At 41.7% G+C, this 72,089-nt stretch overlaps 1 protein-coding gene across 5 annotated transcripts; it reads right to left on the bottom strand.

The window, feature by feature from the left end:
- Positions 1-11,384: 11,384 nt before the first annotated feature.
- BNC1 (basonuclin zinc finger protein 1) lies at positions 11,385-35,577 on the bottom strand. 5 transcript variants are annotated; one of them, XM_069983646.1, is made up of 7 exons: positions 35,442-35,577; positions 28,222-28,288; positions 26,294-26,396; positions 25,976-26,211; positions 20,791-22,691; positions 16,334-16,677; positions 11,385-14,067 (listed from the first exon to the last, which is right to left on the bottom strand). In XM_069983646.1, the coding sequence occupies exons 2-7, from the start codon at positions 28,228-28,230 to the stop codon at positions 13,991-13,993; spliced, it is 2,670 nt and encodes an 889-aa protein (XP_069839747.1). In that variant the 5' UTR covers positions 28,231-28,288; positions 35,442-35,577; the 3' UTR covers positions 11,385-13,990. The 5 variants fall into 5 exon arrangements, with proteins under 5 accessions (XP_069839747.1, XP_069839711.1, XP_069839730.1 ...); XM_069983610.1 differs by lacking the exon at positions 11,385-14,067 and having other exon boundaries at positions 15,781-16,677; XM_069983629.1 differs by lacking the exons at positions 11,385-14,067; positions 35,442-35,577 and adding an exon at positions 34,424-34,479 and having other exon boundaries at positions 15,781-16,677.
- Between the last annotated feature and the right edge of the window lie 36,512 nt (positions 35,578-72,089).

Consider the following 72,089-nt stretch of genomic DNA (forward strand, 5'->3'; position numbering starts at 1 on the left):
GGCTGGCTGGAGCATATACTTCACCTGGTCCCCGCTCCGGCTTGCTGAACACCGGGAACCGCCGGAGCCGGGATCAGGTGAAGTATCAGCTCCGGTGGCCGGGGGGTTAATGGGGAGGGCTGCAGACAAACTCGCAGCAGGGATGTACATCCCTGCTGCGTGTTTGTCTGCCATTAAAAGTATAGGGCCGGGATCTGCAGCGAGTCTCGCTGCAAAAACGCAGCATGGAGACTCGCTGCAGACCCGCCAAGTGGGTTTGTAACCTAAATTGGAAAACCCCTTTAGGGTATAAACCCACACACCGTATATGCAGCATATTTACTGCTGCGATACGCAGCAAACTCGCAGCAAACTCGCAGCAAAATCGCAGCAGATTAGATCTAAATAACTGAACACAGCATCAAATCTGTACCAACAAATCTGCTGCGTATTTGTTGCATATCTGCTGCATATACGGTGTGTGGGTTTATACCCTTAGGGTTCTTTTACATGTAGTGAGTTTGCAGCGGATTTCACGTTGCAAGTTTCGCCAGTACCACAGTACCACTATAGTCTATGGCTCTCCATTTTCGTAGTGGATTTTCAGCCATGTTTAACTATTTAGCTGCTGGGCTGGTAAAAATTATAAACAGCCAATGCTTAAACCCCCCCCCCCCTTTCCCCGTGTTGCCCCCAAAACCCTCCTGCTTCTCTGGGTCCCCGCTCACTCCCAACCCACTCAGCCAATTTGAGGCTGTGGCGGGACAGCACACTGATTAGCAGGGCTTTAAGCAATGCTGGGGTACGTAGGTGGGTAAGCATTGGCTGTTTATTATTGTTACTACATTCTCGCAGCGGAATTAAAATCTGCAGCAAGAATGAAGGGCCATAGACTATAATTGTACTGAGTATTGCAGTGGATTTTACTGCAAAACTCACTACATTTACATTTTCTTTTTGTGTTTTTACACAAGATGGCGCCCGGGAGAAAAGGACGGGGTCCACAGTGTTTTGGTATGCATACTTTATTTAACTTTGTTATGTGTGTTAATTAAGCAGAAAAAGAAAAACGGAAGCTGAGCTGAGGTTACAGGTCGCTACTAGAGATGAGCATGACTTGAGCATGCTCGAGAGTGATCGCTTTATATTTGACTACCGGTGACTGAAAAATTTGTATGCAGCCCTAGTGTTTCCTGAAAAACATGGATACAGCTTGAGGCTGGGTTCACACACAGTATATTTCAGTCAGTAGTGTGGTCCTCATATTGCAACCAAAACCAGGAGTGGATTGAAAACACAGAAAGGATCTGTTCACACAATGTTGAAGTTGAGTGGATGGCCGCCATTTAATGGCAAATATTTGCTGTTATTTTAAAACAACGGCTGGTGTATAGAAATAATGGCAGTTATTTACTGTTATATGGCGGCCATCCACTCAATTTCATCATTGTGTGAACGGAGCCTTTCTGTTTTTTCAATCCACTCCTGGTTGAGGTTGCAAAATACTGACTAAAATATACTGTGTGTGAACATAGCCTATGAGTGTAAGATATGATAAGCTATCACATTTTGTAATGATTTGTTGGGTCCATGGTGTTTTTTCAAAATGCAGCATGCTGTAGGTATTGTGTATATTGTGGGTGTTTATTCCCTATTTATAAGCCTATGGGGGGAAAATGCATGCTTAGTATGTTAGTGGCACATGCATGCTGCATTAAAAAAAGATTTTAAAGGGTTTTCCTGACAAAAAAGACTGATGAGCTGTCCACAGGATACTTCATCAGTCTCTGATCGCTGGGGTGCTTAAACATCAGCTGTTCAGCCCCATCCACACTACGCAGTAAATGGGGCTGGAAACAGTTTCTCCCTGTGTAGAGGCAGCGACTGGATGCAGCCCTAGGGAGTCCTGGAAAACATGGATACAATCTATGGCCCACCCTACTGTTCAGAGTCTGATGGAACTATCCTGTGGATGGCTCATCAGTCATAGTAATTAAACACCCACAATATACCATGGAAACACTATGGGCCACATGTATCATCCGGCGGACGGATGATTTTTGGCGGAAAGTGCCGATTTGCGTATTATTTTATACGCAAATGGCCGATTTGCGAATAAAATAATCGCAAATCGGCACTTTCCGCCGAGTACGCCAGGGGGAGGAAAGGGGGCGGAAAGTAGGCGGGAAGTGGGCGGAACGGAGGGCGCGGACTCAGAGTCCGCGCGATTTATCATCCGTTCCGCCCAAATGTACGCCGAAAACCTACTCCAGTCCTCAGCTGGCGTAGGTTTTCGGCGGTGCGCACCGGCGCGCACAGGATTTATGTACAGGCAGTCCGCCTCTACATAAATCCCCGTACCGCCGGAGCTGCAGGGGCATTTTTAAGTCCGGCGTAAAAAACGCCGGACTTAATAAATGCCTCCCTTTGGATCCAGCAAATCTATTACAAAATGTGTATAAAACTACAAATAAAGCTCCACAATAACAACTCAAAAATTTGCAGAAGAAAAACAGCAAAACCATAAAAAAACAACCAAAGTTAAAAACCATTGAGAGGAGTCCGGTACATAGATAATGTATAGGGGATATGTTAGATCTGTTAAGGACTATAGTTCTCAGAATGACATATACATTTTATAAAAATACACCATCACACACAGGCACATAAATACAAAGAAATTGTTTCAGTTCATAAATGAGTACACCAATATAGATAATAACCCCCGATCAGGGTGAACCTATTTTATTTGTATTGATTTTTATGTTCTGATCCACTCAGTTCTCTGCATGGAGAGCAGCGGGAGCGGAGGCGCACAAGCCCTCTCATAGACAGGCTATGGTAGACTGAGGCAGGCAGGATTCCACATAAGGATATGGTGTCAGTGTGTATCCACTAGGAGGCGCCACACCCTGAAGCAGAAGATTGGCAGGGAGCTGTGTTATATAATAGCTGCCATGTTAGGTGACATTTTATTTTTTATTTGTCATAAATAAGTAAATTATTTGAGTTTTTAATTCACATATTTGGTAAAATGATTGCATCTTTTAAGTTTCTATAGAAATTCACACATGCTGGATCCATTACTAGACTCCTCCACATCACAGCACAATAAAAATATATTTGTGAAACTGTTCAAAAGCAAATTTCACCTCATTGTCCAAAACAACTCATCACAGCTCTCATTTCTGAAAAATCAAATACAACAAGAAAGCTGCGCAGTGATTGGTTAATAATGGCAACAAGCAGCAGAGTTCTCACCAATCTGCCCCAATTTATTTATTGTAGGTGAGAAATGCAAACTCTCCTTGTTGCCACCAGCAACCAATCACAGCACAGCTTGTACTGAACTCTTATTATATTCTGTCTGTTCCCTCCTGCTCAGAAAGCAGTACTGAAGATAAAGTGGAGGAGAGGCATGATAGCGTCTGGATGTCAGCATGAGCAGTTGTGGACATGAGTTGTATCATTTATACACTGATCTTGTCACTGTACATAATTACCCTACTGAGGTGGCCCTGGGCTAGGAAGGGTGTCGGGAGGGTCCGCATCAGGGGGCTGGGGCGGGTTTGGGCTTGGAAGGGTGCCAAATGGGTCCGCATTAGGGGGCTGGGAAGGGTCCACATTAGTGTGCGGGCCTGGGCTTCAAAGGGCGCTGTGGGGGTCCACATTATAGTAAAGGATAGGTAAATTAAAGGTTGGGGTGGGTAATTGGGTTAGGGTGGAGGGGCTCCCTTATGGTGCCTTCACCTTGAAGTGGTGAGGGAGCTTGCGTACCTTGGTGATCCAATGAGCTAAGTTGGTGGGAGTAATACTCCTGGTGGGGTCATATGTACCAGACAGGTCAATGGGAAGAGGCCAGACTAAGCAAGGCACCCAGAAGAAAAGGCTGGTATCTTAGAAATTAAAAGAAAAATTAAAAGCCATTCACTTAAATAACACCTATTACAATGTTGTATAACTTTGTAATGTGTGTTATTTAGTGAAATAATGCTTTACACCGCACTACCCCTTTAATTATCAACATTGTTCTTGCTCCTTACTCTCCTACAACCTCTGCCCCATAGCAGCTGTCACAGCTATAGTTATGCTCATAAATAATTTAGCCTCAAAGTTATGGGTCCACAGGCCAGGCTTCTTGATACAACGCTGTGCTGTCCTGATAAGGTGCTTAAAACCATCTTCGGGTTTCTTCCATATAGATTTATATTTAGATTGGAAGTGTCCACATTTATTTCAGTCAGAAAAGGATAAGCCATATTTAAATACCCTGAAAAAGTAGCATTTTTCCAACATCGATATCATATGGCCAGCTTTATTCCTAATCTCACATTAAACCTAAAATATAGTAATACACAGTTTAATCACTAAATATTTTTGAGACTTATTAATACTTTGATTTCTTATTCCATTTTTTAGTTATCCGTTGGGAAAATGTTTACTTGACACTTTTAAAATCAATATACTGTATGTTTGTTGTGATTGTCAGATTACCCACTAGAGGTCACTCTTGGGCAACAACTGAAATATGACCGTCACACACAGATATACCTAGGGCTACTATTATTCCCCCGATATATCCTGTTTCTGAACGTACATACAGAATAAAGCATTTACTTTTCTGCCAAAATCATTCAATCAATTAATGACCCTTAGATTTGAAGGTGCTTGACATATTGGAGAATGCCAATGGTAGGTAAAGTCCGACAGCATTCAGGATACAGTTCAAAGCTTTATTGGCACATCAGGTACATGTAGTGATGTTTCGACCAAACAGTCTTTATCAAGCATACATGTCATGTCATACATGCATGCTGTCATTCAACGACTGTATAACTGGAAAAAAAATAATGCTTCTCCTCAAATCCTTAATGTATTTGCTTTAAAAGAAGTGCAGTTCTGGTCTTAAATGTTATTTGCAAGCCACTGTAGATGATCCATTCCAGAAGTTATTCTTCATTGTATCTACATTTTGGGAAATCATAGATAACAGACTACAGCTAAACTGAATTGTCCAGTGGGAGTGATAAGTATTCTAAGGGTCCTATTCCACGGGCCGATGGGGGCCCGATCACTAATGTAAACAAGTGCCGATCTGCTAGATTTAGCAAGGGCTAGCGTGGGTTGCAGGGACATAGTTACTGATGTCCTTGCAGTTCTTGTTTAAACACCATACTTTACCTAAACATGTTGCAGGTCTTCTCCTGCGCTCCTTCTTTCTCCCAGTCCTGCGCGCAGCTTCGGTGTGGCCTGTCTGAGCTGATGGACCGCTCAGCCAGTCACTGGCCGCGGCAGTCCTGGCCAGTGATTGGCTGAGCTGTCAGCTAAGACAGACCGCACCGAAGCTGCCGCTGCGTGCAGGACCGGGAGGAAGAAGGAGCGCAGGAGAAGACCTGCAACATGCTTTGGTAAAGTATGGTGCTTGGGAAATCGACGTTCGCCCGCCGAGCATCGCGGTCGGTGCCCGATGACTTTAGGTTTGATTGTTGTCTCTATTCCACGGAGCGATAATCCGCTGAATCGGGCCGATTCGGCCAATTATTGCTCCATGGAATAGGCCCCTAAGAGCTATCACCTCTCATTACGTTGATACTCCTCCCCTTCACTTTGTACCAGTGATGGCGAACCCTCGGCACTGCAGCTGTTGCAAAACTACAATTCCCATCATGCTTAGAAAACCAAAGATGTGGCTTAGGCTAGCCAGGTATAATAGAAATTGTAGTTCTGCAACAGCTGGAGTGCTAGAGGTTCGCCCTCACTGCTTTATACTGTTCCTAAAATGGTATATACAAAAGCCTAGAAGAGGGCTAATAGATAGATAGAATTTTCTAGAATTGAGAAGGGATCCCAAGTCTATATTTTATACAGGTTTTCCTTGTGGGCCGTTTCCCCCAAAAATTATATATTTGTGTTAAATGATTAGTAATGATGGACATATTGTATGATACCTGATGGTTGAAGAAATGACTCACAGATTGTCTAAACCTAAATGGTGTTGCATTTGGAAAATCTAAGTGATATCTGGCCTCACCTCTGTGGAGACACAGGCTAAAGCAGGTATGAAGCAATGATAAGATTTCTCAGGGAACACCACCTATTATTGGAGGATCCTGCTGAAATTTAAGAAAAACAAATCATTGCTCTACAAACACCTATAGAGGAATTTCTAAAGCAGCTCTTCTTTTGTACATACATTTGATATGTTAGCAAAAAATATTAAATGTGCAACTGGCAGATCAGAATACACATGGGGGGGGGCGGTTACTATTGTTTGCTGAATATCTAACATGCATTGCAAAAGTTGTGCTTCTTTACTATTTAACTTTTTTTGTCGCACACTGGTTAGTAAATCCCTACCCATATGTAAAATACAAAGCAATTTACACCCCTCTAGCTCTGCCCCGTTTTTTGGGGGAAAAAACCCCCCTGAACAGCACAGAGGCTCCCTGCTCCCTCATCCAGTGTAGATGTTCCCTTTGGTGATGGTGTGTTACAGTATCAGCAGGTGTGTCTAGTCAATATAGATCTGCCCTACCATTTGTGAATGGTACAGTGACAAGTCCAGACTACTTGAAAATCATCATCATTGGGGTTATCTGTTTAGTGGTCAAAGTGATCCAGATTGCTTGGAGCTTACCTCTTGTATCCCTTTAAAAAAAAAAACAACAACTCACCAATGGTACATCGGTGCTCCAGTCTTCCTGATAGTATTCTTGGCCTGAGACAGAGGCGGAGGCCCATTTTCAGCACTTCCTGATTGGCAATGAATTACCAATAAGGCACAACGGCACAGAGATGGTTAACCATTACATATAGACACCTTTTAAAGTACATTTAAATAGTTAATAATTTTTCCTATCCGGAGTACCCCTTTATTCCAGTCATTGTGCCTTTGCATGAACAACAAAGGCCTGATTTCATCTTCATGGACAACAGTGCTCCATCTAATCGAGGTCGCATCATTAGAGAGTGGCTCCTGGAAACTGGGGGACCTTAAATGGAGAGACCTGCATTTCCTCCAGACCTGAATACCATAGAAAATCTATAGGATCCGCTGTGTAAAGGCTCCTGTGTACCCCAGAACATCAATGACCTGAGGGCCACCCTTTAAGAATAGTGGGATGTCACGCCTCAGCAGGCAATAAGTTAACTTGTGGACAGCATGAGACGTCGTTGTCTGCCTAAGGGCAGATGAAAAGTTATTGAGACACTGACATACTTTGTTGGGGTATACCCGCCACACTGTTGTTGGCTTTTGTTTCAAGACATTGTTTGAGATGAGGAAATAACTATTGCATGCTTCTACTTAAATACCCTACTTTCATGGTACAGTATATTATCACTGTAGCGTGAACTTTTTACATTTTCCTTAAATTTCACCCGAAAGCCAAATATCCCTAATTTTTTGTGAGTAGTGTATATCAAAGGAGTGTCCTTTGCGTTAACAAGTTGGCCCAACAATTTTTTTAGGTATGGACTGTGGCAAAAATAAATATATTATACTCCCCTTCCCCGATGCCAAACCCTCCTCCATCCACCCCAATTGTGTCTGGTTTTGGATCAGCAGAAGTGGATCACCATGAGAAGTGCCTTCTCAGCCAATCATTGGCCAAGATGAGTCACATATGGTCATAAGCATGTCAAAAGAAACACAGGAAGAGCTTTTCAGCTGGGAGCAGCTCTCTGCAGCATCAGTACAGACACAAAAGGAGATCAGAGCAGATAACTAGAACTTCTTTTTTTAAGCCAGCCTAGGCCCATAACTTGAAATCTTGTGAGGCCAAATAACTCTTTTAACCATAAGTAAAGCATACAGACTCTCCAATATCTGGGGCATACATTTGACAGACCATTTTAGTTATCCTCCAAATATAAGTCCCAAGTGTGGTGCAAACCATAGAAACCCATTTCAAACATGACATGATCTGCACAGCACTCAGACCATAGAGCTACCTACAAGACATACAACTAGGTGCTGCATTTTAATGGGAACATCAGAACACATGATAAACAGCATGGCGTCAGCTAGTAATCTCACCAATGGGCGGATTAGATCATCCTGAAGTTCGTGAGCCAAAACAGAATTGGTGTGTTCTTTTGGGGTTTAAGTTGTGAAACTTTTACTTAAAAGAAAGCCTTGAATTCATACCATGTTGTACAAGCTGGATGACAAGCCCCGTCACGGTGAACATTCCTCTGGCTGACCCCTTTTCATTTAGTCTCAGTGCTATAGTAACTGGGCCAGCTGTTCCCTACAGACAGGAGTTGTGACAACATGGATGTTTATTAGTTGAAGAAACCTCTTTGGGTTTGCACCTGCCTTCTGGTATAGCACAAGGAGTTTTGGCAACAGCACCCGGAAAATCATGTTAAGACTTCATGGGGAAAATGGTCCCAGGTGGTAACAGAATCACTCATTCAGGCTCACACATGACTGATGCGAGGTTGGTGACACTCCACCAAGGAGGCTTAGGGGCTGTTCACACAGTATTTTTCCAGTAGTGAGAAAATACGCACTTAAATTGTGACGTGAAATTTAGAGGGACTTCTGTCATGTACTTGGTCATTGAAGCCAATTTGCCCCATTCATACATGCTTGGAATTAGGGATGTGTCACATTGTATGTTCTCCCTGTGTTTGGATGGGTTTCCTCCAGTTTCCTTCCACTCTCCAAAACATACAGATAGGTGGACTTAGAATGTGAGTAGAGATGAGCGAACCTAGAGCATGCTCGAGTCCATCCGAACCAGATCGTTCGGCATTTGATTAGCGGGGGCTGCTGAACTTGGATAAAGCTCTAAGGTTGTCTGGAAAACATGGATACAGCCAATGACTATATCCATGTTTTCCACATAGCCTTAGGGCTTTATCCAACTTCAGCAGCCACCGCTAATCGAATGTCGAACGATCGGGTGCGGATGGACTCGAGCATGCTCCAGGTTCGCTCAACTCTAAATGTGAGCCCTAATGGGGTCAGACACTGATTTGAGGGGTAAAGTTCTGCAGAATAATTTAGTGCTATATAAAAAGATCAACATTCTTATGTGACATACATGCTCCAAACATACATAACACGATTCATAGTGTGAACAATGGCATCCATTTCAAATAGCAAACAATAGTACACAAATTTTTTAGTATGATGAAAATCACTGAATAGCAAAGATTTCTAACAATTCCATCAATGTTTACAAAATCCAGGGGTAGTTTCTAATGGAGATGTTTAACTAAAAAATGGAAAGACTTAATAGGGACCTTCCTGGGATCTGTAAGGAACCGTGCACACAGAGCCAAAGAGGAAGAAATTCCAAGCAGGGTTCATGCCGCAGATTACGCTTGAAATTCTACTTGTCCCATTGCTCCAATAGGATTTCTCATGCGCCTCCACTCTCCAGAGGGAGAGGCTCAGAAAGCACAGACTTCCCTCTGAGTTTCCGCCTCTTTGTGCTGTCTGCACGGGCTCTTAAAGGGAATCTGTCAGCTGTAATTCAGGTTCCAAACTGCTGACACTCTTAGATAGCTAGTATGTCAAGGATACACATGGTACCTTTTATAGATCTGTCGCAGGAAAATGCTTTTATTCTCTAGCACAAAGAGTCTTTCCCAAACTCCTGAATAGCTGCAAGCTGTAATGTCTCCTCTCCCCACCCTCCCTCCTTGATTGACACCTGAAGTCCAAACCAGGATCGGGTATGGTAGGGGGCAGGAAGAAGGTGTTACAGCTTGCTGCACTGTGGGAGCTCAGGAAAGCAATTTTATTCTTTTTACTATAGAATAAAAACATTTTCTATGTTATAGAAGCACAGACCGATATATAAAAGATATCATTTATCGCCTCACTCCAAACAGCTATCTAAACAATGTTAGCAATTTTAAATGTAAATTACAGCTGACAAATTCACTGTAAATGTATATTAAAAACGAAATTCTAAAAGACATAAAAATACAGAAGACTCTAGTTAGATTGTTTAAAGTGAATCTGTCATCTAAAATTTACTGCTTACACAGTTAGATAGCTGTTAGGGAAAGGAGACACATGGTACCTTTCTTTTATCCAGCTGTCTTTCCATAACATAGAAAAATGGTGTAAAGTGTCCACGAAAGCTCCTGAATTGTCTCCAAGCTCCCCTTACTTGATTGACCACCATCAAGAAGCTGAATGCACAGCACAGGAAAAAGATGTAGAAACAGGGCTCAGTGCCGGAAGTTGACTGCAAGTCAAACAGGGATGGGAGGGGGAGCAAAAAGTCATTCTAGCCCTTAGGACATCAAGCTTGGGAAAGCCTCTTGGACACTTTGCACCCCAGAATAAAGTCATTTGTTTATGTTACGGAACACAGACAAATATATGAAAGTTACCATGTCTCCTTCACCTAACAGATATCTAATAGTGTGAGTGGAATACAAAAACGTATTGCCACAACCATTGACAAAACGTATTGCCACAACCAATCATATTGATGTTTCAAAATAAATAGAAGTAATCAGTGTAACGTGAGCAAGATTTATTAATACAAAAAAATGTACATTGGATATACAAACGTAGCTATTGGGAAACTTTTGGTTTTAAATAACTAGCAAAATACAATATGTTTTGAAAGAAGTAGAAATTGCCTTTTGTAGAACGGTAAAGAAACTGGAGCACTTTCATTTGTGTAACCGTTACATACAGAATACTGTTCATTTCAAGGCTATCTCCTGTCAACGTTACAAACAACTAACATAATCAGAGACAAAGCCAGTGGTAGCAAGGCATTATGCATCTAAGATCTCAGTCACAGGGCTGAGGGCTACTAGTTGCCGAAGTAACATGTTCCAGATTTACCACTTCTGATAACAAATAAGATCCTTCTAATTGTCTTTTAGGGTAGCTTCACACGTACCGTATCGCTGCGTTTTTAACGGTGCGTTTTTATCGCTGCGTTTTTGGTGCGATTTTTACATGCGAGTTTTGATTTTCACATGAAAATCATGTGAAAATCAAAACGTGCATGTAAAAAACGCACCGTTAAAAACGCACCGATACGGTACGTGTGAAGCTACCCTTAACGGACAACTGCAATTTACCCTAAGTGTGTTCATGAAGGCTGTGCAGTGACGCATAGAATCCCTTTACTTCTGTATTGAAGAGCTGATGTAACTGTGTCTCCCGCAGCAGGTGTCTCTGTATGCTCTGAATGCTTTCAAAAAGAATCCCTGGGAAGAATGGGGGGATAAAAAATCCCCTGGTCCATGTGTCTCTTAGAGTGCCTTCACATATAACGGATCGCAGCGGATTTCTTGCTGCGAGTTTTGCAGCGAGATCTATTGCAATCCAAGCTCCTGTCAGTTCCTATGTGAATACATAATTGCAGCAGATCTTTCAGACTGCTGTGAGTATGTAAATTACCCATCCCCTTAACCCACATGCTGCCGGCACATACATTACGTGTCCTCAATCTGGCTTCCTGCTCTCCAGTGGCTGAACCCCAAAAGGGGGGACCCCATGCAGCAAGCTGGATTGAGGACGGGTAATGTATGTGCCGGCAGAGTGTGGATTAAGGGGGCGGGTGATTTATATACTCGCAACAGTCTGAAAGATCTGCTGCAATATGTATTCACATAGAAACTAACAGGACCTTGGATTGCAATGGATCGCACTGCAAACTCGCAGCGAGAAATGCGTGTTAAGGCACCCTTATACTGTGTCCATTTAGCTAGCCACCTACTAGTGTTTCTATGTGTATATGTACCATTTGATGGACCATAAAAAAACGTACCTCACACATGGTAATTTGTCCAAAATCTCTAATAGAAGAGGATTCCTAATGGAATGTTAAAAAGGCTAAAGAGAGATATTTAGAGACTTTCAGGTATCAAATATGTATTTATGAAGCTATAGGAGAATGATACTCATTGCGTTCATTGGTTTGGGCACATAAAATATCATCACATGGTATATCTGGAACAGCAAGGTTCCTCTGTACATGAGAAGTGATGAAAAAAAGATGGTAATCTGAAATAGTATGCATCTATAGATCTCAGAACTGCAGACATGTTGGGGCTCATCTTTGAAAACTGGGAAGCAAAGGGATTTCCAGCAGTGATTAAAGCTTTCATTTTCTACCCATTGCTAGAGAAAAAAGAAACAAAATGCATAATCTAATGCTAGAGGTCACAATTTTTTTATTTATTTTTAAAACTAAGCCCCACTGTCTATAGTGTATGCAGCTCAGGGCCAGTCCAATATACTTCTGGTCTTACTTCAGGTTTTATTGCTTCTTGGAGAGATTTACTAGCTACATTTTTGCCAACAATACAAAATGAAGTTGGGGTGCTGAAGTACCTGTACATGAAGAGACATTGGCCCCATTACTTTTTACCCCATTATAATTTTCCTATCAAACCAGTTTTATTTTGAACCGAAAACAGTGACTCACAGCACTTTGGGGTCTGAGACAAAAGTTGGGGAAATGACACAGTTACTAGCTGAATACTTTCAGGTCATTGAAACTAATGGGGCTTATGCGTCTCAGTGCATGGATACCTTGGCATCTTCACAATTTTCTGATGTATCTAAGCCATGTAGGGCACAAATGTGATGGGACTATTCCCTTAGGCTATGTTCACTATGCGATTTTGGATGGCTGTCATTCTGACTGCAACAGATGGCTGTCTTTTGATAACTACGGCCACAAGTTATGATTATGATTATTATTTGCGGCCGTAATTATCAAAAGACGTCTTTTACCGTCAAAATGACAGCAGTCCAAAAGGCGGCCACAAAACTAACACTGTGTGAACATGGCCTTAAACTGAAGGACCTTGATATTGCAACAAACACAAGGCAGAGTATCTACAGCAACTAATCTGTCGCAAATTCTTGCAGCACTTAAAGGGTTTTCCAAGGTTACAAAAAGTGTCATATGATTTTTCAGGAACAGTGCCGCTCTTGTCCATAACCTGTATCTGGTATTAGCTTAGTTGCATCCATGTGAATAGGCTAAATGACAGTAGTGGATACCTTTCATAAATAGGAGTGGATTACTCTGAGGCTATGTTCACACACCATAAAATAAAGGTAAAATACGGCTGCAATTTTGTTTATATTACGGGAAAAAGGCCATCAGTGTACACACTGTACAGAATAACCTACAGCCATTTTTTCATCTGTTCACACGTTGTTTTATTTTCATTCAAAACGATTGTATTTAGTCTTTATTTTACTGTGTATGAAGCCAGTCTGAAAGTAGTTTCTATTGCATGCAAAAATGCAAAAGCAAACCGAAGTTCACAAAGCTTCTGATAAGCAATGACCACCCAGTGAGTAAAAGAATGACCATCAGCTATAGCATTTAATAAACCATAATCTTGGAGGTATTGCCCATACATTGACCAGTTCCTGGGCAGGGTACAATACTCTTTTTTTTCCAGTTTAGATGCATTTTACCAGGATTTCCACTGCAGCTACTTAGAAAGAGTTTGCATACCAACTGGGCTCATTCCCAATAAGTTAAATATCAACAAAACTGAAATACTGCTACAGACAGCAACAAATGAAATCTATTAGGTTTACATATCTCATATATATTTACAGTACATGACAACAATTTCACATCTCCAGTCCTACTGGAATATTTAGAATGAATGAAAGGAAATCTTTTGACTATTTACAGAACGTAATTGATAAATCATGCTTCTGGAAAACATCTGCCTTTTCCAATTTAAAGGAAAAAAAAACAAAACATTTATATAACAATAATAATAAGACATAATATCATTTATAACAAAAGTGAACAGACAGCATTTTAATACAAAATGCCTGGAACAAGTGCATAGCATACAAAATAACAAAAAAAAAACATTATACAGTGACAAGGCTGAAGTAACACGGTATCAAAACTGTACAAGTCAGAGAGTGACGTTACTACTTACACAGCTCATTATTGTCTACAAAAAAAGGTGAACGCTTTTATTTTGTTCAGCTGGCATCGTAACAGTAGTGGTTTGACCATTTTGTGTGTTTTTGTGTTCAGTAAAGGGAGTTGTTTGCACATCCTCTACTTTGAAATGCATCATTGTTGCGTTCTTTCAAGATCATGCTTTTTCCTAGGATGAAAAAGATGCATTAAAAAGAGAGCAGTGAGTGACACGTTCCTTACTGTTTTATAAGTAGGAAGCCATCTCTATACCATATGACAGCTCTTTACAATTAGTTAGAATTTGCACACCACAAAAGCTGTTGATTCAGTCACACACATGCATTCTGTATAGAATGTATAGAAAAGATGATTAAACACAAGAAATAAACTTTAGTCTGGTGTGATTTTACTTTTTATCACATTGTTTTTTAGAGCCAAATATTTGTGCTGATTAAATTCTCAACATATCTGCTGGGTAAAGTTTTTCGAGAACTCCAAATATGCTGCATAGATGAAGCTTTAAAGGGGTACTCCAGAGGGTAAAAAAAAGTTTTTAAATCAACTGGTGTCAAAGTTGTTTCTATTAAAACATCTCAAACCTTCCAGTACTTATCAGCTGAACTATGTCCTGCAGGAAGTAGTGTTTCTTTCCAGTCTGATATGGTGCTCTCTATTGCCACCTCTGTCCTTGACAGGAACTGTCCAGAACACCTGTAGGAACTTAAAGGGGTTGGCCACTTTATTGTAAAATTGTTGCGTATACACTATTAGTAAGTGTATTGCACTTATTGACAGCGGCTCCCTGTGTACCTCATAGAGCTAAAATCAGACTCCCCTCCTCCAGGTTGTGCTGCCCTGCTCTGTGGTGATTCTGTCCATATGATGGCCGACATGGAGGAGCATGTGACCATGCCCCGCCCCCAGTGTCCACCACTGAGCCTGTATATGCCTATGGTGGACACTGGGGGCAGGGCAGGGCATGGTCACATGCCACTTTATGTCGGCCATCTTATGGACAGATTCACCACAGAGCAGGACAGCACAGCCTGGAGGAGGGGAGTCTGATATTAGCTCTATGAGGTACACAGGGAGCTGCTCTCGATATATACATTGAGTACAGTTACTAATACTGTACACTGAACAATTTTACTATAAAGTGGCCAACCCCTTTAAAGGCTTGAGATTTCTATAATGGAAGTAATATGCTAATTTGTATAACTTTCTGACACCAGCTGATTTGAAAACATTTTTTTCCTCTGGAGTCCCCCTTTAAAAGATGGAAGCACCACTATGGGGCGATTATTGCATGCTGCTTATTGAATTTAAAGCGACTCTGTACCCACAATCTGACCCCCCCAAACCACTTGTACCTTCGGATAGCTGCTTTTAATCCAATATCTGTCCTGGGGTTCGTTTGGCAGGGAATGCAGTTATTGTCATAAAAACAACTCTTAATCCTGCAGCGCTGTGTCTAACGGCCGGTGCTTACATTTGTATATGCATTAGGCTGGCACACCCTCTCCGTCCTTCCTCCCCACCCTCCTCATCATTAGGAATGATCCAGGAACATTTACTGCTGTTTGAGCTTTGCACAGGTGTCTTAACGATCCAGCCCATGTTCATTATACACACAGGTGGGCAATAGGAAGCAATCTGCCTGGAGCATTCCTAATAATGAGGAGGGTGCGGAGGAAGGACGAAGAGGTGTGCCAGCCTAATGCATATACAAATGTAAGCCCCGGCCATTAGACACAGCGCTGCCGGATTAAAAGTTGTTTTTAGGACAATAACTGCATCCCTTGCCGAATGGACCCCAGGACAGATCTTGGATTAAAAGCAGCTATCTGAAGGTACAAGTGGTTTGGGGGGGGGGGGGGGCAGATTGTGGGTACAGAGTTGCTTTAATGTGTAAACAGTAAGAACTCTTTGTTGCAGTGGCATCTGCAGGTATCTATATTTCTGCATGAGTTTTCCTCTATTACAATATAAGAGCTCCAACTGCTATAAAGATATATTACAAGACAAATACCAAGTGCTTTCAAAAGTATATTCAAATTAAAGGGACTCTTATCCCACAACAGAAATGCATTTTTTTTCTTTAATCCTGAATCGTTTGTACTAAACAGTACTTGGTGACTCAGATAAGCTTCTGTGCAAGTTAGGATTTTGGCTATGTCTGTTTCGACTGCGCACAGAAGAGAACATAATGTTGCAACCAGTCACCTTACATTTATGAAGCTGCCTCAGATGTACAGTTTTATAATGGGCCCTGAATGTCCCCTTGTTACTGTACGTTTTTTGGCAGATGTGGCAGGTTATTGGCATACCAGATGGTATATTTGAGAAACTTTGGTCAGCTTTACCGACCAAATTCAAATTGTGGTAAAGCTCTTCCTGTGGTATGAAGCTCAAGCCTTCAAAGTTTTCATCACTATCTTCCACTGGTAGGTTACCTTCTTCACTACCGCCATCCGAGTCCCAGGAGGAATGTGAACTGCTTGCTGACTTGACGCTTGAGGTTGTGCTTAAATCCAACACAACACTGTCATTCATAGGATCTGCACCAAAGCTGTCCAAACAAGGCTCTCTGATCTTACTCATGGGATAAACCAGACTCCCTGTCCGGTTCATTCCTTTGAAGATCACAGATGTCTGTCCTGAATTTTTTAGTGGGGATTCCTGGTAGTGATCCTTGACCATGTCTTTCAAAAGATAAGGGATATTGTAAGGGTTGTTATGAAGCTCCAAAGCATCTCTGGTAAGAAGCTTATGATGAAGATTCAGATTAGAACTGTGCCTAAAAAAACAGAAGGAGAAGTGAGGTGTATTCCAAAATATGGAAAGGAGGCAACTAACAGCATGTTTTATTAAAGTAAAATGTATCATTGCCCAATAAAGTATATTGGGTAGTTTTTCCATTCCTGGCAGAAGGAAAGTAACAGGAAACAAGGATATCATCAACAGATTGCTAAAAATGTATCAGAACTATTTAAACTAAGACTAGACAATCTAACAGTTCACCAAATTTTGCACTGTGTATCACACTGTTGCATTCTTAAGGTGGCCATACACCCTCAATAATTGTTGGCCAACAGTTACCTCTCCCATCTTCCCCATACACAGGAACATTTGGCTACTGCATTGCTATTGTGCAATCTCATAAGGTACAAAATAAGGGGATACAAAGGCACAGTTGTATCTAGACCTTGTTATCTGAGGTGGCCCCATGGCCCTCATCTAAATGAGTAGGCACCACTTATACAAATAGCATTAACAAGGAGGGAGAATGCCCGGTTAGAGATCTTGCATCCATCCTACGTTGAGTGGTAGTCACCTATTGTACCATATGGCAATGTTTTGACAGAACTAAATGATTTTGTGATTTTCCTAGGAAATAAATATGGACTATGGAATGCTTTTTCCCCTTTACCAGTCAAGATCATCTGTGGAGGATTTTGCCTTCTTTTGTAAGAATATACATAATTTTTAACGTCAAACAGGTAAACTATTTTAGATTCTTGCCTTTTTAAAGTTACACTTTTTTAATAGCAGTACTGAATATTATGTTAAAAGACTTGGTAAGACATAACAGTACACATACAATTCAGCATACAAAAGCGCCTTTCCAGTCCACTGACTTGTTATTCTTCATCAGCTCCCATAACATATACTAAATTACTGCCCCAACTCACTTTGATTGTGCCGGCATCTATTACAAGCATCAAAGTACAGTCCCCTCCAAGCAATGGAGGGAAGCATTAATTTGAGAGTCACATTGTCATTAGTCACCACAAATGCCACCAAAAAGGTTGAACAAGGGCTGAATATATAATCAACAGAGATGATGGCAAAGCTCAAGTTGTGCTCATCCCTAATATTCAAATCTAAAGCAAAATACTGTGTGCAAAAAAACTAGTTGACACTCGCCTGGCTGTAGCAAATAGGGTAAACATCTAGGAATAATGTCCCAAAATGATTTATGGCTTTACCTGGGAAAGTTGTATACAATGCAAAACAATTTAGTCCTTAATTTCTCCCTGTGCACATGATAATGACTAGAGACGAGCCAAACAACTCTGTTTTGCTTCGTATGAAGCATTTGAATCCCACAGACTGGCAGCTCTGTGAAGATTGTGGATACAGCCTGACGACCACCTGGAAAACATGTATCTAGCCATGTTTTCCAGGCGGTCCTCAGGCTGTTTCCACTTTCTTCACGGAAAGGCCAGCCTGCGGGATTCAAATGCTTTGTAAAAAGCAAAACAGAGTTGCTTCGCTCTGATAATGACATGACATCACTTAAAGGGAACCAATCAGCCCCTTTGGGCTGATATGGTTCCCTTGAGCATTGTATAAAGCACCTGGAGCGGCCCCGGCACGTACCGGCCGCAGCAGGTGCTTTATAACGGAGAAAATGACTTTTATTCCCCAGCTCGTGATTAGATACGAGCGGGGAAGTAGTCATGGTGGGCGGCTCCCCGATGTAGTTATTGTCCTAAAAAACAACTTTTAAACTTGCAGCCCTATGTCAAATTGGCGTGGCCTAGAGTACCCATGCCCTAGGATTGCGATGCCTCTCCATCCCTTTTCTCCGCCCTCCTCATTATTAGGAATGCCCCTAGAACAATTTCTGTTATTTATCACCTGTGTGAACACTGCACATGTGCTGGATCGTTAAAGCACATGTGCAGTGTTCAGACAGGTGATTAATAGAAAAAATCCTGTTCGAAGGCATCCCTAATGATAAGGAGAGTGGGTAGGAGGGATGGAGGGGCATCGCAATCTTAGGGCACAGACACTCAATGCCACACCAATTTGACACAGGGTTGCAAGTTTAAAAGATGTCCTTTAGGACAGATCTTGGATTAAAAGCAGCTATCCGAAGGTACAAGTGGTTTGTGGGGGTCAGATTGTGGGTTCAGAGTCTCTTTAAAGTGAATCTGTTTCCCCTTGACCATCTCTTGAGGTGACAACATGGTTTGATATAAAAGCAATCACAATTTTCTATTGTTGTTTGTGTCTGTATTTTTATTTTCATAAAACACATTTTTCCAGCCCTGAATAGTGTGAAGTGGGGGCCTAGAGTTCCCTGGGCCATAGCACCACTATGCCCAAATAAAGAAACAGGTTAAAAAAAAAAAAAAAGTATGTTCTGACTGCTTTTATCTGTTCAGCAGAACTGCTGGCTCAGTAGGCAGTCAGGGGTGACAGATTCACCTTAAGCCTTTCTAAATGTTGGTTCAGTTTTGGTTCAGTTTTGTTCCATGTTTTTATCTTGTTCCTTCTCTATTTCTTGATTCCTGTCAGTTTTTGCTCTGGTATTGGTATTTGGAAGTCAGAGTCTTGTTTGCTGTGCTCACACAGTTAAAAGAAATTTGTCCACCTGTGAAAACTGCTTCAAAAACAACCTCTGATTTTAGCATCTTATATAAAAGCAGCTTTCAATGTGACTTTTTCTGACATTTTTTTCACGCTCCCATTAATGTCAATGTGAAAAGTGAAAGGAGGAGCGGTGCTTTATTTGTAGGACAGATACAAAAAGTATCATAGGGCGTCTTCCAGATGTGTTTCAATGCATATAGCCCTTTGAGAGCCTTGGCAAAGTGGGTGCTCTAAGCTGTTTTGGATCTATGAACTCTATGCATAGTGCTGGCACTGTATCCTTAAGGTGACATAATGAAAGAGTTCCAACCCATTAGGTAAGGGCAATGGAAGTAAACAATGTATCTTCCAAGTGTTTAATTTTAAAAGAATGGTCACTTGAGAAGGAACAACACATTTTGAAGGCCAAGTGTCGCCTTCATCAGTTTGTGAACTTGATCCAGAAGACACTTGGCCTTTGAAATGTGTTGTACCTTTTCAAGTGACCATTCTTTTACCCCTAAGTGAATCTGTCAGCTTTAATTCACATTCCAAACTGCTGACACTGTTAGATAGCTGTTAGATTAAGGAGACGTTACCTTTCATACATCTGTCTGTGCTTTCATAGTAATACTTTTATTGTAATGTCAGCAGTTTGAAACATATTCCTTGTTTACCTCAATTGCCCTCACTTTATAGGATGAGAATCTTATATATCACCTTGAAGATCCAGAGCCAGCACTATACCCAGATTTCCTGATCCTGAATGGCACAGAAGTCAATTTGAGTTTAAAAACCGTAGTGCCCTTAAAAGTAATGTCACTTCTTTTTGGGTGATGTTTTTTGAACATGCCTTTCCCCATTAAAGTAAACAGGAGATGAAGAAGTCTTATTTTTGGGGCGTTCTTTTGTGTGAACATACCCTTAGCTTTCAGTGTCAGTTTTGTTTAGGGTAGAGAAAGATTAAGGAGACTAAGTAATAACTAAGGACTTGTTCTGCCTTCTAGCAACCAGCCAGCAATACTCTCAAGCCAACATACTTTTAACAGTAAAAGAAAAAAATAAATAAAAATTATAGAGAAACGTGAATAGTTATCACCATATAATAGTTACTTGACCTAACTCGTGGATATAAGTATTCATATTTCTGAAGGGAAAAGTAGTCTGAAAGTCACAGCGACATGCGTCACCACGAATACAGTCAGAAAGGCTGTTTGTGGTTGTCTGTAAAATTTCATGTGACTGTATATTTGTTGATGTGTTGCTAAGTGATGTGAAATCATTACTATGTGCCCGAGGTGCTGTTTAAATGCTACATTGTATTGCATTGCACACACATTTGGAAAAGGCTCTGGGTGAGTTGGAACAAGTCACGAAGATTCATTGATCTGAAGACTGACCAGATTTTGTGAGTGACAGCCTTGCTTTGACTTAATCATATCCAAAGAAACACAAGTGTATCTTTGCCATAAATACTTGCAATATTAAAAGGGGTAATAGCAGTAAACACATCAAATTAATGTTTAATATTTACTAAATAGATCTTTACCTGTCTCTGCTCCTCCGAGAAGGGAAAGCAGCATTGCAGCCATCAATTGTACACAAATGCATTTCCTTTGGGTGCACGTTTTTGTAATGCATTTTAACACTGTATGGGTTTTTGAAAGCTTTCTTACAAATCTCACAGTGGAAACGATTTTCATCCTTGGGAACATCGAAGTGCTGACCTACACGTTCTAGGTCTGTAGAGTCATTTAAGCCAGGGCCCTTGTTAGATATTGCACCAAAAATGCCCCCGTTGAAAGGGGAATGTCGAAATTCAATACGGTCCTCGGAATCAGCATGTTTTGGCTGTTCCTTATTATACAGGGAGGGGTCAGCCAGCTGCCTCACAACATTAAAGTGGTTTGAGCGTTCATATTTATTTTCACTGGAATCCACTTTCAATGCCTGCTCTTGAGTGAAGGGATGAAATTCATTCTCAGAGTCGGAAGACGTATTGTCATAACTTTTATCCATGGAGTGAGAATTCTGTTCTTCTCCATTTTGGGACTGAAAAGAGATTGAAGAATGAACATGATCTCCCTCAAGTCCACCTGGACTTTCAACAGATGTTTCAACATTTCTATCAGAGTTATCAAATACACTGGAATCGTCTTTATTTGGTGATAGATCCTCTTCAGAACCTATGTTTTCTGTGCTTTCTGTTTGGTTATCCACAGATTCTTTCTGGATTTTGATGGGCATGCTGGATTTTCGAGATTTCTTTTTTGGCATAGAATCCAAATGGAGATCTGCGGATGCCACCGCCACCTTATCACTAATAGATGAAGAGATGGCTGGAAGGGAAGCGAGCATGCCAGGAGTATTGGCAATTTCAGCTGGAGTAACAGGACTTCGGTAGAAAGGTAAAACTGGCTGAACAGTTTTCAAGTTAGGAATGAGAACACATGACTGTCCAACGTTGGGCAGGCCAGGTGGCATCTTTGAGTCAGTGCTATGAGTTACATAGTTATTCGGAGATCTGTTATCCAAGCAAGGACTTTTGAGTCCATGCCTTTTGTGATCCTCAGAAACAGAGATAATGAGTCCATTCCGAAGATCTTTATCTCTATTATTCCTATTCATTGGCATATGAAGTCGTGGATTAGGATTGGAACTGTGGCGATTTCGGCTACGTAGCGAACTAAATACCATATTGCAGCCCTCAATGGTACATCTGTGCTTTATCTTCAGATGCACGGCGTTGTAATGTATCTTTAATGTTCCTTTGTCATAAAAGGTCTTTTCACAGGCAGTACAGAAGACGCGGCCCTTTCTAGGTCCAGTGCCATTTCGTTCAGCAGACTTCAGTTTATTTTCAGGAGAGACTGAAGTCATCTCATAGTTTGTCAAGGTGTTGTGTGAACTGGAATCGCTTAATGGACTATCATCTTCTGTTTTGGTGACGACATCCTGAGCACTTATGCTGGACTCATTTTCTAAATTAAATGATGCAGAACTAGAAGTCAAGAAGCTGCTTTCAGAGAATGATATATGGGCATCTTGTTTGCTTTCATTGCCTCTATCCTGGCTTCTTTCAGTAAGTGGCCTTTCAGGTGGTGAGCCTATAAGAGGGGGAGGCACAGGGCTGAAGAATTGAAATGGTAATGTGAAGGCCATGTTATTGATCATGTTCTCAAATGGATGTATGGAAGATGGAGACACTTTCTCCAGTGGGTTAGGTACTATAATAGGACTACTCCTTGGGTTGCTGCCTTCAATAAATGTCCTGATGTCAGAATTAGCACGAGTTGTGGGAACAAGTACAGAGTACCCCTCTTTCTCATGGATTGCCATAAGCTCTACAATAGATTTTGTCTCTCCAAATCGAAGAAACTGCTGCAATGTAGCCAATTCTTCTTCAACAGTCATTATTGACCAGTGATCCAAGACCTTTCCAGATGCATCCTAAAGTCAGGTTCAATTGAGGGTAAAAAAAAAGGGGAAAACATCTCTGTTAACACAACTGAAAAGTGCTTAAATACCACTGCATACATACAATACTACACAGGCTAAATTCTTATGGACAGCTGAGGATATTTTGACCCCAAACCTATTAAGTAGAGACACTTTAGTGGTAGTCACACTGTTCCTTCTTCTACATACTATTTGACGGAATACAAAATCCAACCTTTTAAGTTGTAGTGTTCTTTAAAGGGAATCTGTCAGCTGTAGTTACTGTTTCAAACTGCTGAGACTGTTAGATAGCTGTTAGGTCAAGGAAACACATGGTACCTTTCATGTCTGTCTGTGCTTCCGTAACATAGAAAAATATTTTTTTTCTCCTTTGCAAAAAAGTGTAAAAAAGCTTTCTCAAGCTATCCTATATACCCCCATTATTCAATGGAGGCTACACCAATGTCATTTTGCCACCATTCCAGTGATTGACAATGGTGTTCCAAAAAGCAGAATACCAAAAAAGCAGAATACTGTAAAAAAATATTTGGAATTTTTTTTCTATAACACAGTATGTATGACGAATGCCTCTAAGTATACATCAACGAATTCCCTTGACATATACCTCAGATGGACCCTGCAAGACACAGTGTGAAAACAGCCTAAAAGGCAAATTTGTCTGGTTTAGAGAAAAGAATGAAAGAACACAGTTGGCATCCCTTGGAGCATGGACTACAGAAACCTGTTCTATATGGAAAACTACACATCCTGAATATATAAATAAATGAGGCTTAAAGCGCTGCTTCTACTCAGTTTTACCAAATAGATCAGCCTGAAAGTGCACTCCAATGCAATGTCTATTAATCCATGAAATCAACTAGACTCTTAAACATCAGAACAAACACGCATCTTACTTATTTAAAATGCAAACTGTACATACTGCTCTTTTAGACCTAGAAAGTAGATAACACATAAAGAGGATTCTCATCTAAATTTAAATGGATCAATTAAATATAAGGATAAAAGGCTACGCAATTTTAGTTTCAGATTAGCAGCTCATTTTAGTCAAGCCCCCCCCCCCCAGTGTAAGTTTAATAATCTTCCAGGCAACTAAAGATCGTGGAATAAATGAAGGCGTATTGATCTATAGCCAGCGTCCACAAAGCACAGCTGTAATTACACTTGAGTGTTGGAGTTATATCAAACTCTGGCCTTGTCTAACTTTTCCCAATAACTACAATAAATATTTTATCATAGGACATGTATTTGATAGCCTACTGAGATTTTTCACAGTCCATGAAAGACTTTCCAGGTTGATGAAGAATGTATCATCATATTTTTTTCATGCTGTAGAGGCTTTGAGATAATTGATTCCATATTTTTAATCCCAACACTAAAACACAAGATTATCCAGATCATTAAATATTGATCTATGTCATGATATAAGACCATAATGGAGCTTTGCATAAAAAAAAAAAAAAATAATTGTAGCAAGCAGCAGGAAGAGCAAGGATCTTGCGGGCCGTTTAATTATCGTAACTTAACTGTGGTCCATTGTGCTCTTACCAGGTGCAAATAGGAGTTACAAGATGATCCTAATTGACTGCAAGCTAAATGACGTACAGAGGATTTACAGTTTTTACTGGAGTTTGTAAAGAGAAGCAAATTACTAAAGTGAACAACTAGCGAATGTGCCATGCATGTAGCCGTGTACTGGGCATAAAACAACAACACTACAATGTTGGTTGTGAAAAGTACTGCAGTAACAACAATTTAAAGGGACTCTGTACCCACAATCTGACTCCCCAAACCACTTGTACCTTCAGATAGCTGCTTTTAATCCAAGATCTGTCCTGGGGTCCGTTCGGCAGGTGATGCAGTTATTGTCCTAAAAAACAACTTTTAAACTTCCAGCCCTGAGTCAAACTGGCGTGGCCTAGAATATTTGTGCCCTAACCTTGCACCACCCCTCTGTCCCTCCTCCCCACCCTCTTCATCATTAGGAATGCCACTGGAACATTTTCTCCTGTCTGAACATTGCACAGGTGCCTTAACAATCCAGCCCATGTGCCTTGCTGACACAGGTGAGGAATAGGAGACAATCTGCCTGGAGCATTCCTATTGATGAGGAGGGCGGGAAGGAGGGATAGAGAGGTTGTGCCAGCCTAATGCACACACACTGTAGGCCACGACCGTTTGGCACAGGGTTGCAAGTTTAAAAGTTGTTTTTAGGACAATAACTGCATCACCTGCTGAACGGACCCAGGACAGATCTTGGATTTAAAGCAGCTATCCGAAGGTACAAGCAGTTTGGGGGGCGAGTCAGATTGTGGGTACAGAGTTGCTGTAAGAATTCTCTGGACTTCTCACTGCACCATTTAAAAGGTTGGCATTTGTCTATAGTCTCCCCTGGCATAACACAATAAATGAGCCATACTTGCCAGTCCCCCCCCCACACACACCCAACAAATACGCAAACACACTGTGATATTCTATGTTCTGGCTGTGTTCTGTGACAGTGTATGATTTTCCAGTCCTGGGTCTGTTCTTATTCTGCTGACGTCCCACTCCCTGCTCAGCTCTGTGATTGGCCAGTAGAACAGGAACACAACAAGGACCAGTAGATCACATTAGCGGGAACAGAGAGGGGAGCAAAGGGGGTTAAGTATGGCTTGTTTTCCCCAAACATAACTTTTTAAAGTCATGCATTATTGATTTCCTTATAATCTTAAATCATTACTATCATTTAAAAAAATGTCAAAAGTTTTTATTGGTTGGGCTCAAACACCTATTTGAACATGTAGTTCTTGGTTTAATGCTTCCTCTCCCCATTCCTCCTTGCTGTAATAGAAGGGCTCCATAGACTTTTAGAGAGTCTGACTTCTGCAGCAAGGAAAAAGACAGGGAGAGAAACATCTAGCTGTGCTATTCCCTCTGCTTGTTTTCACAATCAGAAAGGGTCTAACACCCACGTATGAAAACTTTTGATAGGTCTCTATGACACATCATAAGCTTTTCTTAAATGATAGTAACACTTAAATTTATAAACACTTACATACTAAACCAACCATGGCGGTTATTGGCCTGATTTGTAGCTCTACAGTATTCCCTGCATGTTTGCTTTTTATAGAAAATTGTTTAGCAAGAATTCTATACAAACACCAAAAATTTAGATAAAGAAGAGGGATATAGATCAAGAGGATGCATAGATATGTAGAGACAGATAGAGATAAAGACAGGTATACAGATCAAGAGATAGACATATAAAAGTTTGCCTATAGCTACTGCAGAAATACCTGAAGCACATAGCCCCGGATATAGTCCTGGAGTGTCCAGTCAAGTGAATGAAGGATCTGAATGACCTCTTCTTGCTTTAAGACACTGAAAAGTCGATCAAGCAGAATTTTCATTCGAATAGGAATGGCTTGAGTTCCGTAAAGCATAAGGCTGCTAATATCAAAGACTACGCTGGACTGCACAATTTCAACTTGACCGGTGGGGTAAAAGTGCGGGATCCTTAGCTTACTCAGTGCTATACGAAAAGAAAATATGTATTATAAATCACATTTAATGTATAGAATCAGGATAAGGATCAGTAGTCATATAACATTTACCATGGGCCACCCATCCATGTCGGCACTGTTCACATTGGCGGGGATTTATTTTAGCAGGTCTGAATCCCAAACAGATGCAGTTTACCAATGTACATCTTATTGCCTACAAAATAAACACACTGAATGTTAGATATTAATATTGCAACTCAGAAAATAGAACATTGAAAGACTGATTATTATGTTGAAAATCAGAATTCATATTCTTTATTCTTCTTCGAGCCGTTTAACTTGCCCCCTCTGTAGGTAACAGAGTACTACAGGTACTACAATGAAACCCAGGCACAGTACTATGGAGATCAGTTACAGATATAATGGACATCAGTGACAGATTATAGTGTATTTCCATACTTTTATAGCTTCCAAGTGCAAAGTAATGATCACTTTTCATTGTTGTAGTACATCTTACCCATCTGGATGCCTTATGCAGGTCATAAATAATCTCCAATACAGCGGGTTTCAAAGTCAGACACAAACTTACAGACATAATCTAGAGTTCTATAAGTTATAGGGGGTAGAGAACATGTGTTCTCAGGGATGCTTCTATACCATAAAAAGATGAAAAAGGTGATAATCTATTTCCCAAACATGGAATTCTTCATAATCATTTCTAGATAGCTGATTTATGAACTCTGAGGGCAGCTGCATTCACACAACTATGTGGATGAATGAATCTGGAATACATGGATCTACAAAATGACAACAGATTGACTTTCTCACTGGTTGCATTGATGGCTATGTCTAGGAACACAAAATTCCTACATGTCCTATACTGGAGGACGCTACACCCAGCTGTATGGTAACAATGAGTTGAGGCTGGGGATGTATAATAATCCTCTGGGGAAACCATTCCTGTACAGAGTGGAAAACAGATTATGGCAGTGTAAGAAAACCAGTCTCAAGTTACCCTTATTTGCATTTCATCAGCAGCACTTTCTACAGGGCTTTAGGACATCTGCTGAAACCTTGTATGGAACTGATTTATAGATTTACAGGATCAATAAATGACATTCTGTAAAAAAGAGTAAGTCTAATATTTGGGCTTTCTGCTTAATATTAATAATATTAATATTGTGATAAGGCTAGTTCTACACAATACCATGCAAGTTTCAAGATTAGCCTAACCATTTCTATTTATTCCTATGGGGTAAAACATGCACATGTAATGCCACCCCCATAGCGAAGTTGCACATTTTACCCCCCAAGGGACATACAATCTTGAAGCAGTGGTCAGCCTTAGAAAACCCATTTATAAATAACTTGGATATTCAGAATTTGAGGCTAGGTCCCTCATCCATCAACCAGAATGAAGAGCAGCAATAAGAGCTTCTATTACTCCGGAGGGCCCAGCCATGGATCTCTGTATATGGACTTTCTATTGACTTAAATGGGAACTATATAAATACTAATTCCCTTTTGGTATTTCTGTATGGAATACTTGCTGCCAGGTTCCCCCAGGGACTATACGTTAGTTGGTGGTCCCAGCTGTGGGATCTGCTCATCTATAACCCGTATGAGTTACTGTGTAGCCCTAGTCTAACGTGATAATGGGATAGTCAGAATTTCCAAACTTCCACCTGATCAGTTCATGATGTTTGTTTTATGTTACTATTGGAAAGCGACTCAAATGTGGAGTTTGGATGTAGACATTAGATACAGCAGCTTGGCATTCGTTTATTTTTCATGTGGATACGTTTGATGACATCTGGTAGCCTTTTTAGTCACAGACTCCTAGTCAAAAGTGATCATTTTATAAAACAGCCAAATTGCACAGCAGACAAGTCATTGATATAAATGGTGCCTTCATATTTTCACATACATTCCTGAAAAGTAGCATAACCAGTATGTGCAAAATGAATATTAGAAATTATCAGGATGAAGCTACTGAAGGTTAAGTGTTAAAATAGGGGAAAAAGGGAAAAAAAACGTACCTCATTCATTTTGCGCTTTGGTTCAGTCCCCACAAACAGCTGAATCTCATTCCCTGGAATGCACTCACTAACACACAAAACAGAAGGTCAAGTTACTTTCTGAAAACACTTCTTGGCAATGCTTCCTAAACCAGCTACCACCCTCATTACAGATCTTCCCTCTGCTACAACTAATGACTTCTGTTCTGTATCAATAAGCCTTAACCTATGCAAACTGTGCAAAAGAAAAACATTTTTTTTTTATATACATATTTTTTTATTTTGGCAATAGTTTTCAGAGCCAATAAAAAACAAGGTCATCATCCTCCAGCAGTGTTGAATAGATTTTTACTTGTCTCCACCTTAAGGTGGCCACACACAGTCAACAGCTTTATCCTACAACTCCCCCACAAAGAGCCGTGCCTGAAGAGAGAGGGTAAAACGTCACTGCCAGACATCTCAGACCGTGCTCATCACCCAAGGGTACAAACAATCTGCCTTCCCCCTTTATACAGTTTTATCATCCTACATTTGTGGAACTTATATGCAAAATGTAAAGCCTTGATGTAGGCAACTATGTGACATAAAGTTGCACACAGAGGCCATTGATGCACTATGTAAGAATGTATTTACTGTGGTACGTTTTTTTTTTCTTGCAGAATATAAAAGTAGTTGAAAAAGGGACCACCTGGTCCATCTACTCTGCATTTTCTTTCTTATTATGTTAGGATAGATATAATGTTTATCCCAGGCAGGTGTACATTCAGTTTGTTCCAAGCATCTACTACTATTTCAGTAATACTTTCTGACATAGTTTCTGATTTGATTATGCTTTTCATTGCAGAGTTACAAAAGATGAGATGGGGGCATATACCTCCTAATCTTATATATGCCAAAAAGATATATTTTTGGCATATGAACTAGCTTTGCTAGCATTAGCTTTGTAAGTGTTCAGTATATATCAAGACCATTCCTGCCTAAATTGTCTGCATTTATCAGTGTTTGGCCCGGCCAATACGTACACTGTCACCTTTCCACACAAAGTTATTAGTTGATATATAAACATCAAGCAGAGCACACACAGACTTTTTTTTTATAGCATGACATATCAGGCCTATAGGAGTACATTAACTCACATGTAAGTGATATTTTGCTTTGCGATGGTTTCATAAAATTACAAAAAAGGTAAAAAGGTGTACAAGTGGTATGTCTGCAATTGCTGCAATGCAAGCTGCGGAGTAACCAGCTCTTAAAAGTTGCCGAAATTGCTGCTGGTGTATCATGGTCTGTGTGGCATACAGAGGAGGTATTCCACATTGCTGCCGCCTGTTACACTACTGGCACTACTAGGGGGCAGATGCATCACTTATATAACAGGGACAGGTTGTGGTGCTGTCTAAAAACATTAGTCAAGTAGTGTCTGTGTTATGGGACGTTTTTGTCTATAAAATGATGTTACTAAAAAATCAATTAATAAAAAACTTTGGGTCAGGTCCAACCTGTCATTTATAGGCTATGTTCACAAATCTTTTGAGCTCAGTTTAAAATTACGTCCATTATGTTGAGTCTAAAATAACGGACGTCATTTAGCTGTCTAGCCTTCCCGTAGTGCATTAACAGCTGTTCGTACATTATTCTACTTTGGGATTACTAATTGGACTTTGGATGTGGCTTAATTGAAAAGTCCATTGAATTTAATAGTAAAAACGGAGAAAGAACGGTGAAAAAAGAAAAACTGTAAGTGAACTAATAAAAAATGTCTTCTGTTTGCAAAAAATGTCCAAAAATAATGATCATGTTCATTGTTTTGACGTCCGCGGTAAAAACGTCCGTTATTCAATACATTGTGTGCATTGGACGTCTGTCTTTTTATTGAATTCAATGCATTGCCATTGCAGTCAGTTAAATTGCGGCAATAACGGATGTCTTTTTAAATAGAAAAAATGGACACCTTTTCTCTTCTTTTGACCTTGTATGAACATAGCCATATAGCCCAATGACAGGAAAAGTTTGTAAAGAGGGTGTTAATAATGTACACTATAACTTCTCTTATAGCAGTTTGATAAAAATGTGTAAAAGGTAAAATATGCTGCACTTTCATACAGTAATGTGTTGTCAAGTACAAATACACTAACTGCAAGACAAAAAGATCTGTCATTGATGACTAATGGGCAGACAATCGGGTTGATCTGAGAACACAGCAAATATGTCTTACAAATCCCAAGTAACAACATTTGGCTGTAGTCAGGTAACCCCCCAAACACTGGAGCAGACAAAATAATGACACAATAGACTTTATAAGGCAGACCATAAGACACAACTCATACAGGAAAGGGTGAGCTCATCATTAGGTCCTGAATCATTTCCACTCTAACTCCAGAAGGGTCATGCAGTAATCTTGAGTAACTACACAGACTTTCATACCACATGCACCTCATTGCACAATCCATTTTCTTATCCTAATCCAATTGCCCTAATACATTCCCTAAGTACAATACAAGTTCTATACAACTGTACAATAATCTGCTACCTTTTAGCTCACATTTACTATCCTTCATGTATTTTATGATTTTACGAGAAATCTAACAAGTAAAAATCACTGAAAAGTGTCACCTATGTATATAACATGTAGACAGCTGCTTAGTATACTCTAAGGTTACGTTCACTCATAGAAGATTTGTTGTATTTCTGTACACTAAATAGCCATCCAGTACATCTGAATGGAGTTTTTTGCCGGGATTTTTAAAAACTCCAGTCAGAAGTAGAGAACGATTCCACTCATTTCTGCAACACATGTAGGCACACTCTTAAATGGTTGCAACCTTGTATATCACACGGTGTTCTTGACCTCTGTTTAATGTATCTGCTTAGAAAAAAAAACTCCTGATGTATACTTTTAACAGAAGCGTTGATGGGATATGTTACTGATTATGGGCCAAACAGGGCGATATTGCACCGTGTACTAGGGCAAATGATCTGCAGACTAAGGGTGCCTTTACACAGAGATTTGTCAGATTTTTGAAGCGAAAGCCAGGAACAGACTATAAACAGGGAACAGATTAGAAAGGAAAGACTGAGATTTCTCCTCATTTCCAATCCATTCCTGGCTTTGACTTCAAAAATCTGTCAGATAAATCTCTCTGTGTAAAAGCACCCTAATAAGCAAACGCTCATTCATCAGCTGATCGGAAATTCTGACAGGCTGAAAAATCATTGGCCGTCGGCTCCACATTCCCTCTTTTAGTAGGGGGTGTGCAGCTGAAAACTGAATGCCAAAAGGGGTGCATGAACGATCCAGCATTTGTTCATGTGGCCCCACGACACAACTGATCACCAAGATCAGTGCTCATTTACAGATGGCCTTAGGTCATCTAATAGGACCCTAAAACGGCATATGTTTAATGAATAAATTGTGATTTCTTTTTATAAAGCATCTATAAAGAAAAGTAGCCATTATAGACTATGGTTGATGGATGCCACTGTCAGACATCCATTCAATGACTCCGTCACTCATAGGCAACCATTTAACTGATGTGTCATGAAAAGTTATAGAAACGCTCATGACATTTGTTAACTTAATCCCTTTAATAGATGACATACAGAGTCATGCATGGGTTAATATATTATCTGTGTTCAAAAAAAAAAAATTTCTATGAAGATAATATAGTATACTAACCTATTCCACACTTCATTATTTGTGGTATACTGACATATACTAGCCAAACAAATGCCAAAATGAGGCCAAAAAGACATCTCCGATTAAGGGACCCCTATGAAGACATTCATGATGTACATACGAAACATATGGGAAAAGGCAGACAGAACTCAACTTAAGCTGTGTTCTTTCTACCACCTAAACTACACATACATGGGCAATCCACCTTGGCATGAGCTAGTTCCAGTATAAATATAATAGGACAGTCAGTCACCTGTCCAGGTGGTGATGTATCTTATAAGAATGTCAGGGTATCTGCCCGGTAGCCCACCATACATCTAAGATCTAGGCAGGGCACTTACTTACCTGATCCATATAACTTTACAAGGTCATTTGAATCTTTTTCTTTTTTTTCTCCTCTCAAAACCTAATAATGCTATAAACCACATGATCTGTGGAGAAGGAGAATGCCAACAATCATGTTACTGACATCTAACTACAGGGGCAGAATGGGCATGTGACTCACAGTGATATAATAGTTTGCTATCCATTATGGATTAACAGTTGCTTTCCTCAGGCTCACATGTAGTACAAGTTTTTATTGTATTGTGGTTCATTCACACCAATAGGTATATTCATGGCAACACACAACTTCATTTACTTTGCCGCCTAGGTGTTAACTGTACTATATCACTGTTACATAACCCACTTTCATTCAAGAAACTTTCATCCTCCTCTAGTTCTGCTGACAGGTTATCGCAGTAATATGTCAAGTCAAGCACAATCATCAAATATCAGCCATGATCACTTTTGCTATTGATGCAACTTTATGTCTCCAGGCAGTGTCACATATTATAATATGAAATCCAACACCACATACAAATCTAGCAATTGGGAGATTGCTAGAAAACTATGTAATAGATTCAGAAAATCCATTGTTTCCACCACTGTAGATATGGAGCCTTTAACTGCATTCAGAAATGATGCCACAATGACAAACTCTGCTCTGTTACACTGTATTACTAGATCTATAAAACAGCAACTGTATCTGGTTGATTGAAGTTTATTAAAGTGTCCAGGGAAGATCTGTTGTCGCATAAACATAGCACTGAATCTATCACACATGATAAAAGTCACCCCCACCTCTAAAGTGCAACGAGATGACACTAAGAAAACACCTGAAGAAAAAAAAAACAAGCTTCCCATCTTTGCCTAGATCAGTGACTTGAAGGGTTAACTGGCCTTTGGCTACAACTGAATGCAGACCTCAAGAATTTTTAAAAGATGTAACTCTGTCACATGAGGAGAGGACTCAAATACCAGCAGAGATGCTTGGTCACACATAGAACAATTGACAGAACCTGTCAATTAGCAATGCTGCGCTTCTTGCTGATGCTTGTACAGTTAGCGGCTCATCCATCACATGACTACTGCTTGTTGGACCACTGTTGTCACCCTGTATTCGTACGCTAGACAATTAGGTCCATGCATCATTAAATCCTGTAAGGATGTCAATATCTGCAGAGATCTAATGCTCCTATTTACCCGGCGCACAAAGTAGAGCAAAGATCCTGAAGTGATGCCTAAGGCGTCAAACTTTATCTGCATGATGGTTTCATAATCTGCATCAATCTGCAAACTGCAGATACGCACAGTGGAATCTGGGAAATAGTTACGCAATATAGGTTTTAATTCCCGCAGAGACACCATAAAACATTACCTGTTGAAGCTTTTCTATGCAACTTAGCACCTGCTCAGACAGACTTAGCTGTCATGTTTCTCGTAAGGAAGACTTTCCCAAGACATCTAACCCCCTTAAATAAGTAGTGATCACCTCTGTACAACAGTTACAGAACTAATTGATCAGTACAATAAAGAACTTACGATCAGATACCAGACATACTGTACTAGCAGGACTAATGAATAGATTTAGGATGATGAACTGACATGCGCGACTATGCCATAGATCATACATGGGCATTATGCAGAGAATTACATACATGCCAAGACCCTGTGTGAAGAAGCATGTTAACGTCAACATCCGGAAAGGTACTTAAAAGCAGTGATAAATTATGCATGTTTAGGAATTATGAAAAAATTATGTCGTTCTATGGGGAAAAAAAACTGAACAGTAATTTTAGACATTGGTTTGCAGACAGACATGCACAGGAAAAAAAAAAACACCATTATCCACTCTAGCCTGTAATAAACCCAGAAGTTGAGACAGTGGCAGCTCAATGGTAAGAAAAGAGGAGCAGTAGAGAAGAACATGTTTCTACACTGCCTTTGAGAAAGTTTGGCTTCCAGCTATGCACTGATTAATATCAGATCTCCTCCTTTACTTGCCTCTTGACAATCGTGTCACATCTGGCTGACAAATCCTTACAAGCTTATCCAAACCTAGGCAGCCCAGATCATGCTCCAGGACTTGCTAGAAGGAAGCGGTAACACCAGCCCTGTACTGATGTGCCATCATGAAACTAATGAAGCTGACTTCACTTGTAGACTGCAGAAACACGAAGCAGCACAACATGCCTGGAGGTCCTTGCAACATAGATGTTAGCTCACCCAAAAGATACAAATAACAATAAGCTTTCCAGTTCAAGAAGCCAAAACAGCTACATGATTCCGGGCTGCGCAGAAGAGCAATGTAAAAGGAGATAATCACGGATTAACATAAGAGCAGAAAGACACCTCCGTGCAGGCGAAACAGGACAGTTTGTCTCTAGATTGCACTTTCCATCTCCAGCATTACGTCAAACTAAGAAAATGGGCTGGGCACACCTATCTTAATGGATACTGCATAGTTAAAGCCATCTATCAGTGTATTGATTGTTCTGTACCAAGTTCAGTGGAAAGATTGGTTTCCTATCCACAACTACAGGAAAATCTAAAACATAAAAAAAAAATAAAAAAAAAAGAGGAAAAAAAAAAAAAAGAAAAGAAAGAATCTCGGCAAGCTTTCCCATAAAATAGCTGCTTTTTAAAAATTTATAAAGTGCACTTGTGAGGAGCATATATTTAGACCATTAAGTGTTACGACAACGGAGTGCATGGAGAATATTCTGTGAAATTAGGACTGAACAGAACGGAGAGCCCACACTTGTACCATCCTCATCATCATCACCACCACCACAGTGCTTTCAATGCAAAGGGACTGCTGGACTAAGTGTGCTCTGAGGGAGGACAATAGCCCTCTTCAATAAAAGGATAAGATTGTATGCATAATTTACAGACACTGATCACCAGCCACTAATAACACTAAGAAGGACTATAGGAAAATTGGTTTTACTGTCTGCTCTAAAGAGCATTTCTGCATCATAATAAGGACATTAATGCACTTGCTTAAAGCACTTTATACAGGACTCCTTCAAAGTTACATTGTCACTTATCAGCGAATGTAGGGTTAAAAGAATTCAAACAACTACACAATGCAAAGAGAATGATGCCATATGCAGGCATCTAAGTCGAATAAATGGTTTTACAATAGCGATAGAAACTAATAAATAGTATTTACTATCCACTGAAACATTGTAATACTGTTATTTAAAAATAATAGAAAGGAATAGATGAAAAGTTTCCTTACTTTGTCCATTGCTAGAGAGATATCATGTCACAGGCAGTTCCTCATTCCCTCAATGAGTACTCCAGCTATGTACTTTAAGTGCACTCCTGTCTGTACAAGTACTAAAACATCACACGCCTTCTTAGCCTTGTCTGAATATGAGCACCTCAAGGTCTGATGAATACTAAGACTGTGCACAGGGGAGTGGAATGAGATCCTCCCACTTGGTGATCTGTGGGCCCTCCAAGTTTGTGTCTGCCTCGCTCACCTCTGCAGCATGCTCTCACCTCAGTGCCCTGGTGTGCTCTGTTCCAGCATGCTCTCAGAGTCACAGGGCAGTCCCCTCACAGCTGGCTTGAAGAGGGCATGACACTCATCTTTCACAGAGATTTGATCAAAAGGAATCACAGAGGCTTGAGGCACTCCTGATGCAGTCTAAGGAGATTCTACCTCAGTTCTGGCAGCCTAAGTAATGCATTAAATCAATGCAGCTGACCTAAGGCCACTTACCATTTTTTTTCTGAAAACAGAACTATCTGTGTATAAACCACCAAGCGTATTTCAGATTGGAATTACTTGCTCGAACCACTGACCTAACCCCACCTAAACAAACATCCCCCCAAACTGAATTTGTTCACCAGTTTTCTGAAATCTTACAATAAGATGTGGAGGAGAAGAGGACTTTTAGGAATGTTACGCGTTTCACATACATTCTTCAATGCTGCAAAGAATTTAAATACAAATATTCCTAAATGTTATTGATAAGAACAACCATTTTTTTTTACAAAAGCGATTATGCTGAAACAACGTCCTAACGTACGTAAAGTCCGTCTGACAATCCAGCACCTGTCTGATCCGGAACTATCATAGATCTAAGATCCTTAAATGAAAATAGAAGAGTTATTAAAAAAAAATCCAAATGCTTTTCAGCAAAAGGAAACATTTGTATTCTTTGTCCTGTGGGTTTGGGGTCATGACCCATATGACATTTTAATATTCAGTTATCTTACCTGTCAGCAGAACAGCCATGAAATGTATAGTATGCACAGCTGGCTAGGTTTAGTTGTAGAAAAGTAAAAAACAAACAAACATTTGAGTCAAACCTTGGCTAAACCAGGTATGTCATAGGTTAAGATCTCCGTTACTTTGAAGAAAAGAAAATGAAAGTGTCCCTGACAAATAGTTATGTAAAATCTGATTAAAATACTTGTGTTTGTCATCTCAAAGTTGATGGTCTTATCAGAGACAATGTTTAAAACAGAAAGAAAAAGGTCTGCTAGCAAGGACTGGAAGTTGAATGGGTTACTTGTGAGACATGATTGGTACATTGCCTTAGGACTGTGGGGTAACTGTTAGAGATGAGCCTCGAGCACCCCGAGTGTGTGGCATTTGATTACCAACGGCTGAAGTAGTTGGATGCAGCAATAGGGAGTCCTGGAGTGTAATGCTAAGTTTACACGAAGCGATAATTGGCACGATCGTACGATTAATGATTTCAAAGTAACTTTTTTTTTATAACGATCAGCGTTTAGATGGAACGATATACCGTACAGAAAATTCGCTTTGCGATCGCTTATGCCTATCTCACACATAGGTAAAATCAGTGAACGACTGTTTACACGGAACGATCGGCGAATTTTTTGCGAACAACGAACAATGATTTAAGAACATGTTAAAAGATCAAAATGAACGATTTATCGATTGTTCGCCACATTTCGTTATCGCGAAAATTCGCCCGATAACCGTTCCGTGTAAACTTAGCATAATGGTGCGTTTACACAGAAAGATTATCTGACAGATTATCTGCCAAAGATTTGAAGCCAAAACCAGGAACAGACTATAAACAGACATCAGGTCATAAAGGAAAGCCTGAGATTTCTCCTCTTTTCAAATCCACTCCTGGCTTTGGCTTCAGATCTTTGGCAGATAATCTGTCAGATAGTCTTTCTGTGTAAATGCACTATTATGCTAAGTTTACACGGAACGATTATCGGGCGAATTTTCGCGATAACGATCGAATTCGAACGATAACCGTACGTGTAAACACGGCGAACGATCGATAAAGCGTTCATTTTAATCTTTTAACATGTTCTTAAATAGTCGTTCGTCGTTCGCAAAAAAATCACCAATCGTTCCGTGTAAACAGTCGTTCACTGATTTTACCTATGTGGGAGATAGGCTTAAGCGATTGCAAAACTAATTTTCTGTAAGATATATCGTTCATCTAAACGCTGATCGTTATAAAAAAAAACGTAGCATTAGACTGCCTGGAAAACATGGACACAGCCTAAGGGCTGCATCCAACTTCTTTAGCCACCGGTAATCAAATGCAGCATGCTCGGGTTTAGACACATCCAAGCGTGCTTGAGGTTTGCTCATGTCCAGTAACTGTAAATGATCGAGTGATGCATCACAAAGGTTCCTGCACTGCATAGAACATGTCAGGGAGACCTGGTGTTTTCATGCTCTTCATAAGGAGAAGCTGAATTAAAGGGAATCTGGTCAGCTCTATATCATTCCTGCTCAAGGGTCAATGAGGTGTTGCTGAGCCAAAGCATCCAACAAAACACAGTAATCACTGAACTCAAGGAGAACAGCGAAAAAAATTCCAATGAAGTACTCAATCAAGAGTCTCCACTGATGCCCCCAAAAATTTAAATATGCAAAACAAGAGTCCGTGGAGCCTCATTTACGAGTTTCAAAACATGGGATAGCCAGATATCTCTAGCCTGTTGCCAACGGGGTGCCTCCATGATAGGGAGAGCACCACACCACCCTGATAAGTAACCCCTTAAGTCCTCCCTTTTGTCAATGTCTAATTCAAGGTGCGAGTATTGCGATCTTGACAAGGGCTTGCAAAGGCAGGCCTCCACCCACAGACAGCCGTTTCAGGGTATTTGCCCCTCGTCAGTGTGGGGTAGGATTCTCCTTCCTCTGCCTTGTCATAACAGGGTTTAGTTCTAAAGCTGTGTCCTATTTATTAGTCACGAAGGGCAGGGAGAAGTGGGGGAGGGAGGAATCTTGCATGCTGCAGCTCAGTACAGATGTCTTTTAAAAAGCAGTTATACAATAGTTTTAGAGCGAATGTATCACCAGGGACATTAACAGACCAGCACCGGCACGGGGATGCCAGTGATGCCCACTGGCCCCCAGTGTGATGGGTTTCCCTTAGAATCAATAAAGCCACATCACAGAGGGGAGACTAACAAACTGGGGCCGGCAGGCCTGCCCAAATTGCTTCATGCCTGGACGGTGCTTGGGAATAGACCGGCAGTTCAAAAAAGGACCTCACCACCAGCATCCCCGCGCCGGTGCCGGTCTGGTAATGTAAAAAGCCCATAGCGATGTACCTGGTGGTACAGTCGCTTTAAGAATGAAAACTGCCAGAAATGTTATAAATTTTTTTAAAGAAATATTTAAGTTCACTTCAGTTTACTTTTGCCCCATTATACAGACTGATGAAACACCTACCCCCTTGACCCTCCATTCTCTCTTGGCACCTGTATAGCACTTTTCATGGGCTGGCCACTTTTTGAAGAACACGTGAACATTACACCACTCAGCCTCTCAGCAGTGTGACTTGTATGGTCACAGGCTCCTTCATATGCAACCATATTATGGACCTGGGATGGGGAACCTGGAGGCCTCCAGCTGTTACAAAACTATAATTGCCTGCTCTGGATGGTAGCACCATCTGAGGGGCACAGAAGGATGAGGAATCAAGAGGGCGAAGCTTACCCCCGAGACTCCCACCTCGCCAGTATTAGGATGGAGTTAGTGAGCGAACAGGGAATTTATTAGGGGAAAGTGGGTCTGAGACGTTCCCTTTCTTCTCTCTCTTGCCGGGAATCGGTGGGCCACATTTGGAAAACATAAGATGATTACTTGCACCTCTCTCCTTTTTTACCCCAATATATGAGTTTCCTATTATCAGTACCACAACTTTCATGAAAAGAGCTAAGCAGCAGCCACCCCTGGTCCTTTTACACAGGCAGATAACTGACAATATAAGAAATCAATAGGCCTTTACTTTGATTTTCACTATCCAAGTATCAGAATGGTTTGAATGAATAAACAGACATACATTGTCTGCAGCAAATTCCCTGTTTACCCGGGAAGAGGATTTTAACATCTACATTAAAGATGTGATCATTTGACACTGTTTGCACATTTGCCAGTTAAATACATGGATGTTTACATGGGCCGATGGTCGGGAATGAATATTTGTGGGAACGTTTATTTGCCCAATCGTCAGCCTGTGAATCCCTTTCCACTCCAGTGGCAATGCTACGGTGGTCCCCGGCGGTCTTATTTACTTTCTCCGGAGCATGGATGTGCCATCCCATATGGTCACTGCAGTTAATCACTATCTTTGGCAGTGATGCTTGCATGTACGGTACACTACCACATGGCTGCAAGAGCCATACTGGTGTATGTGATCATCATTGCTGGAGGTAAAAGGCAGCTGGGATCCATGAGGCTGGAGGGGTAGTTTGTTTAATAGGTGAGTGACTTTTGTTTTTTTATTCTTCACAATTCACTACAGTTGTTTTCATTTAAAACCCTGGACAATACCTTAAAGCCCAGTCCTATAGGGTATACAATTTCTGAGTGGTCACTTTTATTCTGAAAGAAGCAGACTTTGTAAATTATATATACTAATGTCTCCTCACATAGCTTTGAAAAGGTTCCACATGAAAATATAAAGCACCTGTGAGAACAATTCAGATTTCACAGTGCACTGTCCAACATTCCCAAGAAATGTGCTCTGGAAACCCAACCTACCTCAATTTTTAGATTGTGAGTCAGAAAGGCGAAACACTGAAAGCAAAATCAATTTTCTGTGCTTTGGTTCATACACAAGTACGGATACAGTCTCACTCTGAACAGGTAGCCAACATCAATTCAATACAAATTAATTTTTAATATGAAAAAAGATATACATGATCTTCCCCTCACCATCAAAATAGAACCCACTTGGTCTTATAAATAACATCAAGTACATTACATAAAGTATTGAAATCTCCATTGACAAATAATAGCTTTGAACTACACCTACAACTATGATTGGTCCTATCTATTGAACATACACATACTCCCAAAAATAGGTATAATTAGCATTGAAAACTGCTACAATATTACTTATACATCCTAGCAGTACAAAGTGTATCTATATCTAGCTGGCAAGCAGCAAAAATTGTAATATTTGTTGCCAGCCCTGTAAAAGTGCCTAGTGCAAGTGTCACCATTCACAGTCTCCATACAGGGCGCCTCCACCTCAACCCAATGCACGTTTCTTCCTCCTTTTCCAGGGGGTATTGATAGCTTTGGTTTGAGTTGATTTTAAATGTGGCACTGTCATAGGAAGCAGCTTACTTTCACCAAGTTGAATTTAAACAGGTTTTATTTGACTTCTATATTGATGGCAATTTGGTAGAATAGGCAATCAATTTCAAAGTCAAAATTGTAGCAGCCACATCTTTCAACTGATTGAAGCAAGTTCTGTGGCTATTCACTTCCTTCCGGGAACCACTTTATACAGCTGATAGTGGCTGTACCAGGTACTGCAGCTTGTCCTACAGATGGAGCTAGCTGCAATACTGGGTACAGCCACTACAGAATGTGAGGTGCCATGCCTGGTAGAAACGCTAATCAGCAGATCAATTGCCTTGTCTAGCATTAGACCCCGACTAATTACATATGAGAAAGACAAGCAAACAACCTCCAGCTACCAACATGGGTCTCAGGGCGCAGGTCCGACACAGGTAACCAAGAAGGTAAGTATCAAAACATAAAATGGTTTATTGAAAAGACCCAACGCGTTTCAAAACCGTACCAGTTCCTTTTTCAAGAGTCACGAGACTCTTACACTTTCACGAGAGTTGTGCCTCCCTTGTTAGCACAACTCGACTAGGTGAGGGTTGCCATACACTATTGCCTCACCTTTTCTTTAGTTGATTCTCACCACGGAGCGCTGTCCATTTTTCTTTTAATAATTAGATATGGATAACCTGTTAACATACACATACTAGAAACATTAGCCACAAATTTTCATTAGTTTTTGTGATTAAAAATAAAAAAAAACATGCACACAAAAACTACTCTACTTTGACCTTGGCTTCCCACATCCCTGTGTCCCTCCATAGTTCTTAGAATTACCATAGTCATGAACTAAGGACAGGCAACAGAAGGTGGTAAACATAGTCTCTTTTAGAAAGGGTAAACAGAGACAAAAATCTTTACTTTGAGCGAGCTGATAATAGACCGGGAGAGTAGCAGAAAGCCCCACTTAATACCCGTCAGAATAAGGTCATGACAGGGTTGCATGTCGTGTACACTGGTAGTGCTCCTTTAACATCACAGACAGTCATCCTAGTATTGTCAGCCATTCAAGGGATTTATGGGGCACTTTAGTGTTGCTGAAGGCTATGAAAATTGAAGGGTACAAGTGAGAGTCAGATTACAACCTAAGGACACATATACTTGTACCTTTCAAAAGGTGCACAGAAAGCTTTTAGACATTCCTTTATTTTAAAAAGGACATAATTTGGTTAGAAAAGTCATATTGAGGAAGTCACAAAAATTATTTTATTCCTTCCCGAGGAGGCATACTACCAATCACTTCAGCAACCATTATGCATTTGCTTCACTTATTCTATAGCAATAAGAAAGGCGTTTTTCCATTTTATTGAAATAAATCATAATAAATGATATATTTTAATTTCTCACTCTTTGTAATACCTGTGCTTGCTGTCTCTAAGGGTACAAACACACACACCGTATACGCAGCAGATCTGCAGCAGATTTGATGGTGCAGATTTGATGCTGTGTTCAGTTATTTAGATCTAATCTGTTGCATATTTGCTGCGTATCGCAGCAGTAAATACGCTGCGTATACGGTGTGTGTGTTTGTACCCTCAAAGAAAACCTGAAAACTGTCCCTGGTCATAGCTGGTTTACACAAGTGAACAAGCCATGCAGGACAATTTAGGACATATTTTCTACCTCTGACTGTAAATAATTGATGTTTCCTTTGCCTGACTGTAAGCGGGGATCTTAGGAGTGATGGACGATTAAAATATAATGAGGCAGATTTACTTCTGCATATATATACCAGATACCTTGCACAATTTGCTCTAAAAGCCTAGTGTACCTGCCGGGCACGACTTTTATGTGTTAGGCTGGGTTCACACTTCGTTTTTGCTGTCTGTTTAATGTATCAGTTTTATGAGAAAAAAACAGGTCAAAGCGATGCGGTTTTTTTTCTTGACCACGTTTTTGCGTGCGTTAAAAGTAACCATATAACGGACTGCAAAAAACGCAGTGTGAACCCAGCCTTTGACACTTTTGCATCATTTTCAAACTGGCTTAAAAGGGACCTTTCCTGTGTCTGACTGTTCGCTGCATAAAAATAATGGTTGGACAGCCAAACAATCATAGTGATCAGCTGGCAAACAGGCATTTTTTTTTTTACACTAGGGGCAATTCAAACAATAGTTGCCCTGTGTGAAAGGCCCTTAGGAATTAGACATTTAAATTTATTGAAAACTTTTTCTAGTACAATCATTATGTGAAATCTGCTTTTATGGACATCAAGCGAAATTAGAGCAGTATATGGAAAAATCCAGATCAAAGAATACAATAACATCAGAATATCAGAAACAAGAATATGAATCTTGTAAATGCAATGATATAGGTCAAAGAATGTCACTCAAACTATCCGTATGTTGGGTAGGTCAGATTAATAAGGTAGCATACAAGAATCTAAAATGTAAAAGCGCAGAAAAGCAAGTAAGAAAAGAGGGGGGGGGGGATAGAAGAGGGTAGCAAGATATTAGGAATTTTAAATAAAAAGAAAACGAAAGAAGCAGTCCGGTCGGACTGACCCAGGAGGGATGGGAAAGCAGTGCAAGATCAGGAGGTACGATGTAGCTCTCAGTTACTAACCAGAAGATTAGGATTCATCTAATCAAGGTCAAAAATTCAAAGAGTCCATAAACAGATGCCAGGGAAACAAAATTTTACAGAATTTTTCATGTCATGTGCCTCCACAATATTTTCCTCCATCATGCTTATCACCTGAATTTCCTTGATCCATTCCAACATGCTCTCACCTTCCTCACTCCACGTCATGTCTCAGGACGTCGTGGTCACCCAATCAATGGCTGCAGCGGGTCAGCACACTGATTGGCTGAGCGGGACCAGCAGACACCGGAACCCCCAAAGCAAGCCGGAGGATGTGGTGTATGCTCCGGCCACCGGGGGGTTAATGTACATACATACATTGTACATACGTACAATCCCACTGCGAGTATGTATTCTCATAGGGATGCACTGACACTGGATCCGCAGCGGATTATGCTGCCAGTCCGCAGCTTGAAATCCGCTGCGGATTCGGTGTGTGTGTGTGTGTGTGTGTGTGAAGGCACCCTTAAAGAAAGTAAGGCCAGTTGTGAGGTATTGGGGAGTGTCTTACCAAAATATGCTTTGCAAATGGCCAGAATTTTATCCAAAAATTCCCATATACCAGGGTACGTCCACCAGATGTGGAACATGTCTTCTCTTTTAGACAGGCAAAGCCAGCATCTGTGGGGAGTTTTGGGAAACATGCCGTGCATGAACGTTATAGTGATCACTTGGGAGGCGCATGGTTTGCCACGCCTTGTAAGGGCATTGCAACCGAGCGCAGTTCAGCAAGATATCAGGCCATATTGGGCCATGTAGAAGTGACATTCCTAATGATGAAGAGGGTGGGGAGGAGGGACTGAGAGGTGTCCCAATCCTAGGACATGGCTACTCTAGGCCACGCCAATTTGACACAGGGCTGCAAGTTTAAAAGTTGTTTTTTAGGACAATAACTGCATCATCTGCTGAACGAGCCCCCGGAAAGATCTTGGATTGAAAGCAACTGACGGAGCAAGCAGTTTGGGGAGGCAGATTGTGGGTACAGAGTCACTTCAAGCATGGCAGGTGGCCAGCAGCATCTCTGTGCACCATAGAGAAAGGCCTGTGTCCCTTCATCTTAGTTTAGTCTTAGATTAGTGCATATGATGTGACCAGTTGTGTGTCTTGTGTAAATGCTCCAGTCTCTCAGTCTACAGTCTAATAAAAATGCTGCAGTCAAGTCATAGTCCATAGTCCTCTGAAAAGGTTTCCTTTATTTTAGGTGGAATAATATATATATTTTTATTCTCTTGACCAAAATATATATTTTGGTTTCTAAGTTATTAGACACAAGATTCAAAAGGCATCCAAGTGTGTAGCTTCTAGTCCTGCATTATTGTTCTGTATTGTCTAGATGCCTGTGACACCCAAGGTGTTAATTATTGTGCTTCCAGCTATATAAAAAAAAACCTCACTACTATTTACACTAGTATCACTATATGTATTTAACAAGGTCTTGCATGAACAACACTCTGGATAGGTGATTAGTTTTTCATGAGTGGGGGTATATGTCCACCAAGATAAATGGAGTGACAGCCATACAACACTATGGGGCTGACAAAGTTGCCACATACTCTGGGATTTCTCTCCTGTCCTTCATTACACAGGCAATTCATTGATTTGTCTATGAGTACTGCAATGCTCGAATTAAGTAGTGCTGCAGATAACTAGAGAACTTTTGCCAGTTCCAAAGAAACCTCATCAAGAAGACATTATCCAAAGCAAAGAACCCATTTAAAGGGGTATTCCAGGATCATAAAATCTTTTTACAATGCTTGGAAAAGAGTACAAATAAAAAATACATGATACTTTTCTCAGTGCTCCTCACCTCTTGTCACCTTTTCCAAGAAGAGATGCAGGAGCAAGACCTTCCCTCTCAGCCAATAACCGGCTGTGTATAATGCTTCTGTAGGTTCATACAAGGTGTTTTTCTGTGAATTAATAATGTAGTAGCCCAATATGGACTGTAAATGTAGAAAGGATTTGCAATAAGCCGGCTCATTAGGCTCCCTCATTAGTTGCTATTACCCTACACTCCAAGCACTTAAACCCATCCATACAGACACTGGTTGGTTCACCCACCTTCACTTGCACAATCCTATTTTTAAAAAAAGATGGTGGGAACATTGTATAAATGAAGCTCTTCAACCCCTCTGCACCTTTCCCCATAGATTGTAAGCTCTTGTGAGCAGGGCCCTAACTCCTCACGTATGACTTCATGGTTAAATGTCTGATTTGTCTATATATGTACACTCAGAATTGTACAGTGCTGCAGATTATGTTGGTGCTATATAAATAAAATGTGATTATTATTAATTTACACACATTTAGGGAGCTTTACAGAACTGAGTGGTCTTCTGTTGTTAGGTGACTACTCTTTAGGGTTTTTTCCAATCCACTAGGGAATATTTGGGGAAATGTAATGTATTTTAAACAGGCATTTGGCTACAGTTTTCTACAGTGCAACTCTCAGATTCCCCACTATCTCCCCTGTTCCCCATGTGTGAACCTGACCTGTAGTAATTTCACTGCTGACACATACATTGTAGGGTTAACTTTATGTCACCCACAGAGTTACGTCTGGTAAAGATGATCACTGATTTTAAGCCAGCACAGTCTCCAACAACAAAACAGCTCTGGTACGGATGTTCCCCAGAGGTGTGGCTTTTAATCCATAAATTGCAACACAAGTTTTAACAGGCAAGTCTGGTCTGTCACCAGGAGTTTAGTAATTAACAAAAACGTCTCCTTTTTTTTTTCCTAATGGTTTATGAGAGATGCATGTGAGCAAAAGCACTACTCTGCTTTACTAAGATATCCATCTACTTGGTGATCCCTTTTCTGTTGCATCCAATTAAAAGAAGCCTATAGGCCAAGAGTACACATAAACATAACATTCCTCAAGTCATGTTTCAACTTCAGTGATGTTTTCAGAAGTGCAGATAGCAGTGTGGAATAGGTAGAAAACAGGAAGATGCACTAATCATGCCAGAGCGGCTTCAGAGGAACAGAAAATAAACTACTAGAGAGGCGGTATTCTGAGTTGTCACAAAGGAAAGCTCAGTTCAGTTCTATAGCTCAGTTGTCTTAGATCCTTAATCCGTTCACTGGTAGCAGCATAAGATAACTTTAACATTTTAATGTCATAGATAAGATGCACGCATACATGAACCTACATTTACTATCTCTACTTCCTTTAGAATTTTTATAAGTTTGGTATGGGTATATATTTTAGGCTGTTCAGTATTAAATTTGCATCAGCAGAACAAACTTTCCAAGTAAGGTTAGGGTCAGCCAATGTTTTCAGCAGTGAAAAATCCGCAGCCTTTCCGCACCAAACTTATCTGCTGAAATCAACGCACAGATCGGACATTGTTGCAGATTTTGTGTGAATTATATAAATATTAAAAAAAAAAAGAGGGTTGTGGGTTTTCCTGAGCGAGCAAATCGGCAAAACTCTGGTTGTATTGTGGATTCTAGCTTTAAAATTAACATCAACTTGAAAATTTACAATAAGGCCATGTTCACACATTATGAGAACATCGTCCGTTGTTTGACATGGCAGTTGCAAAGGCCGATGTCTGAAATGTTTACCAGGCTGAAACTGTGGTATTGGCCAGATAAACATCATTTGATTTAAATTGTAATGTGGGCACATTCGGGTGTGCCCACACTCCAATTATCTATAGAACACAATGTAGGGTACGTCTATGAGCTGTACTTTACACTGTGAGCACAGACTATTTTATATACCCGCTGTTCACTGAACATCGGTCGTACAAAATAGACCTGTCAATTATTCTGTGCGGCCGCAGGGGACCATGGCTGTAGTGTATACGCTACAGCCGTGGTTCCATACACTGCTATGCAATTAAGCAGCTCTGCAACAACGGCTGTTTAACAGCCAAATACAGTGTGTGAACATCGCCTTAGGCTAATGTTCCCATGACGTCTTTTATCCGTTTTATGGCAACCGGTTTGAACAGCCATAATTTTTGCATCAAAATACAGACTTATTTTGCAAATTAATGATGTTATTTGCATAATATGTTGGTATTTTAGTGCCAAAATGACAAAACTTGTGGGAACATAGTCTAAATCTGTAGAATATTTAACTTGACCCAATGTGAAATTGAGATGTGCCCCACAAGTCATTTTGCGCAAAAATTTTTCTTCACTTTTTCTGTAGTGTTTTTTTCTGCACCAAAATGCTGTAACCCAATTCTAAGGCTATATTCCCACCAGGGAATCAGAGGAAGGCCATCACGTCATATTGACGACCACCTAAGGATGTCTGCCCAAAGGAAAATATTTTATCAAGTTCTAACCTACAAACACACACCCCAAGACTTTCATTCTGTAACTGTAGTATATGTTTGCCACATGCTTTTGGTGCCTTCTATGGATGGAATGTATGTAAATGTTACTTTGGTATACAGCTAGTAAATTTTTCAGTATATCTTTTCTTGTGGTATTGGAAAATGTAGTCAACCAATGATATTTGTCCAAAATCATAAATAAATAGTATGACAGAGATGCAACAAATATACTATGCACCCAGATCATAAAGGCATCATCCTTATTTGAGTCCATGAGAAATGAGCGGCACCTCGGGCAGAGCTTTAAATAAAATCAGAAGGTAAGATAAATTCAGAGAAATCCATAGAAATCACCCCTGTAGGTAACAAGAACAGCAAAGAGGTCTCAGAATGGTTATGCACAGAAACCTGGACTATAAGAGCCCTCACTTCCCTAACGCCTAGTATCCCTTGTTGCAGATGGAGGAAGGTGAAGAGATCCCAGCGTCCCAGCCAGATCACTCTGACAATACCAATCAGTGCATCAAAATAGGAAAAGTCTCTTATTTCTTGCGACAGATAATGCAATTCCAGTAAAGACCTCCATCTAGTGAAAAAATCTCTTCATGCCAAGGGTTTTATCAATCCCAAACAATAATTTCAACTGGGATATTACCATGGATATCTCAAACACCATCTTTGCCAATCACAACTAAGATTTCAAATACAAAAAGGTATCTTGCAAAAGTATGAAAGACAAAAGAAAATTAGCTACTTTTTTTAAAATATAATTTTTGCTCACCACCTTTGAAAAAAGAGGAGAATAGGACTGCCTGTATATGCAAGGAACCTGTAGATTGTAAAGGAAATGTATACCAGTTTGTAGCCAGCATATATTTCACATAGAAGTGCACAGTCAGCAACAGGCATGTAAAATTTATTAGGAGTTCCTCTTAAGTTTGTTGCATCTTCAGGCTGCGTTCACACTACGTATATTTCAGTCAGTTTATGTATATTTCAGTCAGTATTGCAACCACAACCAGGAGTGGATTAAAAACACAGAAAGGATCTGTTCACACAATGTTGCAATTGAGTGGATGGCCGTCATATAATGGCAAATATTTGCTGTTATTTTAGAACAACGGCTGTTATATTGAAATAATGGCAGTTATTTACTGTCATATGGCGGCCATCCACTCAATTTCACCATTGTGTGAACAGAGCCTTTCTGTGTTTTTAATCCACTCCTGGTTTTGGTTGCAATACTGACTGAAATATACTGACTGAAATATACATAGTGTGAACGCAGCCTCAGGCTGTATTACACGGGCCGACTCTGAGGAGCAGCACTCGTTTGCTCCTCGTTCCCAGCTCGCTGCTGCCGCTATTCCACGCGGCTGCAGCGAGCGAGTCCGGGCAGGGCTGGGGGAAGTAGCGGTCCGGGCAGTTCATAGAATATAGCAGCGGTCTGCTGCCGCCACTTAATGGAGCGCCGGCAGCAGATCGCTGCTATTTAAGTCGTTTGTCTTTCAACATGAACAATGTCGACTGATCGTTGCCTCCTATTCCATGGGATGATTACCGTCCGTAATGGCTGATATTGACCGAATACGGCCCATAATAGTTCAGTGGATTAGGACCTTTACTCTATTGGACTAATGTTGTAGACTGACATATGCAGTACTAGTTGATCTGCCCCTATGACCTTTAGAGCAAATATTCTAGTCTTTTTTTTTTTTTTGCAAGTACACTAAGGGTATATTCACACGGGCGGGCTCGCAGCGAGATTCTCGCTGCGAGCCCGACAGGTCCTGTCAGTTCCCATACACTACATACTTGCTGCGGTCTAAACGACCGCAGCGAGTATGTAATTATACCGCGCTTAACCCCTTCTACTCCCGCCGGCTCCCCCGCTGTAAGCAGCATACATTACCTGTCCTTGCTGCACGGGTCTGGCGTCCTGCTCTCCCGCCCGGCCAATCAGTGGCTGCGGCTGGGCAACACACTAATTGGCCGGACGAGAGAGCAGGACGCCGGACCCGTGCAGCAAGGACAGGTAATGTATGCTGCCTACAGCGGGGGAGCCGGCGGGAGCAGAAGGGGTTAAGGGCGGTATAATTACATACTCGCTGCAGTCGTTTAGACCGCAGCAAGTATGTAGTTTATGGGAACTGACAGGACCTGCCGGGCTCGCAGTGAGAATCTCGCTGCGAGCCCGCCCGTGTGAATATACCCTTAACAGGATTTTCCCTTATTGGGGTCATAAAGAAGACAGGACACAGAGATTTGCAAAGTTCTGCTTTTTGAACACATGCCCTATTTATGCTTCTATATTTTTCACAGTATATGCTAATACCAACATAATAATGTCAACATCCAGATACTGAATACAATTCCATAAAAAGAAAACAATGTATTGAAGGCTGTTGTATACCTCTAGCGACCCACTTAAAAGGTAATAATCTATTCAGTAAAATGATATATGCTCTGTGCACCTACTCCCATTATTGTGCAGAATCTGTGATGTGGCTGGTACTAAAGCTGGTGTAGGTTCAATCTGTTGCAGGAATGTTCACTCATCAGCATCTTCAACAATACTGTCAAGGTCAAAGAGGTTTAGAGTAGACAGGCCATTTAATGGAATTAATGGACTAATGTTTACAAAAAAAGTCCTATAAATCTCCAAGGACAGCAATGTTGTCTATTGCAGAAGAAAAAAAATCTTGGTGTTTTCTGGAACATAGGGGCTTTAAAAAGGTTTCTTTATGTTATGTCAAAAATGCATAGTCTAAACCTCAAAAGGGAATTTTATAAGTAACACACAAAGCTTGGTTCACAGGTCTAGATTAGGATATCTGCAAGCAGGAGAAAGGTCCCACACCTCAATCTAAGATGAGAAAAGTTCCAAAGTAGCAGTGCAGGGTAACAGTACAGAAAGGTCCACCTGGACGCCATCAGTCTCGGCCAAGTAAACAATGCTGACACCAGATTTAGCCTGCTGACCAGCATAGGTTAGGAAGGGTCACACAGACATAAGGGTGACCAAGCTGTGCCTCAAGCAATAGATGATCTGGAAATTATCACAATAACCTGGGCAGAAAGTCATCTTTTTCCTTCATTCCATACAAGAATTTGGTACTTCCAGTATTAGTCATAGAAAAACATTACTGTGGGAGGGAACACACATTTCACAATTCAGCAAAAAACCAGATACAAAGTACAAGGGAGAATATTGGTAGTTACCTAATACAGAGTAAATGAAACAATGCTACTGTGTACACTCAGTGGCGTAGCGACCACGGTCACCGCACAGCCCCCCTCCCATTCCCCCTTGTGACCGCAAGCAGTTTTGCTTGCGATCACAAGAGGGAGGCTGGGAAGGACCCCCGGCTGACGCGCATCTCCCGACTCTGCACGCTCCTGTCCCCGGCAGCACAAGTATCAGTGATCTCTGTGTGCGCTGGGAAAGTACTTTTGGCGCAGGGTGCGTCGATAAGCGCCCCCGTGCCGGAAGTAACATCCCCGGCGTGCACAGAGCTCACTGCTGTATGTGCTGCCGGGGACGGGAGCGTGCAGAGACGGGAGCCGCGCGTCAGATGACAGCCAGACTGGACTGCAGGAGGAGAGAGACACAGCGGGGGAGCGAGTTGTCAGGTGAGTTGTGTTGTTTTTGTTTTTTTTTCACAGACATGCGGGACCATCTATAAAGGGGGATACATGGGGGGGGGGACCATCTATGAGGGGGATACAGGGGGGACCATCTATAAGGGGGATACAGGGGGGTACGCATCTATAAGGGGGATAACATGGAGGAGGCATCCATAAGGTAGATAACATGGGGGCCATCTATAAGGGGGATAACATGGTGGGCCATCCATCTGGGTGACAACACAGGGGGGGAATCTATAAGGGGGACTACACGGGGGGTGTATGCAATAGGGCATGTACTATAGTGGACCACACAGAGGGGAGCATATACTATAAGGGGGGTCACAGAGTCAGCCTACGCACTAAACGAGGGTGTAAAGGGGCCAATACAGATGTGCAGTGTGTATAGAGATGAGGATGGTGCCGGAGTGAGGAATCTAATATGTCTGTCTGGCAGATTCTGTGGATTCTTGGCTCGGAGAAGTTTTCATGACGGCCCAGGACAGATGGAGAAGATGAAAAGAGAAGAATTCTGATCAGAGAAGACGTCCCCTGTGAGTCACTAAATATAACTGCACTGTAATGTATATGGTGTAGAGAACCTGTGTGTAGCTGCGTCTACCTCTATATGACTGGATGAGGTGATAGTGATCTGTGTACAGTGGATTATTCAGTAGCAGCAGTGGTGTTAGTCAGTATGTGGTGGTGTTATTTGTTACTTGTAATCTGGTACTGTGTTTTATTGGATTTAGTATGCTGGATTTGGTCAGTAACAAAATGATGGTGATGGCAGTAGTTGTGGTATGATGGTTATATTTCCCCCTTGTGTACTGGTATTATTGGCAATATTGGTCTTAGTATTCAGGGTTTGGTTAGTGACAGTATGGCGGTAATATGTATGGTGACAATATTTCCTATATACTAGTATTATTGGTAATATCAGTCTTGAGGTGATATATATACACACACACATACATGCATACACACACACACACACACACAAATAGCATCGCTTGGTCGAGGAAGGGGGGGGGGGCAAGTTGACCTTCTGCACCAGGGCCCAGGAGACATTAGCTACGCCCCTGTGTACACTTGTATACCGAGATCTTCACTAGTGACTGATGACATCAGCGTCAGAAATGTTTTTATGTAACGAATCATAAAAAAAGAGTGTTTATCCTGTTACAGACACTAGCTACCTTATCAGATGGGTTTCTTCTCAAGAACATAGGCTGTGTACATCAAAACATTAGCCACGCGGCCAGAAATCTTTTGTTCTGCCTGTTCACAATGTCCAGTTTTGGTGCAGTTTATTGTGTAATTTCCATCAGCCAAAACCAGGAATTCACAATTCCTGGTAAGAGGATTATAATTTTTTTTTTCCCTGAACTAATTATTCACCTTATGGTCATGCTAAGGGCAGAACAATGCAACACTGCTGTGTTTTTTTGGGTAAAACCTCTTACAATGAGGTGTAATGACATATTCAATGCTCCTTTTTCTAGTCCAGCATTATATTTACCATGAAGGCAGGATATAAGGGGACATGTGACTTAAGGGCCTCTTATCATTTGTAATTGGCTGCAACTGTTATGGGGACACTGAATGAATAGCTGGTTAGGCATGTTGATGGGGAACTGAATGGTAGTAATATTATACACTCATACCACTGTTCTCAAACACATTACCTTTTGGAAGGCTGTTTGAGAACTGAGCAGTGTCTTCTCATAGGAAACAATGTAAATGTGTTTAATTGGTTCCAGCATTCACCAATAGTTATCTAAAGCAGTGCTTCTCAATTCCAGTCCTCGGGCCTCACCAACAGGTCATGTTTTGAGGATATCCCATACAAAGATCACCTGTGAGAATACCTGATCACTGAGTATAATTATATCACCTGTGCAATACTAAGGAAATCCTTAAAATATTACATGTTGGTGAGGCCTGAGGACTGGAATTGAGAAGCACTGAACTAAAGTACCTACATATTGTAATCAAGAAGTAGTTGAAACAAACAATACACTGTATGCAGACTTAAAGCCCTTTTATACCGGACAATTATTGGTAATGAGCATTCCTAGGGACACTTATTTACTAGATAATCGTCTCGTGTAAGCGGAGGAGGACAGGAGGGGGCAGGACATGAGGAGGAAGGAACAGGCAGGTGACCTGAAAACACATCGCTTCAGCCGTAGGGGTTGACAGGGCCTGCCCTTGTTATGGTACTAAGGAACAGTGAGGGAACTGACCATAACTTCCAGGAAAATTGTTTGAATATCAAATTTGAGTTTGGAAGCTTTTGTAAACAGATGTACCACTGTACAGTATAATGCAATATACATGGGTATATATGGTTCCATCGAGAAAGTTGGCTAGTCTGTTTGGTTCAGAAGTTAATACTGGCAACAATAGCAATTTTCAATATATATTCTGAGGTATTTCTGTATGAGATTGCAAAGATGCATGAGGTTGAGGATGCATAGCTGCAGAGCGATTAGATTGCCAATGCTGTCTTGTCCACTGCCAAAAGTGTATGTGTGTATAAGAACTGGACTATGGAGCAATGGAAGAAGATGGCCTGGTCTGATGAATTATGTTTTATTTTAAGTCATGAAGAGCCAGTGTGTGTATGCAGCTTACCAGGGGAAAGATGGCATCAAGATCATCATATGATCATCGGTATACTGGGTCCTGGCATTCATATGGATGTTGTTTTAAAACATAACTACCTTAACAAATCTGCAGATGAAGTACACCATTTACTAGTGGAAGTGGCCTCTTCCAGCAGGATATTGCTCCCTTGTGCACTGCAAAAAATTGTCCTGGACTGGTAAGAAGCCTTAAGCTCCTATTACACAAAGAGCAAGCGAGTGCCGGCCTGTCAGGTCAGCGCTCACTTGCTCCTCATTCCCTACTTGCTGTTGTCGCTATTACACATGTTGACAGTGATCTTTAGATCGTCCAGGGAGTCCATAGGAGATTATTACATGGAGCGATGGTAGAAGATTGTTGCTATCCTAGTCATTAGTCTTTCTACATGTTGAAAGACATTGAGAGACAACGATCAGCAGACATTGGGCATGAAGGCTGATCATTGCCTTTTATTACACAAAGCCGTAATGGCTGAAAATCTTGTCTGTTACTTTTATGTAAGCATCTGGAGGTGCAACACTGAGGTATAGTCAAGCCGATACATATCCATGAAAGACAGATACCTTGGGCACTGCCATTCCAAAGACTTTTTTATAGTGAAGTTTTACTTAAAGTTTTAAATGAGATTAGATTCCCCATGGCCTCTCTCATCACCACCACCACATGCAGGTACATATACAGTAATTTACAGCACCAGCATTCTGTCAATAAACATGGGTAAGCTTTCCTGACGTCCTGAAGGCCATCACGGCAGCTCCCTTCAGTTGGCATTGACAGAATACAGACAGTCCAGGTTGGTTTTGACCCAATGACCCTCATAAAATGAATAATAATTTTCAGAATAGCAAGTAAGTCGACTGTTTGTATAAGACTCACATTTTGCCACCTTACCTTGGGTCCCAAAATGGGTACAAAAGCAACAATATACCAACAGCTCTCCTTAAGAGCTAATCATAGGCTCATTTGTTTTTTGTTTTTTTAACTGTTATGGAGGATAGATTTTTTTAGGTATACTAGTAATGTACTTCTGTAACTAAAGACTCCTTCACAGGTGCTTCCTTTACTTTCCTTGTCTTTTCAATCACAGCGGTGCACCTATCCTTCACTGCTATGTCATGGTATAGTGAAATGAACTGAACAGGCTGGCACATTGTTGCAGGATAGTATATAGTAAACTACTATAGATGACATGTGGAGGAAGAATAGGTTGCTTGTGCACTGGCTTTGCAAGTAGCTATAAGCAGAAATTAAAGTCAGCAGCACATTAAGGGAGGGTTATAACTAATGGTGCTTTTACACAGAAAGATTTATCTAAACAGATTTTTTTTATGCCAAAGCCAGAAAGAGACTATAAAAAGAGAACAGGTCATAAAGGAAAGACTGTCAGGACAGAGGACTAGTAGACACGAGACTGGCACCCGCACCGCTGTCCCTGTCTAATTACTGCCCTAACTGGCAGAAGATAACTGGTCAACGTTCCCTTGCCTGAACAGGTGTGACACAGAATAAGGACAAGACAGACAAACACAAACTACGGTCAGTAAAGTACAAATTCGTAGTCCACAGAATCACAATATAACGCTAGGTCAAGACAAGCACTGAGGTACTAAGGCTCTATTGCAAGCAGGGTACAATAGCAGGGAAGGATACTTATGGAGCCTGGTCCCAGCCCCGACCTGATTGGGGCTGAGACTCTAGCCCCTGGCAAGAACTGACAGCTGACTGGCTTACCAGGGGGCCTGCCTCCAGGTGTGACAGCTGGCTACTGACAGACTGAGATTTCTCCTCTTTTCGAATAAATTCCTGGCTTTGGCTTCAAAAATCTGTTAGATAAATTTGTCTGTGTAAACACACCATAAACACTGAGCTGCTGCCGCTGCGATAAGACAGTAGACTTTATTTACTTTATCAGGCGCATGGATGCTCTGGTGGAGAAAGCCTCACAGGTTGCTTTCTCACCCTTGTGTGTCTTGTGTTCTGCCCCAGTGCCCTTTTTCAGAGTTTCAAAGTGGTTATGGATTAGTTTATAAATGTATATACAAGTAGACCTATACAAAAGACCTTTCTAAAACCTGTATGCACTCTAAAATTCACCGCTGCCAATGACAAATATATCCAGTATTATTAGTGCTTCCCAATGGCCTCATGACGGGAGTTTAGCTGTCATACATAGCAGGGCTCCAACTACTGGGATAGAAGTAAACTTCGACCCTGGCTATTTAACCCTTGGTCAATAGCACCTGGGGAGGGAGCTCTCTTTCTCCGCTCATTGGCACCCCACAATGCAATTGCAGGGTGCCAGTTGATACCATGACAGCCATGGTTCTGACAAAGGCTCCAAACATATAAAATAAATAAAATAAACAGTTAAAAAACAAAAACAGAAGACCTTGGTAGAATTTAATTTTTCCATTCTCTTCTAAAATATATATGACATTACATGACATACAGACCTGGTTTGCCTGATCATTGAGGGGTTAACAATAAATGGAAACTACATTAAGCTCTTGAAGAAACAATAGGGGACAGTTATTAGACCTAATACTAGGAAATAGTAAAAGTGCAGTCATTTTTAGTAAATTAAAGCTAAAAAATCTGCCCCCAAAATCTTTTAGATGGCAGTATGGCTAACTGTAAAATGTATATACATCATTTACACTAAACCATAATGACTAATTATTGGTTAGTTATTAAAAGAAATATTTATAACTGGAAAACAATGAGTGCAAAAGCAAATAAATCTCGTGTTTCCTCATTTAATATAATGGGATGTTATTTTAGACCACCAAGCATTTGACCAGTGCAGCACCATATGTTTCTTACCTACTCTGTTCATTAATTTGTGCCACAACCTCTGGAAAAAAGCCAGTCTAATGTGTGGGTAATTAGCAGTGTCCATGTGCTCATTCCAGCAGAATAGTAACAGTCACAACTAGTTCAATGCCAGGGGCAGAGGAAGCATGACTGAGCTAGCGCTCGAGAAGTAAAACCTCTCACATTTGACAACTCTGCTTTCATATGGCTCATAGAATCAGGTTATATATAAGAAATCCTATACAAGGCAGCAGTGTATTAAACAAAAAATTCCTATAGCATACAAACTGCACAATCCTGAATTTAGCAAGTTCACCCTGTGCTGTATTGCCAAACCCAGGGCATACCTTCTGGTGTTGCACCTGGTGCTGTACAGTATTACAAGGGTGTTTACAAGGGTGGAAGTAAACAGTAGTAACTCGGCAGTTTGTGGGGTTCAGAGCATCTTTGTGTAAGTGGATACCTGTTCTAGAACTATGGTAAATGCATTGATAAGTCTTACCTGCTACAAAAAACACTTATCTTGTTCAGGGTAAAAGGTGGTTTCCTGGTATTCAATGGTATTGTAAAGATTCTCAACAGGACATTTAACTATTTTATGGAACTTTCTCACATTCTTAATGGTAAAGATGCGCTCCTATCATAAATTTATATCCCCACACAGTTTTGTGCCTAAAAAACACCTAAAAACAAACAAAAACAGACCTGTAGAACATATAAGCAATTTGGTCTCTTTTTGAGTCATTTATTTGCTTTTATTTATTTGTTTGTTTTTTGTTTGTTTTTTTCATTCAGTTTTTGAGCTGCCCAGAATGCTGTAAGATTTTCCAGTTTCTTGGATGCTGTCGGATCTTACCTTGTATGTTTAAAAGCCTTCATCTGGGAATGTCAGCTCCCTGGCGTGCATCTACTCTCTACATTGCCATGCAAATTCTTAATCAGCAGTATTGTTGGACCTTGTATCTGGACAACATGTCAAATGTTTATACAAATGACAGTACCACTTTAACAGTGTTATAGCATCGGTATGATATGTCTAACAACTTTGCTAGGTCAGCCGCATTTAAAAAAAATTGTAGTCTAATTTTGTGCACATGTAATTTTTTATTTTCAAAAACAAACATCTAATTTTTCATGACATTACAAAGTGTGCACAAAGCAAATACCCAGTCTACACCTGACAATATAGTATGCGCCTTACAAGCCTTCATTTATTTTGCTGAGAACTGGCAAAAGTATCCACAGCTATTCATTATCTCCGTTACATCAGCGGAACGTGATTACCAACATAAGCACCATGGAATATAATTACATTTATCGGACAGTTCCCAGCTTGTACTGTAAATCCAACAGGTCACACTAGTATACAATATATATATATATATATATATATATATATATATATATATATATATATATATATTTTTTTTTTTGTCAAAGACAGGTGGAGGGCCCAATGCTGGATTCACATGTTAATAGAAAAAAAAAAAACGAGTTAAAAAATTTGAAGGTGGAGTTATTTTTCACTTTAAGGTGCTTATCATTACAGGTTTTCTAAGTCACTGCATATGCTTGTTACTGTTTTTTACGTATTTAGTGACACATTTGTCAAAATGTTGCAATCAAGGGGAAGGTTATCAGCAGGTTACATTCGTCCCCTTTGCACAGGAGATGCTGAGGAGGAAGATATGTCTCTTACCTTCCTCCTCGGTGCTGTTCTGGTACAGTTAATCATGTGCTCCACAGTCCAGTGAGACCACCTTCATAGTGCCAATCCACCCCGGCCGGCCCTTTCTAATGATAATGAATGGAGCAGGCCAGCAATTGACTCTATAGGGGCGAGCAGTGCTCCCAACGCACCCCCCAATGCTCCTAATGGTCTCAACGGACCATGGAGAATATGACTAACTGCACCAGAACGACGCTAAAGAGGAAGGTAAGAGACATACCTTCCTCCTCGGCGTCTCCTGTCCAGTATGGATGTATCAGCAAGTTAGATTTGTCTAACCTGCTAATAGTTCCCCTTTAAAGGGTCCTGTGATCGCCCTGAGAACATAGAGGCAGTCACACATGCACATTGTGGAGTACAGTGCTCGACTATCTTCAGTAGTGTTGAGTGGACTTACTGAACTGTTGGGGTTGGGCAACGTTTTCAAAAGACAAACTCTCAGCATTTGGCTCCCGGTGGCTGCAGAATTTTGGATGCTGCCATAGGTAGTCCTGGAAAACATAGATACAGCCTATGGCTACATTCCCACTTCTGGAACATATCGGGAAAAAGAGGCCGTCCATTAAATAGACGACCGCTAATAAAAATCATGATCGTGATGAAGTGGAGGTCTCACCAGAATTTTTGCTCAGGGCCTCCACCAACCTAAGGCTGCATTCACACATTCTGTGAATGTGGTCCTGCGTGGATGATGTTCTATGGCCATCTTCCTGTCACGGACTGTAAATCAGGGAACATGTGAATGCCGGCTTAATCTAGCCCCAGCCTTAATACTAAGTATCACGGCGCTGTGCAAATCACTGCATGTGTCCTGACAAGGGATGGCCCAGTGTGGTGATTCCTACACCTTAACACACACCTAAGAAAGGGGAGGATATTATCTGCCATAATGTATTGGGTTACAACTATAAAAAAGGGGCAATTACTTGTGTGAACAAGCTATGCATTTCTGCCCAAAATGTGAACACAGAATATGTAAGATAAATTAAAACTGAATGTTACATTAAATAATCTCTAACAAAGAAAGATATTCTTACACTTTTTATCACAAAACTAAAAACTTTCCATTTGACAGCATAGCATCCTATATAGAGTATTATGTGTAAGTGTATATCCTGGTGCAACTGTGTCAAGTGAAATGCTGGCGAATGTTACCCTGCAGTGCCAACGAATTCCAAAAGAGCTGTGACCTCCCCCTCCAGCTGATGGGTGGACTTGAAGTTCGGTTCTTGAAGAAGTGTCTACAGGTGGCTGTCTCTGAGCTGTGGGTTTACAGCTGCTGAGTGACAGCTCCCATCAGCAACTCTCTAATGAAGGAGATTGCATGGAAAAGGATCATATTGCACCATTTTATGTCTGTTCCTACACATTCACCCTAAGTATTTAAAGGAAGCGAGGGCAGAGAGTCACACAAAGATAAATACTTTCATATTTTAAGGTTCACAGATGAATGTCACACTACGGTACAGAAGAACCATGCCCTGCAAAAACATATTAAATGCAGAAGTTGAAAAAATGTCCCCAGAGGCACTGAAGAATGTAGATTGTTGTAATACATGTGAGCATTCTCAACAATGCAGTCAGTCATTCTCAGTATACCAGCCTCTCATTCAGGAAGCTTTTTAGGAGAAGCAGCTTACGGGCACACATACAAATTAATAACAGTAGGGACATTCTGGCATTGTGACACGCTCCTTTTGTGTGCAGGTGTTCAGGGCTTGGCAGGGCAACTTGTATCTGTACAGTGTGACATCTACAAATTTTATTATGTATGTCTGCATTCAGGTTGCCACAGCACCCTGATTCACCCAGAGTATTCACCATAGATTTGCAACCTTTGAAAAATGGATGTCAAACATGACTTAGATATAGATAAGCTTGCTATTTACCCATCCACCACCCCAATCCCAGAAATAATACTCCCAGACATTTGGTGGAAAGGCCACAGCGGCCATTAATTAACCAATTATGAACCACTTTATTACACTTTATAAATATAATTAATAACTATTGTATAACAATTTGTAAACACCAACATCCCTGAATAATGATGTAAAAAAGGGAAATGGAGGCACAGTTACCCAAATCACACTTGCTCATTCCAAAGGACACCAACTTACCCCCAGTCACCGTCACCTAACCCAGGGGCACGACATGTTGGTTTCATACCCCCCCTATGACCATTGGCCATAGGAACAACACCTTGAAGTTGGGTACCACCCCAACTTCCACCAATATATCTTATTTAGAAGGAATTCTACTCCACGTAAAACCAAATTTAACTTTATCATACCAAACTGTTATGTGGGTGCCTCCAAATCCCCCTCCCATCCCTGCCACAGCGATCAAGGGTGACTCCTTACCCTCGATCGTCACGCCACAACTGAAGGGATCGCTGCACCACCTCCCGAATCCCCAAGAGCCAAAGATCTAACCCCAGGGCATTCAAATGCATGCCATCATCATGCATAAATTCCCGTGACGGGACCTCTAAGTCAGGGTGGTGAACAACCAGACCTCCGTTTCGGGCAACAAACTTCCCCACCACCTTTTTATCTTAGCCCGGGCCCTATTCAGGCTACCCACTGACCGAGCTTGACGCCACGAACTCCTCGCCACTACATCCGACCAGATGAGTATGATACCCGGATAAGACCCCCACAGCCGCAACAAATCAAGTTTGATGTCACGCACAATGGCCCGTGATGTGCGAACCCCCAAATAATTTCCACCAGCATGTATAAGCAACACGTTAGGGGCCCTATCCATGTTAGAGTAAAATTGAATAGACAACAACGTGGACCACAAGAGACCTCTGGAACCCAACCAACGTACTTGTGCCACATCCCGCGACAGCCCCAGCTGGCGTCTAGACAGCCGCACGTCTGCCCTCAGGCCACCCCAATACACGTTTGAGTGTCCAGCAATCCAGATAAGGCAAGGACCGGCACCTGAAGAAACAAAAAACACAATTACAAAATAACTCATCCCCAAAAAACACTTACTACAAAGCAATTCAAAGCAAATGTGGGCACACAAAGACGGAACCTGTCAGATTCCCAACGCCCAATTCTTTTAATGACATCCGGGGCTAACTCCCACAGTGCTGCCTCAGTAGCCGCGCCAATGCGGAAGGAATGGGAACTATAGGCAGCACCATCCTCCCCCACCGACACCAAACAACAACGAAAAATCTGCACAAACTGATAAGCCGACAAATAAGAACCATCAACATGCAACAAAAGCGGGCCCTCCCCTAATGGACGAACCCCCATAAAAGTCTGAAAGCAAACCACTGGGCATATCCCAGACCCAGACAACGGGGCCAACCGAATCTCACAACCCCTACCAAACTGGTCAGTCTTAGACCGACGCAACCGGCACTCCAACACCCCATCTGAGATCACCACATCACCCCTCAACAAACCTCCAAGAACCTGCCTACTCGGCGCCACCAACTCAAGCAAGCTAAAAAGGCCAGCTTAAACAATGTCGCCTCGTACGCAGACACACACACAGACCCCATGCAATCCCCCAAGCGAACCAAGAACGGGTAAGACACAGGCCTACGCGCCTCCCTCGACACAGCCCCCTTCCGAAAACCCTTCATAGCGTGCCACACCAAGAAACCCTTGGTAGCATCCCCGAAACCTCGTAACTTAGACCAAAATACCAGGGCCGACAAGCCCAGAGACATTGCTGAAGGAGACACCCCCCCAGCAAAGGACCTGCCAATAAAAAACAAGAAATATTCCTCTCTCATCCCAAGTGTGTCAGCAGCAGGCAAGCCCCTCAACAACTCCTCCCACTCACGCCACCACTTATTATACCTCACCCACCTGACCTCAGACACCGACCGCCGCACCAACCCCAATGCAGTCTCTACACCAGCCACCACAGAACTTCCGGGCACGGGACACCTTCCGAATCCGCCATAGGGGACACTTCCCGAAACCTGTCCCACTGAAAGCAAGAAAGAGTTGGCAATTACATTGGGAACGTGAACAGCTGTAAACTGCGCATTAAGCTCCAAACCCACGCAACACCAACTTTCTCAATTGCACCACAGGTGGCGAGTTCGCTGTCTGCGAGTTAATAGCCTGAACCACCCCCAGATTATCACAATGAAACTGCGCTCTCTTATCCCTCAACAGGTCCCCCAAATCACCACCGCCACCACAATCGGAAAAAGCTCCAGCAGAGCCAAATTCCTCACCAAACCAGAATCCCTTCCCTTCTATGGCCAAGGGCCTGCAAACCATCTGCACTGCAGATATGCCCCATAACCACAACTTCCCGCGGCGTCGGTGAACAACTCAATGTCCCAGTTAGACACCGCCCCAGCCATGACCACCGTACGCCCATTATACAAAGCCAAAAGCTCTCTCCAAACGCCCAAATCCTCCCGCAAGTCCAACAACCATACAAAATGATGAGGCTGACGAATCCCCTACGTGGAAGCCGCCAAACACCTACAAAAAACACGACCCATGGGCATTATACGACACGCGAAATTCAAACGCCCTAACAAGGACTGCAACTTCCTCAATTGAATCTTGTGCAATTGACAAGCCCTACCAACTGCCTCCCTCAACTCCAACAATTTGTCATCCAGTAAACGGCACTACATCCTGTCAGTATCAATCAAAGTCCCCAAAAACTTAACCACTGTCGCAGGCCCTTCCGTCTTATCCGGAGCAAGCGCAACGCCAAAATATTGGCACATATTCTCCATAGTCCTCAACAATATAGTACACTCCCGTGTCCCCGCCGGGCCCAAAAATAAAAAATCATCCAGACAATGCAAAATTGAAGGGACCTACTAAACATTTCAAAATATGAACACGAAATCGCACAACCCACAGGCAGACACATATCAACAAAATACTGCCCCTCCCAACAACACCCCAACAAATGAAGACTATCTGGATGAATAGGCAAGAGGCGAAAAGCAGCCTCAACGTCTGTTTTGGCCACCAACGCCCCCTTGCCATACCTCCGCACCCAGCGCAAGGCCGTATCAAAAGAGGTATATACCACAGAACATAACTCTGGAGAAATCCCATCATTCACAAACGACCCAGCCGGGTACAACAGATGATGCATCATCCGGAACTTCCCCCGGCTCCTTTTTTGGGACTAAACCTAATGGTGAAACACGCAAGCCCGCAATAGGAGGCTGAGAAAAAGGGCCCGCCATGCGCCCCAAACCCACCTCCTTGAACAGTTTGTCCCTAACCACCTCCGGCTGCCGCAGCACGGGTGACAGATTCCGCACTTTACCCTGCGGCCCCAGGGAAGAGCCTGGAATACGAAAACCATTAGCAAACCCGTCCTGCAAAACCAACGCTGCCTCCCTATTTGGATAACGTTCTAGAAACGGGGCCATCCTTTCCACCCTTTACCCGCGTCCCCCCCTCTTCTTCTCCTCAACATCTCCCCCTTTTCCCTTCCTAAAACAACGCACAAATCAGTGTGCCCCACCGCAACCCGAGCATCCGTGCTTATATCGGCAGCCACCGAAGCCACGCATTACCCCCGTAAACCCTGTACGCCTCCTCAATAGAGTCTAAATAACAAAAAAGCGCTGAACAGTTCTCAGGCACCTTTTCCCCAACCACACTTGCAAGAATGGCAAAGGCCTGAAGCCAATTTGCAAACGTACGCGGAATCAACCGATACCGACTCCGCTTCTCTTCTTCCTTCTTACTCTCTTCTGGTTTCAACCTTTCTAGGCTAAATTTCTCCAAAGGGAGCAAGGGGAATATCTTTACATATTCTAAATCCGCTCCCTCACCTCTGGTTTCAAGTGGGACCCCAAAGGCCCCTTAAAACAAATATACACCTCCGCCTCCACAGCCGACGCTGCGTGGCCCCAGACACCATCAAATCCCCCGACACTGACCAAGACCCCTCCACACTGGAAACGCCAGCCAGCGGTCCAGCCCCACCAATCCTTGCAGCTCCCACAGCCTGTTAACCCCAACACCCCCACTGCTCACTGCGGACGCACCCACCCCCCGACCATGCAGGCAATTGACCCCCCCACACCGCAGTCAGGGACCCCGCAGCCCCAGCCAAGCTCCTCCCCAGCAACTCCTGCATACCCAACAACAGCCTCTGCACCCCCTCTAGAGTAACCTGTGTTTCCCCACCCCCACTGTGGTGAAGCCGGTGGTAGACTCACCCAACCTCTCCGGAACAGCGAGCCCGGCGGCTGTCACTAAACATCCTCCTGACGTCTCGGCATCAGTCTTCTCTCTCTTTAGCAGAACCTGGGCCTCGCGACTGCCTGCCCGCCTCCACGGCCTCTCTGACGTCACCTAGGCCGACCGACTGCCCACTCCATGTCACGGCTGACACACTTCTCCTCACCACCGGGGCCGACACTGAAGGCGCAGGGGCCCCTGCAATTCTGTCCACCCGATCAATGTCATCACCTGACGTACTGTGGGCAGGGCTCGCAGCCCCCCGCCCGTCATACGACTCCTCAGCTGGGCTCCTCCTCCTCACTGCATGACTCCTGCCCCGCACAGGCCATGCGTTCCGAGCCGCACCACTCATGTTGCTGAGTCTCTGCAGCCGCCGTCCCTCGTCTCACTGGAGCGGGCTGTGGGAAAGCCGACCTGGAGCCACACTGAGGTCTGCGTCGGTCATGCCGGGCTCCCTGAGAACCCGGCACATCAGCCTTCAGGGAAGCTGTCTCCTCTCCCGAACGACGGCGCCGCCCGGGGGCAGGGGCAACAGGAAGCGCGCCCCCCAGGGCCTCTCTTCCCATCCACTGTCGGGGATTCCTACCGGACCCCCTGGCCACAGAGCCAGCTGCACTCACGGGACCAGAGGGTCCCCGGAGGGGCTCCGCCTGCGGCGCTGGGAAGGAGGTGATCCATCAGGACTCCACCAGACCGGCGAGAGTGACGAGCACGCCCGCGCTCAGACACCCCGCTGTACTGCGCTAGTGCGCTGTAATGACGTCAGGGCACCAATGTGAGGGTAGGCCCGCCCGTCATAATAACACAGCACTTTGAATCATGCCCAGAGGGGTGTGATAACAGGGCTGACACCCCCAGGGGATGGAGACTACTTGCAAAAAGGACAACACCCAGATGACTAGTTGGGGCTCATTTACATAGAACGCAGGAGTTTACAAATGTAAGTTTACAGATAATACTGGACAGGGATGCAGGGTATATGCACAGGTTTGGGAAGTGTGCTGGGTAATGCATCCGCACATTTCCCTAGCGTTATAGGCATTTTTCTTTACGAATTTACCTTTTAATGTTCAAAGGGAATAACTGTAAAAGGCCTTTCCAGATCCTGAAGTGCAACAAACTGTAATGGTCCTTTTACACAGACAGATTATTGTCCAGGAGCATCACTAGAAACACTCCTGCAGCTGATAATCAGCCCGATGTTGGTGCCGTCGTTCAGCCGAAGACCGGGCCGCTTATCAGCTGATCGCATCTTTTGAGCCTGCTCACAAATTTTCCTTAATTGGCTTAACATCATCCTGAGTAAACAGGGGTTTGTGCGGCCTAGAAAGATGCTGTCAGTTTCCAGACCACAAGAAGCAATCTATACTTACCAGTCACGCTGCTTGTGATCCATCATCTAGTTCTCTGCTATAACTTCAGTTATACAGCCAGAAGATACTGCGAATAGGAGAATTGGAAAGCCAGATACTGGATCATAAGCAGGCTGGTACATATAGATTGCTAGTGATCTGGAAACTGAAGGAACGGGTATATAAAAGGATTGTTCATACAGCCTGTATGCTCGATTTCTTGTGCCTAATTTTCTAGGTGTCAATCTAGCAGGAAGGAGGGAGAGAGAAGGCGTTACAGCTTGTTGCAGATAAGGAGCTCCGGCTATCATCCAGATCACTCGCAGATATATTCTAGGCACACTTCCTTCGCTTACCACAAGTACTGTATACCTGGTTGAAAAAGGTTGACAAAGAGTGAAATGTCCCCATTGCTTGGGTATACTATCTCATTGAATGACAAAATTTATTTCTTGGATATCTATGATGTAACTATGCCAAAGATGATGATGTCACAGAGAACTTGTTAATCAAGTTCTGTAAAATTCAAGTGCAAAACATTTTACATCCCAATCTAAAAAAGATATTTTCTCGGCCTTCGCTTTTGCTGTTCCCATTAAAACAGCTACAAATGTGACAAAAAAAGCCAAAAAATTTCTCTAATGAAAAACAAAAAGGCAACAAAAACAGCTGAAATTTTCTGATTCTTAAGCCTGGGGGGAAAAACAAAACAAAAACAAAAGACATGTATAAATGTGAGTGGGACCGGATTGTTATTATTTTTTGTTTGTCTTTTTAAAGATAAACTTTTAATGAAACTAAGATAAAAAAATAAAAATTTCACCCTTTTGTGTTTGTACTTTGGCCATTTAATATGAAAGTTCTCAAATTAAATTCCTTTTCGAAAGAATTTTATGAAATAAGAAAATGTATGCAAAAGGAAGATTACACATGCAGACTAGACATATTCTGGTTAGTGGTTACAGGAGAAAAAAAAAGTTAGACTAGTCTAGCTGGGCCACACACAGTCACATATGGCTGGACAACTGCATGGCAGAACCTACTGGGAACATGTGTTGTCAATCTCTCTAGTCCAAGTCCCTTAAGATTATGAGGAATTCTTACAAAACAATTTTTGATTGACATGGCTACTCCCCAAGTGGTTCTGCAGAAGTGGACATCTGAGGTAGGCAAACTTGTATTCAGCAGACATACCCTGCTGGTTCTCACGTTGCTACAGAAGAGACATTTCTAGGACCACGTCTTATGGAACTTCACTAGATAGTGAAAATGGATGCTCCTGGTTAGGGGTCTGTAGCGGAGAAGATTAGTTTGTTTACCAGTAAGCATACCTAGCATAGGTCACAGTTCATACATTGAAAATGCAACATAATAAAAAAAACATAATAAAAAAAACAACAACAAAACTACAACTGCTTACTATTACAGACATTCTTCCTTGGTGTTGGAAAACAAAAATCCAGAATAAAAAATCTTTATAAACCCCTGCTGTTTAATACATGATAGAAAAAGCAGGTAAGACCTACAGTAGTTCTGCAGCTGTGCTCAGTAGATGTGAGCTATATGGAGAATACAGTTCAAGCTACAATGTACATACTACTGGAACTGTACTTACTGTTTAGTACCATTAAGTATTTCACTGTATACCACAGTGGACCTTTTGATGCCAACCCCTTTGGGAACGGGCATGCTTTAACTTGTCCTAGCAATTCTGAGATGCACATTTATTTAAAAAAAAATAGCAAAATTAGCTTTTTTTCTAAATTTAAATTTTCTGTGGTCATCGTGCAAGTTTAATAATGGGATAATTTTATTATAGTGCTTGAAAAAGCACTATATAGTACTCAGTATTCTTTCTTCTTCTTCCAGCTAATTTTCTGCAATTAACACAGCCCGAACAGCTTTACACACAGACTCCGTTCAAACTGCATTTCGAAGCGCTCAGCAGTGACAAGTGTGCTAAGTATTTTTGGTTTCGATCCGATGTCTTTTTTAAAGGGGTTTGACACTTTATAGTAAAATAGCTCAGTGTACAGTATTAATAAGTGTGCTCACAGCCCTTACTGACAGCAGCTACCTGTTTACCTCATAGAGCTAAAATCAGACTCTGCTCCTGCATGCTGTGCTGCTCTGCTCTGTAGTGAGGGTGTCTACAAGATGGCTGACATAGAGGAGCATGCGACCATGCCACGCCCCCCCCCCCCAGTGTCCACCATAGGCATATACAGGCTCAATAGTGGACACTGGGGGGTGGAGCATGGTCACATGCTCCTCTATGTCGACCATCTTATGGACAGACTCACCACAGAGCAGGTCAGCACAGCCTGGAGGAGGAGAGTCTGATTTTAGCTCTATGAGGTACACAGGGAGCTGCTGTCAGTATATACAGTGATTACACTTACTAATATTGTACACTGAACAATTTTACTATAAAGTGGACGACTCCTTCTTAAACACCAAAGATTCCCCATAGAAATGAATGGTGGAATGCTCAGGAATTCAAACAGCTCAGTAGTAATCAGCCAATCACAGCACATATGCATATGAAACTCGCATGTCCTTCAATGCCTGACAACATCCACACAGGTACATGTCTCCTATTGGACAGTAGAAGATAGCAGCTCCTTATTATTTTGACATAAATACAGATTTCCACAAAGCAATTTTTTAACATTATAAGGCTGATGTGGATGTCACTGTTAAGGAGTCGGTACCAAAGTCGCTCTAAAAAGGACTGTACTGAACTTTCTTTTAAAGGGCATGTACTGCATTCACTCTTAAAAGGCTAGTATTAAATTCTCTCTTAAAAGGGTCAGTATTGATTTTTCTCCTAAAGGGTTGGCACCAAAGTTGCTCTTAAAAGGCCGGTACTGATTTTGTTTATAAAGGGCCACTACCGAATTCTCTCTTAAAGGGCCAGTACTGAATGAACTCTTAAGGGGCTGGCACCAAAGTCACAAAGTTAAAAGTTACCCTTAAAAAGGTCGAGCACCAAATATCCTCTTAAAGGGCCAGTACCAAATAACCGCACTAATACACCCTTAACTGAGCCTTGAAGAAAAAAAAAGTCACACTGCATTAAAGGGTTAAAGATTCCCTAAAAAGGGCACCTTTTGAAGTCACTGTTAAAGGGGCGCTCTTTTCAATCCATTTTCTCCTGGAAATGCACATCTAGTTGCCAGCGTCCTACATTTTTTGCATTGGGGGACATAGGGATTTTGTATTTTACTGTCCCACCAGGGGACATAAAGAGAACATACCACTTCCCGTAATATATATTTTTTTTATATGACCTGGTCGGCACATAGATCATCGGTTCTTGCCATCTCAGCTTGTTCCTCTATATGCAAATAGGGATGCTCTGTGCACTAAAGGTGGTCCCAGCGTTCCCAGTGCCTTAAGGCAGAGTCTGATTGGCTTTCTTAATTATAACATTGGAGGCTTCAGTGAGACCTCCAGTTGTTATAGTTACTATCGGGACTCCACTATCGCTTTGCAGAGCCCTATGGTGAACAGAGGGAGATGTCTCCCTCTGTTCTCCCTATAGATGCTGTGGTTGCACTGACCTATGATTGGCAGTCGGATGGCACAGGCACAGCTTTTGTGCCTGCTTCATCTATTGACATGCCAGTACTTCCATATGTGGGAATGGGGGGTTTAAAATTGAAGTGCCGACATGTCCATATGTGGGAAGGGGTTAAGGAACCAAATATACTGTTTTAGTGACTGGTTACCTTCCTGAACTTGTTTTGCAGAACTCAAAGTGCAATATGCAAAAGCCACTGGACTATGCACAGTTGATAGGTTAGTGGGTGTCTGTCTAACAAAAACTGTATTCCTGTGTGTTTTCTTACCATTGCAGCTTTACGGACCCACCTACAAGACTGTACACTACTGTTCATTTTGAATTAATATTCACATTTTTTGAAACAAGTCATGTAAATACCCCTTTAGAGACTGTCTAGTGATACTTAGAATTTCAAGATGGTAATAGAAAAAAACATTGGAGCATTGATGTAAAGGTCTGCATGACTTTTTTTTTATGCATGACTAGGATTAAGAGCAGAGAATGTACATCCATGCTACATGCTGGGTCTGTCAGCTCTAATAATCAGATATTACCCTGGTAATTCAGTGAAGTTTGGAAGTCCAGCTGTTTGTTGTTCCTATAAATGATCAATTACATCAGTCAAGAAATCAATAGGACAAACATCTGTGACGGAGGATATTTTTTTTGGTATATGATATGCAGACATTGTTCAAATCAACGTTAGGAACCTTTAGAGTTATGTAAAATAAAAGAAATGGCAAGAGGTATGTTAAAGGGGAACTCTGCAAATACTTTTCTATCTGTATATTCTAAAGTACTAAAGGCATTGACGTCAATGAGTGACTGGATGGCAGTGCAACGGATAACAGTTGTAATAGATGACAGTCAAAATACTTTTTTACCTGTTCACACACTGTTTTATTTCCATTTAATATTACAGCCATCTTTTCACTTTTATTCTATTGTGTGTAAACATAGCCTTAAAAAGGAAATTATTCGTGCCACCAGTTTCCCATTGCCAATCACCATTGAAAATTGATCTTTAACCCGGGCTGACACTGTTACTGTGGTGTGTCTGTGACACTGTCTGCGCCCAACGGCACAGCCTCAGCCTGCGCCACTCTCCAAACGATGCTGTAGCTTCAGGCCACTGCAGCCCACCTGCTTCTTCCGGCTGTCAATTATTCTGAAAGAGGTGGGCAGCGACCTGAAGCCACAGCATCGGATGGAGAGTGGCGCAGGCTGAGGCTGTGCAGGCGCAGACAGTGTCACAGACACACCACAGTGACAGTGTCAGCCCGGGTTAAAGATGGATTTTCATGAAGATGCCAAATCACAGAGCGGCATGGATGGTAAGTATGCACTGCTCTTATAATTGACAATGGGAAACTGCCAGCATACTGCTACTTTCCCTTAAATTACAAATTATTTTACTTATTAAAATAAGTTGTGTTAATGGTATTGATGTTTGCTTGCAAAATCCCTAGCTCTTTATACCAAGCACCAGGTCCTGCGAGACTCAAGATCTGTTTTCTTCATTTCATCCAATTTGGGGAAATTTTAAATTAAAACAAACAATAGGCCAGATTTACTACTGTAAGAGTCCTATTGAACGGGACTTGGCCTATTACAAGACCCGAAAATTGTTTAGCAAGGGCTGCACAGACATCATTAGCGATGTCAGTCCAGCCCTTGCCCAAACAATTAATATGTTACCTGTCCATGTTCCCGGTGTTCTCCTGTGCTCTGTCTGCGTACCGGCACTGTGTGCTGCAGCTTCAAAGTGGCCTGTCTAAGCTGACAGGCCGCTCAGTCAATCACTGCCCATGGCGGTCCCGGACAGTGATTGGCTCTAAAGCAGCAGCATGCAGTGCTAGAACGCATACAGAGTGCAGGAGAAGACTGAGAGCGTAGACAGGTAATGTATTGACTGTTTCGGCAATCATCAGCCACCCATCACTATTACACATAGCAATGTACGGTCGGTGGCCAATGATTTAAGGTCTGGATGATAGTTTCAGCGGCTGATCATTGTCCCTATTATACGGAGCGATAATTGGCCAAATCACTCCGTGTAATAGGACCCTAAATGTACCAGAATTCTGGCATATTTTCTTATGCCATGACCCATTTGGCTGAGGCCATATTCCTTTAGTCAATTGTGTAATAATGTGATTTAGGTAATGTAACCTGGTATTTTGCACAAATTACACAAATTCTGGGATTTTTGCAATAGTAAATCTGTCCAATTTTTTTTTTTTTTGCGGGAGGAAGAACCCATGGGAACATACATATGTCCCATCAGTCAGATTCCAACCCTTTGCTCCAGTGCTTAGGTTTGGATTAAGATACAGATGGTTTCCATATTAATTCCCTAAACGCAGTCACATATTATAAGCTGGATATCATTGTCAGTTTTCTTGCAGGTGACATCAATATGTTATTACAGTGTGAGCATTCATACACAGTC

This window comes from Dendropsophus ebraccatus, chromosome 1 (assembly GCF_027789765.1).
Source record: "Dendropsophus ebraccatus isolate aDenEbr1 chromosome 1, aDenEbr1.pat, whole genome shotgun sequence".
NCBI classification, from domain to species: domain Eukaryota; kingdom Metazoa; phylum Chordata; class Amphibia; order Anura; family Hylidae; genus Dendropsophus; species Dendropsophus ebraccatus.

Bases quoted from the DNA above. Each gene is read 5' to 3' on its own strand.
- BNC1 (XM_069983638.1), bottom strand. The intron at 26,212-26,293 runs GTAAATGTTATA...CTTTTCGTATAG, and splicing joins ACATGGATGGGTGGCCCATG to CACTGAGTAAGCTAAGGATC. The intron at 22,692-25,975 runs GTATTTCTGCAG...ACCTGACTTTAG, and splicing joins TCCGGGGCTATGTGCTTCAG to GATGCATCTGGAAAGGTCTT.